The sequence below is a fragment of the Anopheles moucheti genome, chromosome 2 (genome assembly GCF_943734755.1).
Source record: "Anopheles moucheti chromosome 2, idAnoMoucSN_F20_07, whole genome shotgun sequence".
Lineage (NCBI taxonomy): Eukaryota > Metazoa > Arthropoda > Insecta > Diptera > Culicidae > Anopheles > Anopheles moucheti.
Genome location: NC_069140.1, coordinates 55,515,475 through 55,573,451, shown reverse-complemented (window position 1 = coordinate 55,573,451; position 57,977 = coordinate 55,515,475). Strand labels below are relative to the sequence as shown.

The following is a 57,977-nucleotide window of genomic DNA, read 5'->3' as shown; positions in this document are numbered from 1 at the left end:
CGGAAAAAGCATCCTCCTTCGTTGGATGCCCTCCTGGTATCAGAGTTTAACAAACTGGTCATTTTTGGCGAGTTGTCTGTTTCGATCAACACGGAAAAAGCATCCTCCTTCGTTGGATGCTCTCCTGGAATCAGAGTTTAACAAATTGGTCATTTTTTGCGAGTTTTCTATCTCGATTGACACGGAAAAAGCATCCTCCTTCGTTGGATGCTCTCCTGGTATCAGAGTTTGACAAACTGGTCATTTTTGGCGAGGTTTCTATCTCGATTGACACGGAAAAAGCATCCTCCTTCGTTGGATGCTCTCCTGGTATCAGAGTTTAACAAGCTGGTCATTTTTGGCGAGTTTTCTGTCTCAATTGACACGGAAAAAGCATCCTCCTTCGTTGGATGCCCTCCTGGTATCAGAGTTTAACAAACTGGTCATTTTTGGCGAGTTGTCTGTCTCGATCAACACGGAAAAAGCATCCTCCTTCGTTGGATGCTCTCCTGGAATCAGAGTTTGACAAATTGGTCATTTTTGGCGAGTTTTCTATCTCGATTGACACGGAAAAAGCATCCTCCTTCGTTGGATGCTCTCCTGGTATCAGAGTTTGACAAACTGGTCATTTTTGGCGAGTTTTCTATCTCGATTGACACGGAAAAAGCATCCTCCTTCGTTGGATGCTCTCCTGGTATCAGAGTTTAACAAGCTGGTCATTTTTGGCGAGTTTTCTGTCTCAATTGACACGGAAAAAGCATCCTCCTTCGTTGGATGCTCTCCTGGTATCAGAGTTTAACAAGCTGGTCATTTTTGGCGAGTTTTCTGTCTCAATTGACACGGAAAAAGCATCCTCCTTCGTTGGATGCTCTCCTGGTATCAGAGCTTGACAAACTGGTCATTTTTGGCGAGTTTTCTGTCTGGATTCACATGCAAAAAGCATCCTCCTTCGTTGGATGCTCTCCTGGTATCAGAGCTTGACAAACTGGTCATTTTTGGCGAGTTTTCTGTCTCGATCGACACGGAAAAAGCATCCTCCTTCGTTGGATGCTCTCCTGGTATCAGAGTTTAACAAGCTGGTCATTTTTGGCGAGTTTTCTATCTCAATTGACACGGAAAAAGCATCCTCCTTCGTTGGATGCTCTCCTGGTATCAGAGCTTGACAAACTGGTCATTTTTGGCGAGTTTTCTGTCTGGATTCACATGCAAAAAGCATCCTCCTTCGTTGGATGCTCTCCTGGTATCAGAGCTTGACAAACTGGTCATTTTTGGCGAGTTTTCTGTCTCGATCGACACGGAAAAAGCATCCTCCTTCGTTGGATGCTCTCCTGGTATCAGAGTTTAACAAGCTGGTCATTTTTGGCGAGTTTTCTATCTCAATTGACACGGAAAAAGCATCCTCCTTCGTTGGATGCTCTCCTGGTATCAGAGCTTGACAAACTGGTCATTTTTGGCGAGTTTTCTGTCTGGATTCACATGCAAAAAGCATCCTCCTTCGTTGGATGCTCTCCTGGTATCAGAGCTTGACAAACTGGTCATTTTTGGCGAGTTTTCTATCTCAATTGACACGGAAAAAGCATCCTCCTTCGTTGGATGCTCTCCTGGTATCAGAGCTTGACAAACTGGTCATTTTTGGCGAGTTTTCTGTCTGGATTCACATGCAAAAAGCATCCTCCTTCGTTGGATGCTCTCCTGGTATCAGAGCTTGACAAACTGGTCATTTTTGGCGAGTTTTCTGTCTCGATCGACACGGAAAAAGCATCCTCCTTCGTTGGATGCTCTCCTGGTATCAGAGTTTAACAAGCTGGTCATTTTTGGCGAGTTTTCTATCTCGATTGACACGGAAAAAGCATCCTCCTTCGTTGGATGCTCTCCTGGTATCAGAGTTTAACAAGCTGGTCATTTTTGGCGAGTTTTCTATCTCAATTGAAACGGAAAAAGCATCCTCCTTCGTTGGATGCTCTCCTGGTATCAGAGCTTGACAAACTGGTCATTTTTGGCGAGTTTTCTGTCTGGATTCACATGCAAAAAGCATCCTCCTTCGTTGGATGCTCTCCTGGTATCAGAGCTTGACAAACTGGTCATTTTTGGCGAGTTTTCTGTCTCGATCGACACGGAAAAAGCATCCTCCTTCGTTGGATGCTCTCCTGGTATCAGAGTTTAACAAGCTGGTCATTTTTGGCGAGTTTTCTATCTCAATTGACACGGAAAAAGCATCCTCCTGCGTTGGATGCTCTCCTGGTATCAGAGTTTAACAAACTGGTCATTTTTGGCGAGTTTTCTGTCTCGATCAACACGGAAAAAGCATCCTCCTTCGTTGGATGCTCTCCTGGTATCAGAGCTTGACAAACTGGTCATTTTTGGCGAGTTTTCTGTCTGGATTCACATGCAAAAAGCATTCTCCTTCGTTGGATGCTCTCCTGGTATCAGAGCTTGACAAACTGGTCATTTTTGGCGAGTTTTCTATCTCGATTGACACGGAAAAAGCATCCTCCTTCGTTGGATGCTCTCCTGGTATCAGAGTTTAACAAGCTGGTCATTTTTGGCGAGTTTTCTGTCTCGATCGACACGGAAAAAGCATCCTCCTGCGTTGGATGCTCTCCTGGTATCAGAGTTTAACAAACTGGTCATTTTTGGCGAGTTGTCTGTCTCGATCAACACGGAAAAAGCATCCTCCTTCGTTGGATGCTCTCCTGGTATCAGAGTTTAACAAGCTGGTCATTTTTGGCGAGTTTTCTATCTCGATTGACACGGAAAAAGCATCCTCCTTCGTTGGATGCTCTCCTGGTATCAGAGTTTAACAAGCTGGTCATTTTTGGCGAGTTTTCTATCTCAATTGACACGGAAAAAGCATCCTCCTTCGTTGGATGCTCTCCTGGTATCAGAGCTTGACAAACTGGTCATTTTTGGCGAGTTTTCTGTCTGGATTCACATGCAAAAAGCATCCTCCTTCGTTGGATGCTCTCCTGGTATCAGAGCTTGACAAACTGGTCATTTTTGGCGAGTTTCTGTCTCGATCGACACGGAAAAAGCATCCTCCTTCGTTGGATGCTCTCCTGGTATCAGAGTTTAACAAGCTGGTCATTTTTGGCGAGTTTTCTATCTCAATTGACACGGAAAAAGCATCCTCCTTCGTTGGATGCTCTCCTGGTATCAGAGCTTGACAAACTGGTCATTTTTGGCGAGTTTTCTGTCTGGATTCACATGCAAAAAGCATCCTCCTTCGTTGGATGCTCTCCTGGTATCAGAGTTTAACAAGCTGGTCATTTTTGGCGAGTTTTCTATCTCGATTGACACGGAAAAAGCATCCTCCTTCGTTGGATGCTCTCCTGGTATCAGAGTTTAACAAGCTGGTCATTTTTGGCGAGTTTTCTATCTCAATTGACACGGAAAAAGCATCCTCCTTCGTTGGATGCTCTCCTGGTATCAGAGCTTGACAAACTGGTCATTTTTGGCGAGTTTTCTGTCTGGATTCACATGCAAAAAGCATCCTCCTTCGTTGGATGCTCTCCTGGTATCAGAGCTTGACAAACTGGTCATTTTTGGCGAGTTTTCTGTCTCGATCGACACGGAAAAAGCATTCTCCTTCGTTGGATGCTCTCCTGGTATCAGAGTTTAACAAGCTGGTCATTTTTGGCGAGTTTTCTATCTCAATTGACACGGAAAAAGCATCCTCCTTCGTTGGATGCTCTCCTGGTATCAGAGCTTGACAAACTGGTCATTTTTGGCGAGTTTTCTGTCTGGATTCACATGCAAAAAGCATCCTCCTTCGTTGGATGCTCTCCTGGTATCAGAGCTTGACAAACTGGTCATTTTTGGCGAGTTTTCTGTCTCGATCGACACGGAAAAAGCATCCTCCTTCGTTGGATGCTCTCCTGGTATCAGAGTTTAACAAGCTGGTCATTTTTGGCGAGTTTTCTATCTCAATTGACACGGAAAAAGCATCCTCCTTCGTTGGATGCCCTCCTGGTATCAGAGCTTGACAAACTGGTCATTTTTGGCGAGTTTTCTGTCTCGATCGACACGGAAAAAGCATCCTCCTGCGTTGGATGCTCTCCTGGTATCAGAGTTTAACAAACTGGTCATTTTTGGCGAGTTTTCTGTCTCGATCAACACGGAAAAAGCATCCTCCTTCGTTGGATGCTCTCCTGGTATCAGAGTTTAACAAGCTGGTCATTTTTGGCGAGTTTTCTATCTCGATTGACACGGAAAAAGCATCCTCCTTCGTTGGATGCTCTCCTGGTATCAGAGTTTAACAAGCTGGTCATTTTTGGCGAGTTTTCTATCTCAATTGACACGGAAAAAGCATCCTCCTTCGTTGGATGCTCTCCTGGTATCAGAGCTTGACAAACTGGTCATTTTTGGCGAGTTTTCTGTCTGGATTCACATGCAAAAAGCATCCTCCTTCGTTGGATGCTCTCCTGGTATCAGAGCTTGACAAACTGGTCATTTTTGGCGAGTTTTCTGTCTCGATCGACACGGAAAAAGCATCCTCCTTCGTTGGATGCTCTCCTGGTATCAGAGTTTAACAAGCTGGTCATTTTTGGCGAGTTTTCTGTCTCAATTGACACGGAAAAAGCATCCTCCTTCGTTGGATGCTCTCCTGGTATCAGAGCTTGACAAACTGGTCATTTTTGGCGAGTTTTCTGTCTGGATTCACATGCAAAAAGCATCCTCCTTCGTTGGATGCTCTCCTGGTATCAGAGCTTGACAAACTGGTCATTTTTGGCGAGTTTTCTGTCTCGATCGACACGGAAAAAGCATCCTCCTTCGTTGGATGCTCTCTTGGTATCAGAGTTTAACAAGCTGGTCATTTTTGGCGAGATTTCTATCTCAATTGACACGGAAAAAGCATCCTCCTTCGTTGGATGCCCTCCTGGTATCAGAGCTTGACAAACTGGTCATTTTTGGCGAGTTTTCTGTCTCGATCGACACGGAAAAAGCATCCTCCTGCGTTGGATGCTCTCCTGGTATCAGAGTTTAACAAACTGGTCATTTTTGGCGAGTTGTCTGTCTCGATCAACACGGAAAAAGCATCCTCCTTCGTTGGATGCTCTCCTGGTATCAGAGTTTAACAAGCTGGTCATTTTTGGCGAGTTTTCTATCTCGATTGACACGGAAAAAGCATCCTCCTTCGTTGGATGCTCTCCTGGTATCAGAGTTTAACAAGCTGGTCATTTTTGGCGAGTTTTCTATCTCAATTGACACGGAAAAAGCATCCTCCTTCGTTGGATGCTCTCCTGGTATCAGAGCTTGACAAACTGGTCATTTTTGGCGAGTTTTCTGTCTGGATTCACATGCAAAAAGCATCCTCCTTCGTTGGATGCTCTCCTGGTATCAGAGCTTGACAAACTGGTCATTTTTGGCGAGTTTTCTGTCTCGATCGACACGGAAAAAGCATCCTCCTTCGTTGGATGCTCTCCTGGTATCAGAGTTTAACAAGCTGGTCATTTTTGGCGAGTTTTCTATCTCAATTGACACGGAAAAAGCATCCTCCTTCGTTGGATGCTCTCCTGGTATCAGAGCTTGACAAACTGGTCATTTTTGGCGAGTTTTCTGTCTGGATTCACATGCAAAAAGCATCCTCCTTCGTTGGATGCTCTCCTGGTATCAGAGCTTGACAAACTGGTCATTTTTGGCGAGTTTTCTGTCTCGGTCGACACGGAAAAAGCATCCTCCTGCGTTGGATGCTCTCCTGGTATCAGAGTTTAACAAACTGGTCATTTTTGGCGAGTTTTCTGTCTCGATCAACACGGAAAAAGCATCCTCCTTCGTTGGATGCTCTCCTGGTATCAGAGTTTAACAAGCTGGTCATTTTTGGCGAGTTTTCTATCTCGATTGACACGGAAAAAGCATCCTCCTTCGTTGGATGCTCTCCTGGTATCAGAGTTTAACAAGCTGGTCATTTTTGGCGAGTTTTCTATCTCAATTGACACGGAAAAAGCATCCTCCTTCGTTGGATGCTCTCCTGGTATCAGAGCTTGACAAACTGGTCATTTTTGGCGAGTTTTCTGTCTCGATCGACATGCAAAAAGCATCCTCCTTCGTTGGATGCTCTCCTGGTATCAGAGTTTAACAAGCTGGTCATTTTTGGCGAGTTTTCTATCTCGATTGACACGGAAAAAGCATCCTCCTTCGTTGGATGCTCTCCTGGTATCAGAGTTTAACAAGCTGGTCATTTTTGGCGAGTTTTCTATCTCAATTGACACGGAAAAAGCATCCTCCTTCGTTGGATGCTCTCCTGGTATCAGAGCTTGACAAACTGGTCATTTTTGGCGAGTTTTCTGTCTGGATTCACATGCAAAAAGCATCCTCCTTCGTTGGATGCTCTCCTGGTATCAGAGCTTGACAAACTGGTCATTTTTGGCGAGTTTTCTGTCTCGATCAACACGGGAAAAGCATCCTCCTTTGTTGGATGCTCTCCTGGTATCAGAGTTTAACAAGCTGGTCATTTTTGGCGAGTTTTCTATCTCAATTGACACGGAAAAAGCATCCTCCTTCGTTGGATGCCCTCCTGGTATCAGAGTTTAACAAGCTGGTCATTTTTGGCGAGTTTTCTATCTCAATTGACACGGAAAAAGCATCCTCCTTCGTTGGATGCTCTCCTGGTATCAGAGCTTGACAAACTGGTCATTTTTGGCGAGTTTTCTGTCTGGATTCACATGCAAAAAGCATCCTCCTTCGTTGGATGCTCTCCTGGTATCAGAGCTTGACAAACTGGTCATTTTTGGCGAGTTTTCTGTCTCGATCGACACGGAAAAAGCATCCTCCTTCGTTGGATGCTCTCCTGGTATCAGAGTTTAACAAGCTGGTCATTTTTGGCGAGTTTTCTATCTCAATTGACACGGAAAAAGCATCCTCCTTCGTTGGATGCCCTCCTGGTATCAGAGCTTGACAAACTGGTCATTTTTGGCGAGTTTTCTGTCTCGATCGACACGGAAAAAGCATCCTCCTGCGTTGGATGCTCTCCTGGTATCAGAGTTTAACAAACTGGTCATTTTTGGCGAGTTTTCTGTCTCGATCAACACGGAAAAAGCATCCTCCTTCGTTGGATGCTCTCCTGGTATCAGAGTTTAACAAGCTGGTCATTTTTGACGAGTTTTCTATCTCGATTGACACGGAAAAAGCATCCTCCTTCGTTGGATGCTCTCCTGGTATCAGAGTTTAACAAGCTGGTCATTTTTGGCGAGTTTTCTATCTCAATTGACACGGAAAAAGCATCCTCCTTCGTTGGATGCTCTCCTGGTATCAGAGCTTGACAAACTGGTCATTTTTGGCGAGTTTTCTGTCTGGATTCACATGCAAAAAGCATCCTCCTTCGTTGGATGCTCTCCTGGTATCAGAGCTTGACAAACTGGTCATTTTTGGCGAGTTTTCTGTCTCGATCGACACGGAAAAAGCATCCTCCTGCGTTGGATGCTCTCCTGGTATCAGAGTTTAACAAGCTGGTCATTTTTGGCGAGTTTTCTATCTCAATTGACACGGAAAAAGCATCCTCCTGCGTTGGATGCTCTCCTGGTATCAGAGTTTAACAAACTGGTCATTTTTGGCGAGTTTTCTGTCTGGATTCACATGCAAAAAGCATCCTCCTTCGTTGGATGCCCTCCTGGTATCAGAGCTTGACAAACTGGTCATTTTTGGCGAGTTTTCTGTCTCGATCGACACGGAAAAAGCATCCTCCTGCGTTGGATGCTCTCCTGGTATCAGAGTTTAACAAACTGGTCATTTTTGGCGAGTTTTCTGTCTCGATCAACACGGAAAAAGCATCCTCCTTCGTTGGATGCTCTCCTGGTATCAGAGTTTAACAAGCTGGTCATTTTTGGCGAGTTTTCTATCTCGATTGACACGGAAAAAGCATCCTCCTTCGTTGGATGCTCTCCTGGTATCAGAGTTTAACAAGCTGGTCATTTTTGGCGAGTTTTCTATCTCAATTGACACGGAAAAAGCATCCTCCTTCGTTGGATGCTCTCCTGGTATCAGAGCTTGACAAACTGGTCATTTTTGGCGAGTTTTCTGTCTGGATTCACATGCAAAAAGCATCCTCCTTCGTTGGATGCTCTCCTGGTATCAGAGCTTGACAAACTGGTCATTTTTGGCGAGTTTTCTGTCTCGATCGACACGGAAAAAGCATCCTCCTTCGTTGGATGCTCTCCTGGTATCAGAGTTTAACAAGCTGGTCTTTTTTGGCGAGTTTTCTATCTCAATTGACACGGAAAAAGCATCCTCCTTCGTTGGATGCTCTCCTGGTATCAGAGCTTGACAAACTGGTCATTTTTGGCGAGTTTTCTGTCTGGATTCACATGCAAAAAGCATCCTCCTTCGTTGGATGCTCTCCTGGTATCAGAGCTTGACAAACTGGTCATTTTTGGCGAGTTTTCTGTCTCGATCGACACGGAAAAAGCATCCTCCTGCGTTGGATGCTCTCCTGGTATCAGAGTTTAACAAACTGGTCATTTTTGGCGAGTTTTCTGTCTCGATCAACACGGAAAAAGCATCCTCCTTCGTTGGATGCTCTCCTGGTATCAGAGTTTAACAAGCTGGTCATTTTTGGCGAGTTTTCTATCTCGATCAACACGGAAAAAGCATCCTCCTTCGTTGGATGCTCTCCTGGTATCAGAGTTTAACAAGCTGGTCATTTTTGGCGAGTTTTCTATCTCAATTGACACGGAAAAAGCATCCTCCTTCGTTGGATGCTCTCCTGGTATCAGAGCTTGACAAACTGGTCATTTTTGGCGAGTTTTCTGTCTGGATTCACATGCAAAAAGCATCCTCCTTCGTTGGATGCTCTCCTGGTATCAGAGCTTGACAAACTGGTCATTTTTGGCGAGTTTTCTGTCTCGATCAACACGGGAAAAGCATCCTCCTTTGTTGGATGCTCTCCTGGAATCAGAGTTTAACAAGCTGGTCATTTTTGGCGAGTTTTCTGTCTCGATCAACACGGAAAAAGCATCCTCCTTCGTTGGATGCTCTCCTGGTATCAGAGTTTAACAAGCTGGTCATTTTTGGCGAGTTTTCTATCTCAATTGACACGGAAAAAGCATCCTCCTTCGTTGGATGCTCTCCTGGTATCAGAGCTTGACAAACTGGTCATTTTTGGCGAGTTTTCTGTCTGGATTCACATGCAAAAAGCATCCTCCTTCGTTGGATGCTCTCCTGGTATCAGAGCTTGACAAACTGGTCATTTTTGGCGAGTTTTCTGTCTCGATCGACACGGAAAAAGCATCCTCCTTCGTTGGATGCTCTCCTGGTATCAGAGTTTAACAAGCTGGTCATTTTTGGCGAGTTTTCTATCTCAATTGACACGGAAAAAGCATCCTCCTTCGTTTGATGCCCTCCTGGTATCAGAGCTTGACAAACTGGTCATTTTTGGCGAGTTTTCTGTCTCGATCGACACGGAAAAAGCATCCTCCTGCGTTGGATGCTCTCCTGGTATCAGAGTTTAACAAACTGGTCATTTTTGGCGAGTTTTCTGTCTCGATCAACACGGAAAAAGCATCCTCCTTCGTTGGATGCTCTCCTGGTATCAGAGTTTAACAAGCTGGTCATTTTTGACGAGTTTTCTATCTCGATTGACACGGAAAAAGCATCCTCCTTCGTTGGATGCTCTCCTGGTATCAGAGTTTAACAAGCTGGTCATTTTTGGCGAGTTTTCTATCTCAATTGACACGGAAAAAGCATCCTCCTTCGTTGGATGCTCTCCTGGTATCAGAGCTTGACAAACTGGTCATTTTTGGCGAGTTTTCTGTCTGGATTCACATGCAAAAAGCATCCTCCTTCGTTGGATGCTCTCCTGGTATCAGAGCTTGACAAACTGGTCATTTTTGGCGAGTTTTCTGTCTCGATCGACACGGAAAAAGCATCCTCCTGCGTTGGATGCTCTCCTGGTATCAGAGTTTAACAAGCTGGTCATTTTTGGCGAGTTTTCTATCTCAATTGACACGGAAAAAGCATCCTCCTGCGTTGGATGCTCTCCTGGTATCAGAGTTTAACAAACTGGTCATTTTTGGCGAGTTTTCTGTCTGGATTCACATGCAAAAAGCATCCTCCTTCGTTGGATGCCCTCCTGGTATCAGAGCTTGACAAACTGGTCATTTTTGGCGAGTTTTCTGTCTCGATCGACACGGAAAAAGCATCCTGCGTTGGATGCTCTCCTGGTATCAGAGTTTAACAAACTGGTCATTTTTGGCGAGTTTTCTGTCTCGATCAACACGGAAAAAGCATCCTCCTTCGTTGGATGCTCTCCTGGTATCAGAGTTTAACAAGCTGGTCATTTTTGGCGAGTTTTCTATCTCGATTGACACGGAAAAAGCATCCTCCTTCGTTGGATGCTCTCCTGGTATCAGAGTTTAACAAGCTGGTCATTTTTGGCGAGTTTTCTATCTCAATTGACACGGAAAAAGCATCCTCCTTCGTTGGATGCTCTCCTGGTATCAGAGCTTGACAAACTGGTCATTTTTGGCGAGTTTTCTGTCTGGATTCACATGCAAAAAGCATCCTCCTTCGTTGGATGCTCTCCTGGTATCAGAGCTTGACAAACTGGTCATTTTTGGCGAGTTTTCTGTCTCGATCGACACGGAAAAAGCATCCTCCTTCGTTGGATGCTCTCCTGGTATCAGAGTTTAACAAGCTGGTCTTTTTTGGCGAGTTTTCTATCTCAATTGACACGGAAAAAGCATCCTCCTTCGTTGGATGCTCTCCTGGTATCAGAGCTTGACAAACTGGTCATTTTTGGCGAGTTTTCTGTCTGGATTCACATGCAAAAAGCATCCTCCTTCGTTGGATGCTCTCCTGGTATCAGAGCTTGACAAACTGGTCATTTTTGGCGAGTTTTCTGTCTCGATCAACACGGGAAAAGCATCCTCCTTTGTTGGATGCTCTCCTGGAATCAGAGTTTAACAAGCTGGTCATTTTTGGCGAGTTTTCTGTCTCGATCAACACGGAAAAAGCATCCTCCTTCGTTGGATGCTCTCCTGGTATCAGAGTTTAACAAGCTGGTCTTTTTTGGCGAGTTTTTTATCTCAATTGACACGGAAAAAGCATCCTCCTTCGTTGGATGCTCTCCTGGTATCAGAGCTTGACAAACTGGTCATTTTTGGCGAGTTTTCTGTCTGGATTCACATGCAAAAAGCATCCTCCTTCGTTGGATGCTCTCCTGGTATCAGAGCTTGACAAACTGGTCATTTTTGGCGAGTTTTCTGTCTCGATCGACACGGAAAAAGCATCCTCCTTCGTTGGATGCTCTCCTGGTATCAGAGTTTAACAAACTGGTCATTTTTGGCGAGTTTTCTGTCTCAATTGACACGGAAAAAGCATCCTCCTTCGTTGGATGCCCCTCCTGGTATCAGAGCTTGACAAACTGGTCATTTTTGGCGAGTTTTCTGTCTCGATCGACACGGAAAAAGCATCCTCCTGCGTTGGATGCTCTCCTGGTATCAGAGTTTAACAAACTGGTCATTTTTGGCGAGTTTTCTGTCTCGATCAACACGGAAAAAGCATCCTCCTTCGTTGGATGCTCTCCTGGTATCAGAGTTTAACAAGCTGGTCATTTTTGACGAGTTTTCTATCTCGATTGACACGGAAAAAGCATCCTCCTTCGTTGGATGCTCTCCTGGTATCAGAGTTTAACAAGCTGGTCATTTTTGGCGAGTTTTCTATCTCAATTGACACGGAAAAAGCATCCTCCTTCGTTGGATGCTCTCCTGGTATCAGAGCTTGACAAACTGGTCATTTTTGGCGAGTTTTCTGTCTGGATTCACATGCAAAAAGCATCCTCCTTCGTTGGATGCTCTCCTGGTATCAGAGCTTGACAAACTGGTCATTTTTGGCGAGTTTTCTGTCTCGATCGACACGGAAAAAGCATCCTCCTGCTATGGATGCTCTCCTGGTATCAGAGTTTAACAAGCTGGTCATTTTTGGCGAGTTTTCTATCTCGATTGACACGGAAAAAGCATCCTCCTGCGTTGGATGCTCTCCTGGTATCAGAGTTTAACAAACTGGTCATTTTTGGCGAGTTTTCTGTCTGGATTCACATGCAAAAAGCATCCTCCTTCGTTGGATGCCCTCCTGGTATCAGAGCTTGACAAACTGGTCATTTTTGGCGAGTTTTCTGTCTCGATCGACACGGAAAAAGCATCCTCCTGCGTTGGATGCTCTCCTGGTATCAGAGTTTAACAAGCTGGTCATTTTTGGCGAGTTTTCTATCTCGATTGACACGGAAAAAGCATCCTCCTGCGTTGGATGCTCTCCTGGTATCAGAGCTTGACAAACTGGTCATTTTTGGCGAGTTTTCTGTCTGGATTCACATGCAAAAAGCATCCTCCTTCGTTGGATGCTCTCCTGGTATCAGAGCTTGACAAACTGGTCATTTTTGGCGAGTTTTCTGTCTCGATCGACACGGAAAAAGCATCCTCCTTCGTTGGATGCTCTCCTGGTATCAGAGTTTAACAAGCTGGTCATTTTTGGCGAGTTTTCTATCTCGATTGACACGGAAAAAGCATCCTCCTTCGTTGGATGCTCTCCTGGTATCAGAGTTTAACAAGCTGGTCATTTTTGGCGAGTTTTCTATCTCAATTGACACGGAAAAAGCATCCTCCTTCGTTGGATGCTCTCCTGGTATCAGAGCTTGACAAACTGGTCATTTTTGGCGAGTTTTCTGTCTGGATTCACATGCAAAAAGCATCCTCCTTCGTTGGATGCTCTCCTGGTATCAGAGCTTGACAAACTGGTCATTTTTGGCGAGTTTTCTGTCTCGATCGACACGGAAAAAGCATCCTCCTTCGTTGGATGCTCTCCTGGTATCAGAGTTTAACAAGCTGGTCATTTTTGGCGAGTTTTCTATCTCAATTGACACGGAAAAAGCATCCTCCTGCGTTGGATGCTCTCCTGGTATCAGAGTTTAACAAACTGGTCATTTTTGGCGAGTTTTCTGTCTCGATCAACACGGAAAAAGCATCCTCCTTCGTTGGATGCTCTCCTGGTATCAGAGCTTGACAAACTGGTCATTTTTGGCGAGTTTTCTGTCTGGATTCACATGCAAAAAGCATCCTCCTTCGTTGGATGCTCTCCTGGTATCAGAGCTTGACAAACTGGTCATTTTTGGCGAGTTTTCTATCTCGATTGACACGGAAAAAGCATCCTCCTTCGTTGGATGCTCTCCTGGTATCAGAGTTTAACAAGCTGGTCATTTTTGGCGAGTTTTCTGTCTCGATCGACACGGAAAAAGCATCCTCCTGCGTTGGATGCTCTCCTGGTATCAGAGTTTAACAAACTGGTCATTTTTGGCGAGTTTTCTGTCTCGATCAACACGGAAAAAGCATCCTCCTTCGTTGGATGCTCTCCTGGTATCAGAGTTTAACAAGCTGGTCATTTTTGGCGAGTTTTCTATCTCGATTGACACGGAAAAAGCATCCTCCTTCGTTGGATGCTCTCCTGGTATCAGAGCTTGACAAACTGGTCATTTTTGGCGAGTTTTCTGTCTCGATCGACATGGAAAAAGCATCCTCCTTCGTTGGATGCTCTCCTGGTATCAGAGCTTGACAAACTGGTCATTTTTGGCGAGTTTTCTGTCTCGATCGACACGGAAAAAGCATCCTCCTGCGTTGGATGCTCTCCTGGTATCAGAGTTTAACAAACTGGTCATTTTTGGCGAGGTTTCTGTCTGGATTCACATGCAAAAAGCATCCTCCTTCGTTGGATGCCCTCCTGGTATCAGAGCTTGACAAACTGGTCATTTTTGGCGAGTTTTCTGTCTCGATCGACACGGAAAAAGCATCCTCCTGCGTTGGATGCTCTCCTGGTATCAGAGTTTAACAAACTGGTCATTTTTGGCGAGTTTTCTGTCTCGATCAACACGGAAAAAGCATCCTCCTTCGTTGGATGCTCTCCTGGTATCAGAGTTTAACAAGCTGGTCATTTTTGGCGAGTTTTCTATCTCGATTGACACGGAAAAAGCATCCTCCTTCGTTGGATGCTCTCCTGGTATCAGAGCTTGACAAACTGGTCATTTTTGGCGAGTTTTCTGTCTCGATCGACATGGAAAAAGCATCCTCCTTCGTTGGATGCTCTCCTGGTATCAGAGCTTGACAAACTGGTCATTTTTGGCGAGTTTTCTGTCTCGATCAACACGGGAAAAGCATCCTCCTTTGTTGGATGCTCTCCTGGAATCAGAGTTTAACAAGCTGGTCATTTTTGGCGAGTTTTCTGTCTCGATCAACACGGAAAAAGCATCCTCCTTCGTTGGATGCTCTCCTGGTATCAGAGCTTGACAAATTGGTCATTTTTGGCGAGTTTTCTGTCTCGATCAAAACGGAAAAAGCATCCTCCTTCGTTGGATGCTCTCCTGGTATCAGAGCTTGACAAACTGGTCATTTTTGGCGAGTTTTCTGTCTCGATCGACACGGAAAAAGCATTCTCCTTCGTTGGATGCTCTCCTGGTATCAGAGTTTAACAAGCTGGTCATTTTTGGCGAGTTTTCTATCTCGATCAAAACGGAAAAAGCATCCTCCTTCGTTGGATGCTCTCCTGGTATCAGAGTTTGACAAATTGGTCATTTTTGGCGAGTTTTCTGTCTCGATTGACACGAAAAAAGCATCCTCCTTCGTTGGATGCTCTCCTGGTATCAGAGCTTGACAAACTGGTCATTTTTGGCGAGTTTTCTGTCTCGATCGACACGGAAAAAGCATCCTCCTTCGTTGGATGCTCTCCTGGTATCAGAGCTTGACAAACTGGTCATTTTTGGCGAGTTTTTTGTCTCGATCAACACGGGAAAAGCATCCTCCTTTGTTGGATGCTCTCCTGGAATCAGAGTTTAACAAGCTGGTCATTTTTGGCGAGTTTTCTGTCTTGATAAACACGGAAAGGCATTCTCCTGTGTTGGATGCTCTCCAGGAATCAGAGCTTGACAAACTTGTCATTTTTGGCGAGTTTTCTGTCTCGATCGACATGGAAAAAGCATCATCCTTCGTTGGATGCTCTCCTGGTACCAGAGCTTGACAATCTGGTCTTTTTGGTGAGTTTTCTATCTCGATTGACACGGAAAAAGCATCCTCCTTCGTTGGATGTTCTCCTGGTATCAGAGTTTAACAAGCTGGTCATTTTTGGCGAGTTTTCTGTCTCAATTGACACGGAAAAAGCATCCTCCTTCGTTGGATGCTCTCCTGGAATCAGAGTTTGACAAATTGGTCATTTTTGGCGAGTTTTCTATCTCGATTGACACGGAAAAAGCATCCTCCTTCGTTGGATGTTCTCCTGGTATCAGAGTTTAACAAGCTGGTCATTTTTGGCGAGTTTTCTGTCTCAATTGACACGGAAAAAGCATCCTCCTTCGTTGGATGCCCTCCTGGTATCAGAGCCTGACAAACTGGTCATTTTTGGCGAGTTTTCTGTCTGGATTCACATGCAAAAAGCATCCTCCTTCGTTGGATGCTCTCCTGGTATCAGAGCTTGACAAACTGGTCATTTTTGGCGAGTTTTCTGTCTCGATCGACACGGAAAAAGCATCCTCCTGCGTTGGATGCTCTCCTGGTATCAGAGTTTAACAAACTGATCATTTTTGGCGAGTTCTCTGTCTCGATCAACACGGAAAAAGCATCCTCCTTCGTTGGATGCTCTCCTGGTATCAGAGTTTAACAAGCTGGTCATTTCTGGCGAGTTTTCTATCTCGATTGACACGGAAAAAGCATCCTCCTTCGTTGGATGCTCTCCTGGTATCAGAGCTTGACAAACTGGTCATTTTTGGCGAGTTTTCTGTCTGGATTCACATGCAAAAAGCATCCTCCTTCGTTGGATGCTCTCCTGGTATCAGAGTTTGACAAACTGGTCATTTTTGGCGAGTTCTCTGTCTCGATCAACACGGAAAAAGCATCCTCCTTCGTTGGATGTTCTCCTGGTATCAGAGTTTAACAAGCTGGTCATTTTTGGCGAGTTTTCTGTCTCAATTGACACGGAAAAAGCATCCTCCTTCGTTGGATGCCCTCCTGGTATCAGAGTTTGACAAATTGGTCATTTTTGGCGAGTTTTCTATCTCGATTGACACGGAAAAAGCATCCTCCTTCGTTGGATGCTCTCCTGGTATCAGAGTTTGACAAATTGGTCATTTTTGGCGAGTTTTTTGTCTCGATCAACACGGAAAAAGCATCCTCCTTCGTTGGATGCTCTCCTGGAATCAGAGTTTGACAAATTGGTCATTTTTGGCGAGTTTTCTATCTCGATTGACACGGAAAAAGCATCCTCCTTCGTTGGATGTTCTCCTGGTATCAGAGTTTAACAAGCTGGTCATTTTTGGCGAGTTTTCTGTCTCAATTGACACGGAAAAAGCATCCTCCTTCGTTGGATGCTCTCCTGGTTTCAGAGTTTAACAAGCTGGTCATTTTTGGCGAGTTTTCTATCTCGATTGACACGGAAAAAGCATCCTCCTTCGTTGGATGCTCTCCTGGTATCAGAGCTTGACAAACTGGTCATTTTTGGCGAGTTTTCTGTCTGGATTCACATGCAAAAAGCATCCTCCTTCGTTGGATGCTCTCCTGGTATCAGAGCTTGACAAACTGGTCATTTTTGGCGAGTTTTCTGTCTGGATTCACATGCAAAAAGCATCCTCCTTCGTTGGATGCTCTCCTGGTATCAGAGTTTAACAAGCTGGTCATTTTTGGCGAGTTTTCTATCTCGATTGACACGGAAAAAGCATCCTCCTTCGTTGGATGTTCTCCTGGTATCAGAGTTTAACAAGCTGGTCATTTTTGGCGAGTTTTCTGTCTCAATTGACACGGAAAAAGCATCCTCCTTCGTTGGATGCTCTCCTGGTATCAGAGTTTGACAAATTGGTCATTTTTGGCGAGTTTTTTGTCTCGATCAACACGGAAAAAGCATCCTCCTTCGTTGGATGCTCTCCTGGAATCAGAGTTTGACAAATTGGTCATTTTTGGCGAGTTTTCTATCTCGATTGACACGGAAAAAGCATCCTCCTTCGTTGGATGTTCTCCTGGTATCAGAGTTTAACAAACTGGTCATTTTTGGCGAGTTTTCTGTCTCAATTGACACGGAAAAAGCATCCTCCTTCGTTGGATGCTCTCCTGGAATCAGAGTTTAACAAACTGGTCATTTTTGGCGAGTTTTCTGTCTCGATCAACACGGAAAAAGCATCCTCCTTCGTTGGATGCTCTCCTGGTATCAGAGTTTGACAAGCTGGTCATTTTTGGCGAGTTTTCTATCTCGATTGACACGGAAAAAGCATCCTCCTTCGTTGGATGCTCTCCTGGTATCAAAGCTTGACAAACTGGTCATTTTTGGCGAGTTTTCTGTCTGGATTCACATGCAAAAAGCATCCTCCTTCGTTGGATGCTCTCCTGGTATCAGAGCTTGACAAACTGGTCATTTTTGGCGAGTTTTCTGTCTCGATCGACACGGAAAAAGCATCCTCCTTCGTTGGATGCTCTCCTGGTATCAGAGTTTAACAAGCTAGTCATTTTTGGCGAGTTTTCTGTCTCGATCAACACGGAAAAAGCATCCTCCTTCGTTGGATGCCCTCCTGGTATCAGAGTTTGACAAATTGGTCATTTTTGGCGAGTTTTCTATCTCGATTGACACGGAAAAAGCATCCTCCTTCGTTGGATGCTCTCCTGGTATCAGAGCTTGACAAACTGGTCATTTTTGGCGAGTTTTCTGTCTGGATTCACATGCAAAAAGCATCCTCCTGCGTTGGATGCTCTCCTGGTATCAGAGCTTGACAAACTGGTCATTTTTGGCGAGTTCTCTGTCTCGATCGACACGGAAAAAGCATCCTCTTGTGTTGGATGCTCTCCTGGTATCAGAGTTTGACAAACTGATCAGTTTTGGCGAGTTTTCTGTCTCGATCGACACGGAAAAAGCATCCTCCTTCGTTGGATGCTCTCCTGGTATCAGAGCTTGACAAACTGGTCATTTTTGGCGAGTTTTCTATTTCGATTGACACGGAAAAAGCATCCTCCTGTGTTGGATGCTCTCCTGGTATCAGAGTTTGACAAACTGGTCATTTTTGGCGAGTTTTCTGTCTCGATCAACACGGAAAAAGCATCCTCCTGCGTTGGATGCTCTTCTGGTATCAGAGCTTGACAAACTGGTCATTTTTGGCGAGTTTTCTGTCTCGATCGACATGGAAAAAGCATCCTCCTTCGTTGGATGCTCTCCTGGTATCAGAGTTTGACAAATTGGTCATTTTTGGCGAGTTGTCTGTCTCGATCGACACGGAAAATGCATCCTCCTTCGTTGGATGTTCTCCTCTTATCAGAGTTTGACAAACTGGTCATTTTTGGCGAGTTTTCTGTCTCGATCGACACGGAAAAAGCATCCTCCTGTGTTGGATGCTCTCCTGGTATCAGAGTTTGACAAACTGGTCATTTTTGGCGAGTTTTCTGTCTCGATCGACACGGAAAAAGCATCCTCCTTCGTTGGATGCTCTCCTGGTATCAGAGTTTGACAAACTGTTCATTTTTGGCGAGTTTTCTGTCTCGATCGACACGGAAAAAGCATCCTCCTGTGTTGGATGCTCTCCTGGTATCAGAGTTTGACAAACTGGTCATTTTTGGCGAGTTTTCTGTCTCGATCAACACGGAAAAAGCATCCTCCTGCGTTGGATGCTCTTCTGGTATCAGAGCTTGACAAACCGGTCATTTTTGGCGAGTTTTCTGTCTCGATCGACATGGAAAAAGCATCCTCCTGCGTTGGATGCTCTCCTGGTATCAGAGCTTGACAAATTGGTCATTTTTGGCAAGTTTTCTGTCTCGATTGACACGGAAAAAGCATCCTCCTTCGTTGGATGCTCTCCTGGTATCAGAGTTTGACAAACTGGTCATTTTTGGCGAGTTTTCTGTCTCGATCGACACGGAAAATGCATCCTCCTTCGTTGGATGCTCTCCTGGTATCAGAGCTTGACAAACTGGTCATTTTTGGCTAGTTTTCTGTCTCGATCAACACGGAAAAAGCATCCTCCTGCGTTGGATGCTCTCCTGGTATCAGAGCTTGACAAACTGGTCATTTTTGGCGAGTTGTCTGTCTCGATCAACACGGAAAAAGCATCCTCCTTCGTTGGATGCTCTCCTGGTATCAGAGCTTGACAAATTGGTCATTTTTGGCAAGTTTTCTGTCTCGATTGACACGGAAAAAGCATCCTCCTTCGTTGGATGCTCTCCTGGTATCAGAGTTTGACAAACTGGTCATTTTTGGCGAGTTTTCTGTCTCGATCGACACGGAAAATGCATCCTCCTTCGTTGGATGCTCTCCTGGTATCAGAGTTTGACAAACTGGTCACTTTTGGCAAGTTTTCTGTCTCGATCGACACGGAAAAAGCATCGTCCTGTGTTGGATGCTCTCCTGGTATCAGAGCTTGACAAACTGGTCATTTTGGCGAGTTTTCTGTCTCGATCAACACGGAAAAAGCATCCTCCTGCTATGGATGCTCTCCTGGTATCAGAGCTTGACAAACTGGTCAGTTTTGGCGAGTTTTCTGTCTCGATCGACACGGAAAAAGCATCCTCCTTCGTTGGATGCTCTCCTGGTATCAGAGTTTGACAAACTGGTCATTTTTGGCGAGTTTTCTGTCTCGACCAAAACGGAAAAAGCATCCTCCTGCGTTGGATGCTCTCCTGGTATCAGAGCTTGACAAACTGGTCAGTTTTGGCGAGTTTTCTGTCTCGATCGACACGGAAAAAGCATCCTCCTTCGTTGGATGCTCTCCTGGTATCAGAGCTTGACAAATTGGTCATTTTTGGCAAGTTTTCTGTCTCGATCGACACGGAAAATGCATCCTCCTTCGTTGGATGTTCTCCTGGTATCAGAGTTTGACAAACTGGTCACTTTTGGCAAGTTTTCTGTCTCGATCGACACGGAAAAAGCATCGTCCTGTGTTGGATGCTCTCCTGGTATCAGAGCTTGACAAACTGGTCATTTTGGCGAGTTTTCTGTCTCGATCAACACGGAAAAAGCATCCTCCTGCTATGGATGCTCTCCTGGTATCAGAGCTTGACAAACTGGTCAGTTTTGGCGAGTTTTCTGTCTCGATCGACACGGAAAAAGCATCCTCCTTCGTTGGATGCTCTCCTGGTATCAGAGTTTGACAAACTGGTCATTTTTGGCGAGTTTTCTGTCTCGATCAACACGGAAAAAGCATCCTCCTGCTATGGATGCTCTCCTGGTATCAGAGCTTGACAAACTGGTCATTTTTGGCGAGTTTTCTGTCTCGATCGACACGGAAAAAGCATTCTCCTGCGTTGGATGCTCTCCTGGTATCAGAGCTTGACAAATTGGTCATTTTTGGCGAGTTGTCTGTCTCGATCAACACGGAAAAAGCATCCTCCTTCGTTGGATGCTCTCCTGGTATCAGAGCTTGACAAACTGGTCAGTTTTGGCGAGTTTTCTGTCTCGATCGACACGGAAAAAGCATCCTCCTTCGTTGGATGCTCTCCTGGTATCAGAGCTTGACAAATTGGTCATTTTTGGCAAGTTTTCTGTCTCGATCGACACGGAAAATGCATCCTCCTTCGTTGGATGTTCTCCTGGTATCAGAGTTTGACAAACTGGTCACTTTTGGCAAGTTTTCTGTCTCGATCGACACGGAAAAAGCATCGTCCTGTGTTGGATGCTCTCCTGGTATCAGAGCTTGACAAACTGGTCATTTTGGCGAGTTTTCTGTCTCGATCAACACGGAAAAAGCATCCTCCTTCTATGGATGCTCTCCTGGTATCAGAGCTTGACAAACTGGTCAGTTTTGGCGAGTTTTCTGTCTCGATCGACACGGAAAAAGCATCCTCCTTCGTTGGATGCTCTCCTAGTATCAGAGCTTGACAAACTGGTCATTTTTGGCGAGTTTTCTGTCTCGACCAAAACGGAAAAAGCATCCTCCTTCGTTGGATGCTCTCCTAGTATCAGAGCTTGACAAACTGGTCATTTTTGGCGAGTTTTCGATAAACACGGAAAAAGCATTCTCCTGCGTTGGATGCTCTCCTGGTATCAGAGCTTGACAAACTGGTCGTTTTTGGCGAGTTTTCGATAAACACGGAAAAAGCATCCTCCTGCTATGGATGCTCTCCTGGTATCAGAGCTTGACAAATTGGTCATTTTTGGCGAGTTGTCTGTCTCGATCAAAACGGAAAAAGCATCCTCCTGCGTTGGATGCTCTCCTGGTATCAGAGTTTGACAAACTGGTCATTTTTGGCGAGTTTTCTGTCTCGATCGACACGGAAAAAGCATCCTCCTGTGTTGGATGCTCTCCTGGTATCAGAGTTTGACAAACTGGTCATTTTTGGCGAGTTTTCTGTCTCGACCAAAACGGAAAAAGCATCCTCCTTCGTTGGATGCTCTCCTAGTATCAGAGCTTGACAAACTGGTCATTTTTGGCGAGTTTTCGATAAACACGGAAAAAGCATTCTCCTGCGTTGGATGCTCTCCTGGTATCAGAGCTTGACAAACTGGTCATTTTTGGCGAGTTTTCTGTCTCGACCAAAACGGAAAAAGCATCCTCCTTCGTTGGATGCTCTCCTGGTATCAGAGCTTGACAAATTGGTCATTTTTGGCGAGTTGTCTGTCTCGATCAACACGGAAAAAGCATCCTCCTTCGTTGGATGCTCTCCTGGTATCAGAGCTTGACAAACTGGTCAGTTTTGGCGAGTTTTCTGTCTCGATCGACACGGAAAATGCATCCTCCTTCGTTGGATGCTCTCCTGGTATCAGAGCTTGACAAATTGGTCATTTTTGGCAAGTTTTCTGTCTCGACCAAAACGGAAAAAGCATCCTCCTTCGTTGGATGCTCTCCTAGTATCAGAGCTTGACAAACTGGTCATTTTTGGCGAGTTTTCGATAAACACGGAAAAAGCATTCTCCTGCGTTGGATGCTCTCCTGGTATCAGAGCTTGACAAACTGGTCGTTTTTGGCGAGTTTTCGATAAACACGGAAAAAGCATCCTCCTGCTATGGATGCTCTCCTGGTATCAGAGCTTGACAAATTGGTCATTTTTGGCGAGTTGTCTGTCTCGATCAAAACGGAAAAAGCATCCTCCTGCGTTGGATGCTCTCCTGGTATCAGAGTTTGACAAACTGGTCATTTTTGGCGAGTTTTCTGTCTCGATCGACACGGAAAAAGCATCCTCCTGTGTTGGATGCTCTCCTGGTATCAGAGTTTGACAAACTGGTCATTTTTGGCGAGTTTTCTGTCTCGACCAAAACGGAAAAAGCATCCTCCTTCGTTGGATGCTCTCCTAGTATCAGAGCTTGACAAACTGGTCATTTTTGGCGAGTTTTCGATAAACACGGAAAAAGCATTCTCCTGCGTTGGATGCTCTCCTGGTATCAGAGCTTGACAAACTGGTCATTTTTGGCGAGTTTTCTGTCTCGACCAAAACGGAAAAAGCATCCTCCTTCGTTGGATGCTCTCCTGGTATCAGAGTTTGACAAATTGGTCATTTTTGGCGAGTTGTCTGTCTCGATCAAAACGGAAAAAGCATCCTCCTGCGTTGGATGCTCTCCTGGTATCAGAGTTTGACAAACTGGTCAGTTTTGGCGAGTTTTCTGTCTCGATCGACACGGAAAAAGCATCCTCCTGTGTTGGATGCTCTCCTGGTATCAGAGCTTGACAAACTGGTCATTTTTGGCGAGCGATGAATAGAAAAAACGGTTGATTTCTGTGGTGAGCTTTTACTTACTGAACTTTTTCTACATTTGACCATGTTTTATAGCATTCTTCGATCCATTAATGTACGTGAATTTCTATCGATCGTTTGATTTTCACGTATCAATTTTGATGCTCCAATTTTAGGTCGGTTGTCCGTGTGTCAAGAAATCCAGGAATTTCTGGACCAATTTCTTGGTCGAGTTTCTTGCAAATTATGAATCTTTTTTCATGATCTTTTTAATATAGATCAACGATTTCGCAGTGATGATCTCCAACCGTGTGGATTTTAGAACAATTTCAGTCTAGCAACGATGCAAATGTTACCGAGATCACAAAAATGTAGTTTGAACAGTATTCTACACGGGAATATCATAAACTATTTGGACAGTTTCTCATGAATTTGAACGTAATTCTCCCCAGTTTTCCGAAGATATTAGGTCCATACGCTGGACCTACAATACCAGCTTCGAATAAGTAAAAATCAAGAAAGACAGAAATGGTATTCCAAGATCCAGATCCTAACGGAAAAGAGAGTTCTAATGATTGCAATATGATTTCATTCATGACAATGCTAGCTATGTAATATTACACTGACAGATTGTGTCGGTTATAACATCATTACCGGCTTGCAAACTTGCAGAAATTATGACAATCGAAATACTAAACACAATACTCCACCACAATACTGTTTCGAAACACGCAGGCTGGATATTTTCACGGTTCAATCGGTGAGAGAAAACAATACCAAACCACGAGAATCGCAATGGTAATTGCTGGCGAATATTGCGGAAGTGAAAACCATTCTTGGTTTCTATTCTAGCATCTAACGGTAGGATCATTTACGAACAGATGAAAAAATCCCGAAAATAGAATACGTGAATAGGTTGAAGTAAAAGGGCATATACGTGTTCACGGGGCGGTCAGATAGTGTATTGGTAGCGCAGCCGGTCTGCACAAGACAGGACCACGGAAAGATCATTCATGTGGACCACCAAATCTCCGTACCCAGCATTGACTATCCCACGGGTAAATAAGGTAAAAAAAGTCAGAAATGGTAGGCTTCAACATCCTAAGGATGTCGTGCCGATAAAGAAGGAGTTTGAGTACATTGCATAGCTACTCTTGCGTAGCCGTGTAACCGGGCCGATATAGCTAGTCAAATAGAAACAAATGTAACGAAGAATATATAAAATCCAAGGATATTTTCGATCATATATTCGATTTTTCGCCTTTTAAATTAGATTTTGTGCTATAAATTAACTCTGCTGTGAAATTTCGAAAAACCGCACAATCGGGACAATTTTTTTGGGGCCCCCAACACGGCGAGGACCTAGGCGATCGCTTACTCTGCTTACCGTTTCGATCCGCCGCTGGCCAACCGGATCCAAAGGTCACTCTGATGAAGTTCCACTTTTCGAAATGGAGTTGTTCATACAGACACCAATAAAATTTCTCATAATCGTCCATCCCAGAGCACGTGGGTGTTTTTCTTTATCACTTACTGCAAGCAATACACAAAGCTGTAAAATACAGAAGAACAAAAGCTTGCTACACACACGACGGGACTCGAAGGTTAAAGGAAAAAGAGACGGAAAGGAAAAAGTGAAACTGGCAAATACAGAAATCGTGTTAGTGGTTGAAATTTGTCATTTACAGTTTTTCGTTATAACATTTATTGCAATTATCTGTTACGCTCATGCCATATTACCTTAATCCATTCCGGTCGTTTTGTATAGCGATATTTGTTCTGTTCGTGTACTTCGTTTCTCTCTTTCTCTATTTTTCTCCGATCACCGAAAACGTTCCTTTTTTTACTCGTTCGCTTCGGAATTCCACACGCAACGGTGGTACGCGTATGACGCACGTCCACCTGGGTGGTGAACGTAAGTGCGGAGAAGGTAGTGTAGATTGCTACTAGCACAGTCACTACACTACACCATCGTGATCTTGTGACCTGTCTCGCTTCCATATCGTTATACCAACGCACGCACCTTCGACTTTACTATAAGCTATAACAAACATACAAGTTTTTACAAAACTGATTCACGCTCTCGCTGTTTTTTTTTGCACCTGTCCCCGCGTACGCCCCGGTCCCATCATCTTCATCCTATTTTCACCTTCTTCTCCAGTTTGCTAGTTGATTATCCGCTTTTCCGTACATCGGTATTTTCGTATTTTACCTAAAGCGGCCGCTGTTTTACTCTTTTCTTCATTGATCGATATTAATGCCATCGCTGTATCTGCTGTTTACATGTCGCTTCCCACGCTCTGAATGCTTTTCGCATTATTCTGAAGAGAGCTTCCCTGTGTTTGTTAGTTTGTTTGTTTTTTTTAAGTCATCATCGGCTTTCCTCTACGGCACCTTCAAGTTTTCTTTTGCAGCAATGGAGATTTTGCTTCCCCTTCTTTCCGCCTCTTCCGCGACCAAATGCGTGTTGTACTAAGATACGCTCTAGTACTGGTCTATCATTCATTACTTAGTCATTTTACTAGCTTGAATCAAGTTACACGGTAGAGGTAAATGTATAAAAATAAACCGATTCAAGAAGAGTATGGAGGAGCGATTAGAAATGAGTTGGAAACGAACAACAAACCGTTCTGTTTTTGTATTGTTTCTTATTTTCGTGTCTGTCTGTGTGTGTTTTTTCTTCTTCTTCTGCTTCAAATAACGTTACAATTCTTACACAAAAGGGAGCCATTATGGGCACAGTAAACGGAAACTTAGTATATAAATATATATTTTAGAGACATGTCATATTTAACAGAATCCTCCTAATCTATACTTTTGTTTGGTTTTAATCTGTGTTTTTTTTCTTCTTTGCTATGATTTTGTTTTGTAGCTTGGTGCTTACTTGTTTGTTCAGTTAAAACAAAAACAAACGCCAATTGGTTCGACGGAACGAACGACTTTCATAGTGTGCCTAACGTACTACAGTTTAAATTTTCCACTCCACTTTACACGTGTGTTTAGCGCTTTATTTTCACTGTGCTGGTCCTTTTTTAGATTAGATGACACTTATTTCTTTGTTTGTGGGAGCTTTTTGTTTTTGTTCTTCTTTGTTGATTTATTTTTCTTTGTTTTTGCTTCATTTTTCAGCTAGAGAAATTCATTTAAATACTACTGCCCTAGAGAAGAGGGAACGAAACAGCCGTGGAAACCAAAAATCGTCCACATGAACACTCGGCCCACATGAACAAAGTGACTACACACGACGCACACGCCGCACTGTGGCTGCGCAATTACGATTTGTTCTACGGAGTGTGTTGGAAAATAACGAATGTTTGTTATTCGGCTTAGTGTTCGCAAAATTCCATTCGTTATCATTTTCTACCGGTAAAATTTGCAACAAACTTCGCACAGAGATGAATGCACAAGCACCCGTTTACGGAAAACCACTGCAGAAAGAACCAACCGGGAACCTATAGAAACACCAGCCGTCCGCCATCTTGCTTTTTTCCCACTCACACTACTATCCTACGCGGCACTATGGCTACTATTCTCCTCCGCCACGAGAAACGCACACTGTTTCTTTTTTTTTAACTATTGATTTTGAACTTCAAGTTCCTGTCACCTCGTTTATGTTTTGTCATTTTACTTTGTTTAATGCTGGGAAGAAGAGCGGCTAATATTTTGTCGGATGTGCACTTCATGCTCTTTTTTTTCTTTTAGCATAACACTTTAAGTACCTTGCTGTGGCATTGCACTGTTTGCTCTCTACTATCGAACGATCGAGAAAGTGAGACGAGATTTGCAGTGGTTGCTGGGATGCTGCACTGTCCTTCGTTATAACACACGTGCCTTACTGCATTTGGTTGCGTGTGTGCGTAAGTTCCCGCTTGCTGATTGTGTTTACCTTGTTTACTATTTTCGTTACGGTTTCTTTAGTCATATGTGTGCCATAATCAGCTCGTAAGCCCGCACATTCAATTGTAGTAACTAGAGAAACGTGTTTGTGTTTGTGTCACTTTCTTCTCTTTTTTTCTACTCTAAACATTTTTTCTGTATGTTTTGTGTGTGTGTGTGTGTGTGTGTGTGTGTGTGCGCGTCTGTTATTTGTTTGTTTTTTTTTGTTAAATAGAATTCCTTATGAAATTTCTAAATCAAACCAACAGCAAAACCGGGCACCAAAACTGTACCAACACAAACACGCCGGCTAACACACGTGGGGTCGCAGTTTTGGTGCTATACGGGTATTTTTTTTTTACAGCATAACTGTCTCGATTCGAATATCGTTATTTTGTGTTTTGGGTGTGTGAGTGTTTTGTTAGTAATATATCTTTCTGCTGTCCTCGTTTAGCTCATCAACATGTGCCACAGAGTAAACCAGCTGTGTTCGCACAACCATCAGCGGTTGAACACATTGCTATTGTTACTAAAACGGTGTAGACTCTTTACTGGTTTGCTTATTTACTTCATCTAGTATGTTTGCGTGTGTCTCGTGCTTCCAACTACCGCTACCTGACTACTGAGATCGGAAAGACACACCAGAGAAGAGTACGCCGTGGACTTGTTGCATATTTTTTTATTACAGGAAAATATAAAATCCTTTCTTTGCCGCTATCGATTATACATGCATTCCATCATCAGGATATGATTATGATAAGGGAGAGCGTGCGTACCATTAATATCATCAACGAACACGCAAAACATTTCGAAACAAATGTGTTCAATTTTAATGTTAAATAAAAAAGAAAGAATAAGGCACGCAACAAACAACATTACCAGATTGAAGGGAAATTACTTATATACATAAAAGGAAAAAGAAACCTTTTCTCAACATTTTCGGCTATAATTTAACTGCTACAAAACTAACAAACGTAATCACGAAAGAAAAGAAATTCGCTTCGTAGAAAACAATAGAAAATAAAACAAAAATGTAACAAAAAATGAAAAGACACTGTTGTGTTTGCCTGCGTGTATAACAGACACGTTTTCATTTTAAATTGATCGTGTAACCACCATTCGATCATACACACATCTCTCTATGAATTTTCTGTGTGTGTGTGTACGTTGATTGCATCTATAGAATCATCATTTATCATACGTTTGTGTATAGCATGTCGATTACTTACATCTGTGTGGCTTGTTTTGCTGTTTTTCCATAGTTTTTTTTTATTCGTCATTTTTTCAATTTATTTTTCAACTTTCTTCGTTTTTTTTCTAACAATGCACTTTTTTACTGCTTTCTCTCTCTCTCTCTCTCTCTCTCTCTCTCTCTCTCTTTTTTTTCTCTTTTTCACACACGTTTTTGTGTATGTTTTCGGTTCGGGGTTTCGCTTTGCCTGGACATAAAAATGGAAATTCTGGTATTAGTTGCAAATATTTAATGCTTAATCTGTTCGTCTGACATTTGGGTGCTATTCCTTGTGAGATTTTGTTTTGTTTGTTCGCGTATGCTGTCTAATAGAGAACGAACAAAGAACGTTGTGTTGTAATGTTTGTGTTTTTCAATGTTTTATCCCAAATTTGGTGTTCTTCTTTGCTTGCGTAAAGTAGTATTGAAATGAATTCATGTGTGTGTGTGTTTGTGTATGTGTTTTTTGGAATATTGGGAAACATCGTTACACGTTTTTGTTACGCAGTGTTAAGACTTTACATTTTATTATGTATTGCAATTGTAATTTTTGTTCCTTTAGTTCTTGCTATGCCGGTGCTCGTTTCCATGTGTCAGAAAATTATGCTACAATTTTTCATGCGTCTCTCTTTATAAGTCTTTTTGCTAGAGTTGAATAACTATTTACTTTTCTTGTGAGTATAAGTGAAATGCTGTTAGCTGATTTTTGTTTTACGAAATTACGATTCCGTAGTGTTTTGGTTTCATTTTTTCTGTCGTTTTTTATGTCATTTTCTCTAATCTTGTTTAGCTGATTCAAATCTCGGTTCTTTCTAATTTGTTGCATTATTTAAATAAGAGCGATAGAGTTGACTACCAGGGTCCATAAATTATAACGTTTGCGGCATGTTTACCGTGTATCTGTATGTCGTGAAGATTTATTATAATTTAAATTAATTTCATTTCCCTCGTTAAAGGGATACATAATCTTCTCGCAGCTCGTTAGAGTTTGCAAAACCCAACCGGATGTGCCGCCAACGAAACACGTAGAAGAATGCGGGACAATTCAACGAGCCGTGCGCTTCTTGTGCCCGGACAACACATTTTGAACCGTATTTTGACCCTTCCTCTTGGTTAACACTAACGAAAGAAAACGTATGCCTTATACACCGTGAGATTGTACCATCTGTTCTCTCCTCAACTGCACAACACGGACACGAAAGCCTTCCCACGTTTCGACCAGGGTCAGGGGCGGGGATTAATTTCATTTAAATAAACATGGCCTTGACCGTGATTGTTGTCCGTGATATAACAACCCCCCTGTCCTTTGGTACGAAAAACACGCGTCCCAAACACAAACCAGCACTTGAATCAAACATCATTTCAGCCGGTATATCTCTGGTGGCTTTTGCGTTACTACGCATGCATAAAGTGTAATTAATAATCCTCCAACCACCGTTCATCTGGCTTCCACTGCACTCCAGTGCTGGTTGATGCCTTTAAATTACTTATGCTGTAGTATGTATATTTTCCTTGCCATGTTTATTATTTATATTTATATATATATATATATATATATATATATACTACAAAGATTTTACTCATATACGTCTTACTGTGTTTATCTCTCTATTATGTGTTTTTTGCTTCACTACTCGTCGCCTTCAGCTCACGTATTATTTTTTTTTTTTTGTTAATTTTCTGCCATTTAAAATAATTTATCAGTTGATTAACCATATACTGTTCCACCTCTTCTCTATTCTGCCGTATGTAGACGTCGCATCAACGTGTGTATTTCTTTATAGATTTATGTATATGTTCTGTTCAATTACCTGTCGATTTTCTCCACCTAGCGTCTCTCGGTAATGACAATTCAATACGTTTCTGTTTGTTTGTCAGTGCCGTTCGGGTACACCACAGGAAGTTGCTGGTGAACTTCATGCTTAAAGAGAAACACCCCGAAACGGCAAAACGCTACCCTTACTTCCCTTAAGTTCCTCATTCACCGGAAAAGCCCTTATACAATTACACGAAACGATAAAAGAAAACAGCCAATTAACACATTCTTCTCCTGCGCACATGCCGCACGGTAAACAAATTGTATCATTTTTCATTCATAACAGGTTCGCTGTATCCGCTGCATGCGGAGCTGCATTGCGTTCGCGTTTGTGTTACATGCTAAGCTGCAGAACGTGAGATCGACTGGATCGTCTGCAGCATAAATTATGGGCTGGGGCTAACTATGCAACTACGGTGTGTGTACTAGGCTTTCGAGTAAAGTCGCTCTTTTATACAATGGTTTTGCGCTTCTGTGGCAGAACAATATCTACAACAACACGCTGTTTGACCCCCGTTTGAAAATCCCATTACCACACACGTTGTACGTGATCATCCAATCCAGATTCCGATCGAGCCGAGTGATGATTTATTTCGCGTTGACTATGCGCCGTTTTCGGGTCAATGAAATGTAGTGCCTTCAGTTCTAAACCAAACCTTCAGAAACACATTAAGCCTGCGTGTCTTGCCGGCAGAAGATATCCTTGCGAGATCATTCTTTTTTGTTGTGCCTTACAAGAGCAGACCATGCAGTACGGAGTAAGCTATTGTAATATACAAGGGCGGCACCAATTCAAAAGTCATACCCTTTGTCGGCCATGCTTCATAGTGCCATGCATGCAGAGAAGATTATAATGCCTTCCCATTTTTGCGGACCATTTCCTTCTCATCCCGAGCGTATTACGTAACTAATTTGTGACCACTGCTCGCTATTCATCGTCCCGGAACCCTCCGAAAGGAAAACACAAACAAAAAAAAACGGCACAGTCAAATATGCCACGCTGATACGATTATATTCTCCCCTCTGTTGGTTGTTTCTTTTTAGGATTTTCGCTATATTTGTCTATTTTTCTAACTGGCGCTCCCCGCACATTGGCTTACCAATGCCCTGGGTTTAGATTATTGGCTTATTATATGTTTAGAGGTTGTGTCTCGCACTTATCGTATTCTTGTGTTGCTTTTTATTACGTTTTACACTCTGCTTCACTGGACTTGCTTGGTCCAATCACAACATTAACTTTCTGCTTTCATACAATTTCATTCCGTTGCGGCTGTTACTTGGAGATAATCGTCTAGAAATTAAATATATCGTCAACACGCAAATGGAGAAAAAAGAACAGAAAAGAAAACAAAACCTTTAACCCCGTGCAAGATACCACCCGGCGTTGCCTGGTGATAAACATTTTTATCGTTAACTTCTGATTAAAATATTTTGTCTCCCATTCGTGTTTTTCTTCTGTTATGTGCGATTGGGCAATTTCCGGGGACTTTATTGGTTTACTGAAACCGCTCCAATAGATAAAGATTGGGCGAATCCATCCAATACCGTGTCAAGCATTCGGTTCAACTCTCCACAAGCCAAGAGGAATTGATCTCTGCTTGTGGCAAGCCACACTAGGCAGAACTTAGTTGAGTGGTGCCGCAAATGAGGATTACACCAGCACGAACAGGAGGATGGTTCTAAACATCTGCATTCTTTTTGCAAGCTAGTCAAACCTTTTCTCTTGTTCGTGTTATTTTTGATTTGGGTTATAGTGTACATGTGTGCTCAACAAATTTTATTCACTTTGTTGCAGATGGTTTCTTCTTTCGTAGAGTAGTCTTCGTGATTGTGAATTTAAAATTTGTGTTCCACGTAAACGGATATGGATGTGTGTGTGTGTGTGCCTTACATTTCATAGAACAGAGGTAATTCTGTTACTTACAGTAACCACACACAAACGAGACGATGCTCAAGATGTTGCATTCGTACAAGGGCCTTTCTACTGCTTCTACTGGCTAAAACAAAAAAAAACAAAACGCACGCTTTTCGTCCAAAACATGACTGATGTAAAGTAAAAAAAAAACAATTTGAAACGAACAAACGATCTTAACAGATTGACTACCTCTTCCAGCTGTTGTTTGGACCACTCCGAGCATTACATACTGCGCTGCGCTAAGTTGTTTGTTTTTCTTTTCTTCAACTTTACACACGATACATTACTGTATACCATATCCTGGGCGATCCATTAAATAATAATTAAAATTAATTTTAATTAATTAATTTTAATTTAATTTTTTAATAATTAAAATTAATCTTCGCCCATGTGTTCTCCGTGTTCAGCGGTATCCTTTTTCTTCTGCCTCACCTGCCATCGGTTATTTCAGCACTAGTGCTATGTGTTCGACATGTTATACAGCAGACACCTAATTCTTGATGCCTGTGCCATTCATACCATTCCTAGCAACTGCTAATACACGCTCACGAATTTATTTGCTATTATTAAATTTTCGTTTACTTTTCATTGATTTTGCGTGCCCTATTGCCTATTGCCTTGCGTGCAGACACTGTACACATATAGCTCGCTTCTTCTGTACCGTGGGCGGCGACGGTGTGCGTTTGCACCGGTCCTTCGCCGCAAGAACTCTAATATGCTTTGATTTCAATTTTGTTGTCCCATTTCGCGTGGAAGGCGATTGCCGTTTTCATAACATATTCTGCTTGCTTGCTTGTATGCTGGCTGTTGCCGGAACTAGAACAATTAAAGCTAACCCATCGAGGAGGTGGCAGCCGATGGCTGGCAAGTGCCCGCATCGCCTCCACTAGCGGTAGTCATGTCGTCCGATCCGACACCGCTACCACTGGCACCGCCAGCTGCACCACTGCAAGATTGCTGTGCCAGGTTGGTCGGATCGCTAGTGCTGCTGGCACCGGCACCACCGCCACTGCCACTGACACCACCACTGCCGGATGAGCTGCCAACACCGGCACCACCATTGCCACTACTACCGCTGCCACCTTCCATGGAGCCACTGGACGACTGTCCAGCCTTTGATGCTGCCTCGTTTTGGTTTCTGGGCCTCAGAATTAGGTTCAGGCTCGGCTGAATGGCAAGCTCTGCGGAAGAACATTGATAACATTACTCAATCAAACAGATATTGAATAACGAACAAACTTACCTTGCTCGGTGAAGTTGAATAATGGTGGAAACTCGCGACCATTCGGTAGGTACTTGCTGCCTTCCCGCAGCTCGTTGAAGAACGGATGAGCGCAAGCTTGCATCGGTGTGATTCTCGTGCCCGGCGTGTACTCAAGCAGGCGGGACACCAGTGCGATCGCTTCCGGTGGAGTGCGTGTCCGGAATACCTTAACGGAGGAATACAGTGAGAAAACAACAGGGAATCGTGTTAGTCGGGGTAAGTTTTAGACGCGATCGGCCAAAACGCATTGCATTGCGCGCGCCGCGCAGTCCCATCAGCGTGCCTAGCAAGAAAAAAACACATTAAGACACGTTAGACCAAACCAAGTGAGAACTCGTGGATGCGTGGAACAAATTAGCGAAGGGAGAAAATTAAACGTGAACGAAACAGAACAGAACAACACGACACTTGTCCGGTACATCCGGGGGGGCAATTAATGGTGAAGAAACCACAAAAAAAAACATAACACGTGTAAAACGTTAGAAAAGTTGTGAAATCGCTGGCGAACGTTTTCATACAAGAATACGCGCACTAGCAATATTTGAATATTCCGTTAAAGCAAAAACCATTGAAGCTGGTGCAGGTGCAACAAAAAAAAAAACGGCAGCTAACTCATCGTATGTGACCGTAAAGTGCAAAAGAGACAAGCACAGATAGTTTTTGTAAATGTGTGATAAATGGGATCAACAGTGTGCAAAATAGAAGCGTTGAACAGATCAATTCAACATAACTCGGTTCGACTCATGGAGTTCAGTTGAAGCATTGAATGCGATAAAGGAAAAAAAGGCGAATCACCACTTCCTATACCGCTCAGCTGTAATCGTCTATTATATTTCGAAGCACCAGTTTTGGTTAGATCTAATAAAAAAAAAGATTTCAAACGGCTGCGCTTTGTGAAGTGCATGAGAATTGTGTCGCATAGCAGCGATATAATGATTCTCGGGAATGCATATGATAGAAAAGAAGAGACAAAAGAAGGTGACAAACATGGATACGGTAAACGAATGACTAGGCAATTAGTTTTCGAATGATTGCTGATTGCGCTTGGCTGCTTTCCGTCACGGTGAAAAGTCGAATCGACACAAACATGATGTGCATTTACTTTTGCAGGTGGTGCTAAATGTTAAACTTATCACACCCGCCAAAAGAAAGCGAACAAAAAATGCTGATGCTGAACCCGCAAAAGCACTAGCTTAGATAGATAAAATAGAGAAATAAAACTGTAGGTAACGAACACATTGGCAGACTTTCAAACATTACCAGTTCAAACCGAACACTGCATTTAGTAGAATGTTTTGCGTGTGTGTGTGCGCGCGCGTGTATGCGTGTATGTACGTTTATTTGTGCGTGTGTAAGACAATTCCACCAACTGCAAAAATTTCACCACCGTCAGAAGAATCCTATTTAAATACTGCTCATTTATATTCCAAATGGATGAATATAAGGCACAACACGAATCCTACACATGTGTCAAAAGATACGAAGATAAAGGGAAAAAAGGATACAATAGAACAACATCACGACAGAGAGTAGTATTACGCAAAATCAATCAACACTTGTTAAAACGTAGATACATTATGATTCCGCTTTTACAGCCACGCGTGTAGCGTATGTGTGTGTATATTTTGCTACTAGTTCTCCATGATTTGTAAGTTGCAATTTGTATGTGCGCTCAATCGAAGTTATAAATTAACCGTATCTGCATCGTGCCTGTTATACAAACGGGTACTTTAAGAATGATTTACAAACAAACAAAAATTTAATATTCGTATAAAGCATATTCCATTGCTTTACTGTAAATGACTGTAAGTACTTCTTAACAATTGTTCACTAATTATCATTGGTGGATTGGTGGGGTTGTATATTTTTGAGTATTGGGTGTTTCTGGGGCTGTTGGTAGTGGCCGGACTGAGCGTGAGTATAGTAAGAAAAAACGGTAGGCTAGCGGTAAGTTCGTTCCTATCTTATTTTCGACAACAATTTTCCATGTTCTTACTCTAATACGTTGGTGGTCGGTCTTGGTCGTGGTAGGGAAAGACATTCGCTCTAGCATTAACTGAAATGAGTCGAAGCGAATCGTACGGAAAATGATTTCTGTTTCCGGTAACTGTTGGGGTTGGCAAATTTAGAACGGCATCTAACTAGAAAGCTGTTGGTTCATCACTGATTTGAAAACAAACACACACATGGCGCCTTGGACATAATCGCAGAAAAGTGCGAAATGATACTAGTCTTGGTAATATGGTGGTAATTGAGAAATTAAAATGTTGGAAGAAAGCTATTAAAAGGATGCGAAGAAAATTAATATCCCGCATGTTGGAAAATTTGCCGTGCAAGGTTTGTTGTTGTAGTAATTAGAAAAAAATGATGGGAAAATGGCAAAATAAAACACAAAATGACAAAATGGCACACTTCATCAAGATCGATAAATCGCCCAATAGAATTGTGGGCACTCGTGTACGACTGAGGAACGATCTTGCGATCTACGGTGGAGGATTCACATGGGTGTTGTGGATAACGACAGAAGTGCTTCTATACGCTTGGGGTTTGACGGGCAGCGTGTCCTTGGTGGGTTTTCTTTTTTGTTACTATCAAATCACCCATATCCATCGTACCTTTTGCCATGGATGACTTTTGATCTGCGGGAATTTGAATTCCGTGTAGTTGGGATTCATTTCTTTGATCTGTTCTCGTGTCGGCGTGCCAAGAACCTTGATGATTTCTACCAGCTGATCGACACCTGAATCACCCGGGAAGATGGGTTGCCCGAGCAGCAGCTCTGCTAGCACGCATCCTGCACTCCAAACGTCTAATGATGAGTGTCGTTGTCCATGAAATGGAAAAGGATATGTTAAAATCGTGCCACCACAACAAATACATTGAATAGATCAATTCTTACCAATCTTGGTGGTGTAGTTGATGGCCCCGAATATCAATTCCGGAGCTCGGTAATATCTGGAACAAATGTACGACACGTTGGGCTCGCCGTCCAGCAGCTGCTTGGCGCTACCAAAGTCGCACAACTTCAGGACCGCCGTCTCTGGATTCAGCAGCAGGTTCTGTGGTTTGATGTCACGATGGCAGATACCGAGCGAATGGATGTAAGCAAGACTTCTGAATAATTGATACATGTAAATCTGCCCGCCAGAAATGTACCGTCGGACGACGATGAAATGGGTCAATGTGCAAACCGGAAGCAAGCATCATACGCAGACCGCAGCGTGGGGAAAAGAAGAAAAACAAACAAACGTACAGGTCAGTAACCGGACACATTCTGATACGTAGTGATCTGTGTGCCACACTACTTACTCGGATATAGTTGATGGGTATCGTTAATTTGTTCTTAGCATAGTGACGGGCGACTTTATAAACCGTTTCTGGTATATATTCGAGCACTAAGTTCAGATAAACCTCGTCTTTCTGTTGGGTTGGAAAAGCAAAACAAAAATAAAAAAACAGTTAGTAGGTGATATGAACAGGATATGAACAGTGAACGCTGACAAAGTAGATTACTCGTCAATCATTAGTAACGCACAATTGCAAACGACCACTCCACACTGCGACATTATTATTATCGAATTAGCAAGCTTGAATGCGGAAACAACTTTAGCCTTAAATAGTGAAAACTACTGGATCACCAATTAAGCGTTTGTAAAACAATTTACTTGAACGGTTTGCTGCACGAAGGAAGATTACAAACCTCTTCCAGATTAGAAAAAAAAAATATTCCCCATACATCTATAACAGGTGGTAATGCGCAATAACATACCGTGTTGTTGCTTTACTTCTAAGACGAACAAATCCACACCGATCCTGTTAGAACCGGTTGAAAACACATTTGGATAGTGAATCCATTTTAACGTAACACGCCATCGATTCGTGAGCTGTACAATGAAAGTTACACATTGACGTTCGTGACAAACGAATGAAACTGGATAACAGTTATCCATTTGTGCAAATATCTACGAAATTGTGGTGTCTGGGAAAACAAAAGAAATCGTGCGGCTTTCGGTTGCGAATGAATTTCAATAACTTCTCCAGAACTCTTGTGAAGGGGTGCTATTAACTATTCAATTCATCCCTTAAAATCAAGCCACCTAATTCATATATATATGGGTGGTTCATATATACAAAGCATTGATTTAACTTTCCATAATATTATCCACACCACTCAAAAAACGGACACAAACACTCTTCGCACGTTATTATAATGGAACAAAGCAGTGTTTCGATAGTGATAATCAACCAACCCAAACGGAATGGTAACAAAATATGAAAAAATTACCCACGTTTCCGTAGATTAACAAACAAAATACAAAAGTAAGGACAAAAACAATTAAACCACGCAAAAGAAATGAATTTAGTGATTAAAAATGGCAGCGAAAAACCAACCAATATGGTAATGAATACACACACGTCTATGGACCATAACAAACTCGTGTGTTTCTACAAATCAAATGAAACACATAACCAATAAGGAATTTTGCGCACAAAAATCACAAACACACAAGGAAACTCATTAGCACACGTCGGAGGAACGGATCGGATCGGAAGGTTTAGCTTAGTGGGGAATGTGTCGGTGTTTGATTTTACAGTAGCATCACTACATTCCACATGAGGAGCTAATGAGTCAAAAGCGATTAACGATGTGTGTGTGGGAGTGTACGTGTGCGTGTGTGCCTGGAAGACATTTTCCAACTAGCGTTCCTTATGCTTTCCGCTGCCGGGAGCATGTACCGCCCGCGATCAATCAATGGGAAAGTGGATGGGAAGGTAAGTAATGCTTATTAAAAATCCAATAATTGCCACACAAAGGAGAGCACGGAGAGCATGTACAGTGGAGGATAAGAGGGGACACCACACTAGCACTCCGCAGCAGCAGCAGCAGCCGCAGCTGCATTTCATTGCAGTTCGCATATCTGCGGCAAGGGAAGAGCCTAGCTGTGTGTGCACATTCGGTTTTGTTGTTTTTTTGATTTCACATTCGTTCATACGATTTTCGCATTTGTCTCTCTACCTGCGACTGCAAGGCACCGGCGAATAGTCCCATGTCCAAGGGAAAATCATCACGCTGTAGAATGTGTGTGTTTTGAAACGATGGTGTAATGAACGGAAGTGGTATTTGGTGAGGGTTCATTCGGAGGTGATGATTAAATTATTTTATAATGTATTTTTATTTGTTTTCGAATCATACGGTTGCGATTTGAAATGGGCGATTAGATGTTGGTTTGTGTTAGAACAAGTTGAAATAAAGAAAGAAAAGAGAGTTGATTAATATGTAATTGATCATGTTTGGAGCCAGAAATGCCATCATGTCTTCACTAAAACGTTGAAACACTATTTTTTCTAGCGTGAAGAATTAACTACAGAACACTGCTAAATTCAATCAAGAAATTCAGCATTCTAAAGAGATAGTACACAAATTGTACTGTGTGTGATATAATGTTTTCGTGTATGCTCTACAATTGTGTAATTAGCTAAATCGGCACTGGTTCACTCATTTTATTGCAACAACATTTTTAAATTTACATCTACTCATGGGCAGATACAATCAGAAGCTCGGAAAATTTTTAAGAAAAACTGTCTCATATATTGAATGAATAGTCCATGTGTCCATTTGACACTAACCTTATCCCAGAGTAATTAAAAAATATAAAAAAGAAATAAAAGAAACTTGGTATTTTTATCGGATTATGCTCTTTCCTTCCATCCACCGGGGCTGCTTTACTGGAATATCTTGTGCAAATTTCAAATTTCAATCAACAAAAAGATTGATACTGATTAGCAAAATGTTGTTTCTACAACTATTGTTCTATATGGTAGGTATATTAAATTGAAACTTTTATCAGATGTTCCTGAAACCATACACTTCAAGGATATAACAATAACAATCAGCGATTGATAGTGTAAAACTTTTGAATTAAAAAAATTCAAGCATAAACTTATTCAATGCCGTTGTTCAAGTGATCGTGTTAACTTTAAGAATATTACAAGATTGTATTATTTCGAACAAGCAGTTCGAAAAAAATGAAGAGAACAGACACAATATCCATCGGTCCTTGTGCTGTTCTTAAGGATAGTTCCATTTAATGACTTCACTTTAATTATTGTCAACAAACAGAATCTTGCGAGAAAATTCATAACATTCTTTACTATAGACTATTACTATAAGACTAATATATTTTGCTATAATTTAACAAACTTGCTTTTTAGGTTATGCTACACAAATACGGTGATAACTAATCGGAAAGATGTATGACCACGTCTGCAAATGGCGAAACCAACTACAAACCGAAAAGCACCAGCCCACCTTTTCCACAGAACCCAGCAGAGCACGATAAAGTTTGCCGGCACGGAAGTGAGACATTTACCGGATGCGTAAAACATAGTCAATATTCTAGAAGCGATTGAGCTACAGCATACAGCCACCTTCCGACACACCGGGTGACGGATATCAGTGTGGCTGGAGCCACTGTGCTTTGTGTTCTTGCACGTGACGCGCACTGTATATACATACCTTTTCGCCACTGGAGTAGAAGAAGTACTTTAGCTTAACGATGTTACAGTGTTCTAGTCGTCGCATGATCTGTAGTTCACGGTTCTGGAAAAAAATAATAAGAAAATACAAATGAACACATCAGTATCTGTAGTAAGGTTCAAAAAGGATGCCAAAGGTAGTCAAGGACACCGTTGGCAGGGCCGTTTTGTTACACCAAACAAAAAATAAATAAACAAATAGAAGAAAAAACAAAAACCAACTAACACGCTAAGATGTGAATAATTAATACTGGCCTACACCGCGACAGATGGACGATTAGCAAGGGCGAAAGCATAAAAAGCGTTGCTTGCGTGTGCTTTCATTCTGAGAAAGTTAATCGATAATCCGTATTTTCTTTCCACGCATGGTAAAGTTGGAATAGAAATATGACGAATCTATTTCTTTCCATGAACTTTGCCACATTTTATTATTGAATTTTACCGGGCCATGCTTCATTTGAGTAATATAAATTTATATATGAAACAAAGGGATTAATCAATATCATGAAAAAAAAAACATTAACTTCACCTTTGGAGTGGAGAATTAACCTTGACACAGGCAGTTCCTTTCTGATAGCACTGGTCAACACACCGCACTCTGCTCCCAATCGATAAATGGGGCGGAGAATTAGGCAAGGACAAAAATGAGATATTCCCGATGACGTCTCGCATGGATCACTTCACTACCGCAATTAAGGGTAAAGCGATTTAAACTACCTCTGGTAAGTTTTTATCAAGAGTGACTAACTAAATAAAGGTTAAATCAGGAATAAAGTATTAATATATTTAAATTCCATGCCATGTACACAACGCAGGAACAGCGTTTTAATTGACTGAAACGGCAGTACACAAACGAAAGGCGGTACTGATGCGCTCATTTTAGATTAAGTGACCTACAATTTGTCCCAATCATCCAAAACTTCCAACAATAATGTGATAATCATTCGCGGTTATTGTTCGAGGAGTTTATTATCGTCGTTATTTATATTCCGTGTTTTCTGTCTCTGTCTCTGTTGGTGATTGTTCTGAAGCCTCCACATGCTCTATTCGGTCTTAACTGCTTGTGGCCGGTTTTACCCGATTTTTTTTTTCTGTCACAAAATATTGTGTGTTTTGCGCATGGAGGAGTGGAACTGTGAATCAGCTTCATTAGCATATTGACTCATCACTAAACATGATGTTGATACTGTCAACATCACCCGTCATATGTACAGCGGCACACAAGGTGATGATGACGATCTACAAAATTCTATGAACGTTTATTACTTTCAATTAGTTGTATCTTGAAAGCATGGTAAGCTTGAAATTCTATTCATTTAAAAGAGCAACAGAAAAAAAATCACCTCACACTCAAGGATCCCTACCGTGTGTGCAATCGTTAATTTACATGCAAGCGTTAAACTGCAACACAACACATACAGTCTTGGGGCGAATGAATGATGCAACGAGGGCATCCTGTCGAGTCGTCTAATTAACATCCCATATAACAAAAACTCAGTGCCAGAAGAGCGTGCGATGTTGAGTCGGAAATGAAGAAGTGTACCGACCGAAGGGCGCGCTGTTTATGGCTCGCTCTAATACGACGCACCATTAAACAATACAACATACACACACTTAGAAACACGTATGTTTGTGATGGTTTGCGTATGCCTACACTGGGCACTAAACTCTGGAGAAGGTAGTAGCATAATTGAATTTCTCCCGCAATGCCCTACTGTCGCAATCGTTGCTAATAACATCCTAATGATAGTCATATTAGCAACGCCCATCTTCCTTACTTATCGTCAGAAGCACCGCACACAGTTCGCTAGTGAAGCATGTGCGGTCACCACCCCAACCTGGTGGTGGTTGCATGCCATATGCAACTTTCCTTCCTTCCAATGCACTCACCTTAAATCGTTTGTCCTGTAACACCTTCTTGATGGCGACTAGCTCGCCCGTATCACAGAGTTTCGCCTGGAAGACGACACCGAAGCTTCCATTGCCAATTATCTTCGTATCTGTGTATGATACTTCCTGTGGTCTATCTGGGCCTTGTCCGGGTGTAGCTACAACCGTCGTCACTTTGGAACCGTCCTTACCTGCGGAGAGATGGAGAGAGAAAAGGAGATGATATAAATTCGATTAGAAATATGATTCGGGTGTCAAGGTAAACCACCAACAGCCACCAAGGGTGAACTTCGTTAAGAGTCCGCCCCTAATGATATTCAGACTCGAACCCAGCTGGAGAAAGGGTTTTCGCGCAAACAGTGCAATTCTGGCGGTAGTTTTGCAAAGAGTTTTTGCTTTCCCTTTTCGCTTCCTCTGGTGCAAGCACTAAGGGCAAGCTCACAAGGCGCATATTTTTTACTCACAACGCTCCCAGGACGCTAAACTGCAAGAATTTGTGATGGCCATGTTAACGGGCGATCTGATGATTTAGACTACTTCGATCACCTTTTGCGTTTGAAGCGACTATTACAATTACGGTAACAGCACGTTACCGCAGTTACCGCGAAAACCTTTACATGTGTATATTTATAGAATCTCATAGGCTACTGCCACCGAACGATAAATATTCGCGGTCAGGTTTAACAAAATTACCTGTATCGGGTTATTTGCTCAGCGCAAAAACAGCGACCACAGCTAACTACCAAATTGCAAAAGTTAATCAATCGGACATTCACTTTACTATTAATTGATACAGCAGTTTGACTTTCCTTTTTTCTTCTCTTTAGGTTATTACCACTTCAAAAACAAAAAATCGATTGATTCTTATTTGTTACCGGATAAGCAGTGACGCAAAAGCGTTTATGAGGATACGATGCCGATAATGTTGGCGCTAACGGGTCACCCATTTCGCGGTGGTGGTGGTTGGTGGAGGTGAAACTTTTGCATAATTTATACGAAATGGGTATGCCGTTACAGGGGGCCTGGAACTAGGTGCCGTGTTCGTTACACCAATTTGGAGCCATCGGTAAGGCAGCAATCGATTAGAGCAATTATGGCAATTGACGGGCACGGGAAACGAAATTGTCCAATCAAGGTTTTTTTCGTTACAGAAAAGTCTGGGTCCGTACTGTTCTATAAATGTTTATAAACGTGCGGGAATACCAAAACTTCATTGTTTCATTCAATTTCGGTTGGAACTGTCTACAATAAATATAAATAAACAATTAAAACACCCTGAAAACCATCTAGATGCTACCATCTGCACAGTGTTCTGTCGAATCCAAATTAGGCCAATTGAATTAAGATTGATCCAACTGAAGCTGGAGACGGTTTGGAAATTTTGTATTGAAGTTTTACGAAAGATTAGCCTATTTCCATAATTGTTGTCTTGTGATCGGTCAGGGACTGCATGACAAATGACAATATCGCTGCATACTACTACTGTACCTTGATATGTTGCCACTGTGGCAAACAGTCAATTTTGGTGCTTTGCCATAAAGACTGGAGATCGCCGTTGCACTACTATTTTTTTTTTAATTTTTCTAAGAACGGCCGGTTTATGGCTAATTGTAACAGATTCTCATCATCGGTTTATTCCAAACAAAACGTTTATAATTCTGGAGGCCTTTTTATCTTACGATTCTTCAATTTCGACCCCAATAATCGCCCCTGCAGATTCTAATATGAGCAACAAACAAGCAGTAAGGCAACGTGTGGTCTTCAACAGAATAAAATTAATTGCAAAGCATTTTCGTTTGCATGATCACAATCGCTGGGAACATTGTGCTACTGTCAAACGCGCGATGGGGTAGCACTATCAAGCACGGAGATAACACCATTTTACCGGTTCGAGTCGGTCTTTTAATTGCCAGGGGAAGATATTGATGTCGTCGCAAGCTGCCCAATTATAGATTACAATTTTGTCGTTGACGCTGATTAGATTGTCTGTATCTCCATGGCATTGCAACCATTTATGCACAATCGTTATTTCATTATACAATTGAACACTCCTCCTACACAATGTAACCATGCCACTGCTTGACTCATCACACAGTTGGTGGACAGATTGGTGGTACTGGGTGGTAAACATGTCATGATTTTGGTTTCAAAAATGATTAAATTTTTAGGATATCGAATAGCATAGATTCGTTTTGAAATCTTTTATAAATATAGGGCAGCAATGTAGACCCCAATAAACGCAAGCAAATAAAGGATATAAACCCGATGAACTACCGCATAGAACTAACCTTCATGATGTTTTGACGAGAGTAGAACCTGTTTTGGTCAACGGGTAACTTGTTTACATCGATTCTGATCATGTTATTAACGTTTGTTCTAAATACACCGCTATCATGCAAAGCGTTCCAATTAGAGCACTGCACGCCTCACGGTGCAAAAACAAGATGAGCCGTTCGAAGGTTATCATCTCGCGTGGCAGCAGAGGTTATCGCGGATCCGAATAGTTAGTCCATCATATAAAAATATATTTATTGTCAGTTGGAAGAAATATGAAGTTTGCCAGCAGAGGACAGCGGATGTATTTTGTTTTAAATTGTATTCATCAAATCGCACTAAGCGGACATGACGAAAATGTGAGAGAGAAATTATGAAATAAGCATGATATTTAATATTTTGCTTCAATTAACTTGGGGAAATAATATACGAAGATCATAAATAAAATCATAACGGAAAATCCTTTTCTAATCTTACCATGTAGGTAATTGGAAGCAAATTTAGCTTTCCAGCAATATAACAGTGAGATAACAGACACACACCCACAATCAAAAGCTTTACGGAAATTCATAGTTAAAGGTTTTTTTTAGCAAATTTAGGGTTCCACTTTTACAACGAAACATCGATTTATGTTACCAACCCCTTCACTGTGGCATGATTGGGTAAGCGATCGAAGATAAGAATTAATTACAGTAACCAATGTCTGCTGTATCATGCAAAAAAGGGGCGATGATGATGATAGTTGTGCGAGCTAATGCTGTTGCGTTATCACGATAATGACGAGCCTCCGCAAAATAAAGCTCGCACAAGTTGATGATAAAACCCAGCCACGCCACGGGGTGGCTCTTACGGTAGCGGTTTGTAATATTTGTGAATCGTTATTTATTGTTTTATATTTCGGAGCTGATAGTGATAAGAGCCGCTCTCAACAAAGAGACAGCACATGCAGAATTGGAATCGGTTAATTGTTGCTAACCACAGCACCGCCGATTGACTTTCGCGATAAGGACTGCACGCTACGATGTTTTGTTTCCATTTGTTTGCAAGGGGGTCTTCGTCATTGAATGAAAGTCTGGTATTTATAGAAATAATGTGAGATTATAGTTTCGTTAATAGGAGATGAGTTGTCTTATTCATAATAGTATTCTAAGCATCTTTGAGGGGGGCTTACGGGAATCACATCAGGTGATTATTTCCTAGAACGCACAGCTCCGTCTCTCCTTGACACCGAAGCTTCAGTCGAGGGGGTTCACTCAACTAACTGATTATTTGAATGTGTTTTGTAGCCCAGCACTTCCACCCAGAACATACATTATCTTCACTTCGCGCAGCCCTGTTGTGTGCTTTTGCCATGAACCGTGTGTATTTATGAAATGGTAGAGCGTCGTACGACGCAGTATCAACGAAGGATGACGGCACTATCTCTCTATCCAGGATGTCGCTGTTTGTTTGCCATCCCCACCTTGAGACAGAATTCGTCTCAACGCACAAACAAGTGAGAATGAGAATTTGTGTGATCCTCTTCGCTGAGCAAATCCTACACGGGAGCAAACTCCGATACGCAAAAGGCTATTAACATGATGACGTACACAGCAAACATCACACTACCGCCGTTCTGGAGCATGCCGCGAGTATGTGCCATGAGAAATATAATAACAGAGAGTTCGAATTATTATTCCAAAAAATACCCGACCAGCTATCAATCTTTTAATAAAGTTACATTCCATCCGTAAGCAATCTTTCCCGCCCTGTCTGGACGGAAGTGTTCCGCTTTTCGATCATGACCCAAACGTCTGCACACTCGACGCAAAGAAAGACAGGAAGCGAAGCAATACATTTGCGCTTGCGGAAGTTGAAATTAGACGACGCGGTTATAAGACGTAACAAGATCGTGAATGATCTTGTACTATATAGCGGCTGGTGTCGGTGGTTTCCCTTCAAAACGGATACCAGACACTAAGGAGATCCACGAATATGTTGTTCGTGCGTGCATTAGGTGGTGGGTAGGAGAGTTCAATGGCAAAAAAGGCTGCAGCCGTCGAGTTCCGTGTGGTATTGGAACGGGTTTTACAGCGGTACATGGTCTCACTTTCAAGGTTCACCGTGTCTTGCGTGTTACCTAAGTAATGCTCACGCAATGCAGACCCATTACTCAGTGGTGCAGTTATGCAGCGAACAGTTTTACTAATAATTCTAAAAAAACTAAAGATTAGGCCCAATGTTATCGATGCTGACAACTTTTTGTATTGAAGAATTAAACAAAAAAAATTGTGCTGTTACTACCAGTATTATCACACGTGATAAGTGCTCGATAATTAGTACCATCCGCAATGACGCTTCATGACATGACGGGGTGATCGCGTAATCGCGTAAAGCTTTCTTGTGTGCTGCGATGGGGTGATGATGGCTTGCCCTGATGGGTTATTTATCCCGTTTGGTAGGAATTTTAATTAACCTGTACTTGCAAATTGATGACTCAAGGTTTGCTAGCCGATACTAAAAACCAATCGCACACTTGAACGACCATGTATTCCACATGCACGTAAATGATCGCGCACTAGATGTGCGAGTGGATGAAATGGTTGCTAGTAAAATAAATAATTAAACCTTCAATTCCTCAATTTAATCATCCACAATTTTACAGCAACTACAAATGTACGGAATGAGAACGGAATGTCTACATCATTTGCTTCAAAAATCAACGATCGACAAACGGTGGCGGAATGACCGATCATACTGTGATCTTCACTTCCTACATGCTTATTTGGAATTTACTCGGGCTTACGTATTACCTGACGTCAATAGCGGTTTATTGAGAGGGTTGACTTTCAAAAAACCTTTGCTAGAATAAACATCACCGTACACTTTACTCGCCTTTCTGTGCGGTAAAGAGGATCTCAATAGGTGCAATCTGCTCATTGGCTTTTTTTTATGTAAACACTTCAATTGCACATTATTACCAGTCATTTAGCAACAAAAATTGGAGAACAATATTTAGAGGCGCGGCAACAAACAGCACGCTTCCCGTAAGTATTTTGTCGCATATAAACACAACCACCTCCGCGTTTTAATCCTCGTGCTTTTGCCTCCCCACAGAACGGCATGCGCGATAAGGAATCAGGGCTGTGAGAGCTTTGCTTCCTGAAGACGAAAATAAACAAAGCGATCAAATAAACTTAACCTCGTGGCAACACAACACCTGACACCGTCGTTCTTATCGCAGAGATTTAGGACGTGACCGGACGAGCCGCCGGTGGCCGCTCTGGTGGTTAGTGTTCGCGAGCAAATCACCATGCAGGTGCACGATCGCAGCAGATGAACAAAAAAACGGGCTAACTTACACATCTCCTTGAGCTTGCGGGAAAGTCGACTGAAGCTAAAGCAGGAACACTGCACCGGCGGTTCCCCGTCGAGCGAACTTCCGTACTTGGCTGCCCGCTCGAGCTTTTTCTGCTGCTTTCGTTGCCGCTTCTCTTCGGCCAACTGTCGCTGGAGTGCGTACTTCTCGCGGATCTTGGGACTGCCGTTTTCATCGATGTAGTAAAGCGTTTGCTCCAAACCGTCGTATTTGTTGATCAGCTTGGGATCGATGGCGAACACTTGCAGTACGTTCGGGTCGGATATTGGCGGCCCCGGCACAACAGGCACTGCTGGCTTCGCCAGTGGATTGCTCGGTGCCGGGACGGCAGTTGCGGCAGTGACACTTTCTTCCTCGCCACTTCCACTGCTGCCGGTCGGTTGCTCCACTATTGCGGCCATTGTGGATGTGCCACCCGTATCACTAGGTCGCACCCGAGCGGAGGGTTGATCGTCGTTGTCGTTGTCGTCGTCGTCGGGCTCACCGAACCCATCCGTATCCGTACTATCACAGGCGGTCACTACCTTCGGCAGCGCTTTCGGGCGCGGACTGTTGACGTCCGGCAAACTCTGACAGGTACGATCCTTCATCAGTCTCAGTTCGGGTTTCTTCTTTCCCAGCCGCAGCGTTATGCCCACTTCCTCATCGTCGTTATCTACACCGTTATCATTCCCATCCCTGGTGCGGTCGTCTTCCTCTTCCCGGACGACCTTTCGCTGCAATACGCCCGCGTTGCTTGCGACGTTGCTTTCCACTGTCGTGCTGCGATCGCGATCTAGCCGCGGTGTAGGCTCCTTGGTGCGAGCTCCGGAGCTGCCACCACCGTTGGAGAGCAACCGTGACGTACCAATAACACTACCGGCACCACTACCCGGCAGATCTCGATCGATGTCCTGCATCGAGAGGAACACACCGGAGTCGGATGCGGCCATCTTGGCGTCGGCAAAGGAGGGCAATGTCTGGTTGTGGCGCTGCTCATCATTTTCGCACTCACTGTTGTGCTTGAGGTTCTCGATGCGTCTTCGAAACACGCCCGATAGGGTGATTATCGGCGCTGCCGATGATGATGCTGATGATGACCTGGCCGTTCCAGACCGTTCACTTACACTATCAGTCATCTCCCGTACCGCCGTAGTCGCTAGTGCTGCCATCTTGTTTCGGGCAGAAAATTATGGCACCGATTTGGAACGCTGTACGCGCGCGCGTACTCTTCCGTTTGAGCTTTTCGTTGCGCAAAAGGAAGCTATCACTTGTGCTTTGTATTGTGTATATTGTCTGTAGATTAGAGTAGCCAAACACACGCTCTGTTGGATGAAGAATAACAAACTTATCTGTGAGACAGTCGAACAATTCACAAACTCATATCTAAGGGTCCTCGAACGAAACACTCCCAGAAAAGGCTAGACGACTGTGTGACGATTCAGTACCATTTCTTAAGCGACTGGTGGGTGATGCTATCTTAATGGCCGATGTTACTGTCCTGTTACTGTTACTGTCGTCCCTCCAAATCCGACAACGCTGACGCGATCACCATCTTCCTCTGCCGCTACTCTGCTTTCTAAAAGTGCCTCTGCGTCCGCTAGCAAACTTAGGGAAAACCCCACAACTTCCCAAACGCAGCCCAGTACAAAATGATGTTACGCGAAAAAAAAAACTGCAAACGTCGGCACGTTTGACCGTTCCATTTGCACTTCTTGCACTGACTGTTTTGCACCAAAAACAAGGTCTCACTGTGCCGCATACCAAGGTGCTTGACAGTACACGCACACACACACACACACACTATACGCTCCCCGAAGCTGTCTCGCCTGGAACTTCCCACTCTCTCTATCGAGCGACCGCAACCACCCCGCATACACCGAAACGCGCTGTACGCTAGTCGTGAAAGTGGTGTCCCAGCTTCAAAACGGACGGGATAAAGAAGAACCAAGAAATTGCGTCTTAAATCAATCTGCGCACCATCAAATCGGCTCTATAACCCCCCCTCTGCAGGTGAGAGAGCGCGTACATTGATGCTGGTTGTTTTGGTCCTATTTGGGCAAGGGCGATCTTGCCCCGATCGCTGTCCCGAGAGGTTGCTAAAATGGCACATAATCCTAAGCAAAAGAAGAAAAAAAAAGCATTTCGCCCCTTGCTTTGTTTACGAAAGCCAAAAGCACAACAAATTGACGAGAGAGAGCAAATAAGCAACAGATCATCCCCTCGTTTGCTGGAACGTGTTGTTCGTGGAGCTTAAAACAAATCGTGGAATCGTGTGGTCCATGATATAATGGAAAACAGCACAGAATCTCGAGGGTAATTTAATAAACTACACAACAATTTCAAACAGATCGTTGCCCAATTTGCAATACAACCCAAGGTGAGAAATTCCCGCTGATCGCGAGTGTTCCTCGCCGAAACCAAAGAGCAATGGCAACATGCGTCAAAAACCTTGCATTCCGATGCGATGAGGCATATTTTTCTTATGTATAACACACGACACCCTGCGGCCACTGTTATGCCCGCAAACGCACGCACGTCCCATTCTGGCAGGGCTTTCAATTCGCCATTAGGGAGACGAGTTGGTTAATTATTCGCCGGAGTTCGAGGCTTTATCATCAACCGGTTCTAAGTTCACCCCCCCGCCCGCACGGGGCAGGTTTATGCTACCTTGTATGTGTGTGTTAGTGTGCATCGGTAAATCGCGTCCTTCACGATGATCTCGTCTCGCTGTGCTTACGATCAAGCTTTTATAGCAGGTTCCACAGTGGCCACATTTCCTGCTCACATAACGGATCACGTATTGGATGGAAGAGGCACGAAATCGGGCACGTTTTTTGCTGTCAAATCCAGAGTGTTTGGATGCGGAAAACTATGACAGGGTGTAAACAAGAGGTACATTTCCCAAATCCGTTTAGACACAGGGATAAGCGGAACACAACCTCTATCTAATGCGGCTTGTGTGCGGAAAGATAAGGCGAAGCTCCACACTTTCAATTTTGAAAATGTGTCGAAAGTACGACAAAAGTGTATGGGTTTTACTTTTATTGTGTTGATAAACCCCATGTAAAGTGGCACACCGGTGATACCGATAAACTGATGAAATGTCGCTGCACGATTGCATCAGCCGAAATTGTCCTAGCTTGACGGATTGTCCAAATGAACCAAAAAAAATGCCTCAACAAACGGCGTAATGAATGTATCCATCAAACTGTCGATTGTTGACCAGTGAGCCATAGCGAGGAAGCAATTCATCGTGCTTCAGTAGAACGAAAGGAGCGATCGCCAGTCAAGGTTAACATATTCGCGCATTTGGTTCTTTTGTGTTTCGGTGTCATTCTTAATCGTACAAAAACGTAGAAATAAAAAAAATAATAAAAATGGAAAAAAACACACACACACAAATATAATAAAGTGTTATATTTGGAGTGTAACTGAGCTGGAATTGCTTGAAAGGTTGAAACATTATTAACGAAATGTTTTATAAATGGGCCTTTCTCTTTGCACTGGGAACTAGATAAAGTCACAATCGAATTACTAATTCAAAGACAATACCCATAGGGGGGGAGCCGGTGGGTGTGTACCGAATGTTCCAGACCAATGATCTTTTTTTCTTTTGGTTGCTCGTTTGTGCTTCTTTTCTCGTCGACACCGCCAAGAGACTCTTAAAGGCTTTAACTTTGAACTAAAAATTTGCTACCAGCCGTCTTTCGGCGTGCAGCGTATTTGTGGCGCTTCCACCGCTGATGATGCACTTTAATTTAGCCGCTATTTCCTCGTTCGAACCACGCCGGAACGGGCAGGAGCAAATAAGGCGAACAATAAAATAAATAATGCGACCAAGCGGGGTTTGGAAAAGGCGCATGAACACACTTACTTACTCGATCGATCGAAGAAAAAAAAAGGTTCGGGTGTTTTCGACGAAAAGGCGGTGGAGGATGATGAAAACGTTAACTTATTAAAGATAGTGTACCCGAATGCAGGGCGCACAACAAGCGAGCGAAACATCGAGGGACGTTTAATAAATATTTATCATGGTACGATTGGACAAAGGAAAACATGCTCTTTCTTCCTGTCACCGTTACATGCCACCCCGAAAATGGTTGACTTGGCTGGGTTGATTGAACATTGTTGGGTTTTTGTTGCTGTAAAGCCATTCTTCAGGCAACCTCCTTTTGTCATGCAACAGCTCCATAGTGATAATACATATTTAAAATATTGCATTAAAAAAGTGAACTTTCCTTGCATTAAAAGCTACACTTTATGTTCCTTCGCGGTAATACTTTTGTTGCGAGAACGGATTGCATAAGAAGCTTTTTGGCTGTTGTTTTTGAGATTTGTTCATGTGTGCCCATTTCTCGAAAATGACATTTTTATAACAGTACCGCCGTGTGATGGCCAAACAAACATACACAAATGTGCGTTTAATGCACCGTCGCGAAGCATTTCGGGCATGGTGTGTTGTTGTGGCCGCATCACATAACTCGCGGTAGCGGTCAACGAACGATCATTCCTTGAACCGAGCGGATGAGAGAGAGTCAATGCGATCAGCGCTGTGGCTCTCGGGTGAATCAGTCAGCTAACCCTGATGCCGAGTGTGGTGTCGTAAATAAGGCTGTAGCAAATATTATGCTACAGAACTCTTTTATGCTGCCATTCCATCGAGTCGTGAAATTTGCTACCGAGAGCAATAAACCGCCGTGTATGACGTACAACATGAATTGTTGCTTGCTCGATCGTTTCATGATCAAGCGATACACAACAAATGGCAAAACTTTGAGTGCGGAGTCTGTCGATGCCCATCAACAGAGCGCCAGTAGTAAGCAACACAGACAGCGTTCATGAAAGTTTCTCATCTTGTCTCTCTTCGTACACCTCACCAACATAAACTCTATCGCTCGTGATGATCATTCATCGTGTAGAAGCGCCCAAAGCATAAAAAACATGCACCAACATTACATATTTTCGCAGTTCGGGTAGCTATTTTTAGCACCACTGCCAGCCAGCAGAAGGCGAATGATTTATTTTAAACTCTCACCAACTGCAACCAATCCGGCAGGCAGCATACGCACGCAGGCCCACGGAGAACGGTGTAGGAACTGACCCCATCTCACGGAGAAATCACAGGCCGGGCGGGGGCGGAGGGAGAGGAGGCCTACAACGTCTGTTTTGCCTTTTTCCATTTGCGTTCTTCGAATGACCAGAGTTGAAAAGAAAGTGTGTTATCGGTGGATAGTGAACGCAATCGCTTTGCTTTTTGCTTCACTTCTTTCCACATTTCAGCCCATTTTGGCGAAGTTGTGCAGAATCGGGTGGGTGGATCGGTTGTGCGTGAAATGTGTGTGAGAAACAATCGAGCTTCTCCTTCAACAAACGTTGTGCACAAATTGCTGAATCAAGATGATTGTTTTGACCTGAAGCAACCATATTGGAAGGTTAATAATTCAAATGAAGCTATCAATAAAGTGTTTATTATTGATTTGAAACAAAGCCAACTTTAAACATGGAGGAATTTATTATTAAACAATATTATTAAATATTAAATAAACATTTAATAATTATTCCACATTATTAACTGATCTTTGATAAAGCATTTTACATATTGAATGTAGAAAAAAAACCCCAAAAGAGAAATTTCACACCAAACATGCGTAATAATTCTCGCAGCTGCCAAAATGAGTCAACCACATTTTCAAAAAGGTTACGAAAAAAAAATAATAATTTACGAGACGCGATCGTCTGTCTGCGGCTTTGAAAAGCAAGATACTTTCTGCCGAAACAGTCATACCACGCGCCGTGGCGTTCAGTGCGAACAAACTCAATCGAAAACCGGTGTGTGTGTTGGTGGCGAACCACGGAATTCCACGAAACGTCATCCGATCGTTTCGTGCGGCGCCACGGTTCCGACGGGTTGAAAACGCGATGAAAACGCAATGACCTCAGTGAGTGGAACGGAGCGCGCGTAGGAAGATCCGCTACACATAAGTTGGCCAGCAACAAACGCCATACGTCGTTGTTGCAAGGTATTGTACCATAACAGGGCCAGTTTTACAACTGTGTACAGAAAAAAACAACAACATGTAACATAAAATAGTAAGATTTACCCAATATTACAGAGAACAACATTGAACGTGTTAACAAAATTAACAGGAAATAAAGCTTGAATTCCTTCTAAAGTGATGATATGCGTTTCGTTTTTTTTTTTCTATCACACTAATACATAAAAAAACGTTCTTCAAAAGTTTTTTTTTCATTTCATGGAATCCAACCCAGTTAGTAAACATTTTGAGGACTTCGCGCTGCTTTTTGTTTCCCAACATGACTCGGGTATGGCCGGTATCACCGTAACGTGGAAAAGCTTCCCGCCCTGTTTGCTAACTAACTGTGTCACGTTTGCCGATAATGTTACGGCTTTATCGAGAGGCAATTAACAAGGGTTTCCCTCCCATCGGTGGTTTTCTTTCCCAAAAGTACACACGCGCGTGCTGATGCACTCTCTCTCTCTCTTTGGCGGAAAATGGAAAAATTGTTTTCTTAACAACTTGCAAAACCTGGAACTTGGCAGTTGAATGTTGTTCACTTTTCAGAAGTGAACCGGTTTTGTAAGAAAGGAAAACTTATACGATCGTATTACTTGCGAGTAGGGAAACTAGTTTACCAAACATCTTTATAAGTTCAGAAGCGAAAGAGACCCAGGAGGTCCAAAACCTCTCTAATATTTGACAACAACATCATTATAAGTGGTGTGCTTCATGCATCCATTGATACGAGTTATTAGTGAGGAGTCATTTGAATTAGGAATCAGCATTGAAATAGAGGTTCAGACTGATAGATCTGAATCAGATTAATTGCTACGCTTATCTTCATTTAAAGTTTATACACATGTTTAGAGTTGGATAAATCTGAGTCAGATTCATAAATCTGAAAGAATCGTTGAAGGAAATTAATGAATCTGAATTTCTATTTAAAAAAAATATAAATCAACTAAATTTAATGAATCATCTTAGATTTGTGGCCTGCAACTTCGATCTCCCCCGCTACACCGCTTATGAGTCTTCAAAAACGGGATAACATAATTACGATTGAGGCCTCCACAAGGGGCATGATCTGTCACTGCTCTGCGGATTCATGAGTCTTGTCCGAGTTGATTTCTGTTCGAATGACTCCTCACTAAACATTGATATGGATCGAACTTTATCGGATCTTTAAAAATCGAACTCAATAAATGAGCTAAATCCATCCGTTTTTATGTACCCATCACACAATCAGCTTCAATCAAGTGCAGCGGCTTGACTTGAGATAATGGCTGGCAAATGAGATTATGATACACGGCATGGGAGGTGGTGGTGGCGGGTATACTACACCCGCTCGTACACAATTTGACAACGAAACCACAACTATAGCAGCGGTGCGGCTCGAATTCAAGGTTGCCGTTGAAGAGATGAGTTCGATACTCGTGCCAATAACATCCACATCGAACCTCCTCCCCCACAACTCCCACAACGGAACGAAACCTTGGGCGGGAGGGACAGAAATTGGTGCAAAATTATTCCATCAATTGATTGATTGGGGTCTTCCTGTGAGTTAGTACAGCTGACAGCAAAGCGCCCGGAATAGGAAAACCCTACCGCGGCGGCACGGCCAACGAGGGGGTGATTCGCGCTGATTGATTTTCTGTTCCGTTCGGAAAATGGTGGAAATCGAATTTATCCTTCGCCTGCTTCTTTTCTTGTTCAAAGCCACACACACACACACACACACACACACACACACAAAACTGTGGGGATTCCTAGGGGAATTCTTGCAATCATAAACGATGCTTAAACGGGTATGACGAGTTCTCGATTACACACACGAAACGTCATTCGTGTGGCGTACGTGAGTTGAACCATGATCATCCCCCTAACGACAAGCTGCGTTCCCGATCGTTTGGGATGGGATCGCAGGCGAACGAGATCAAGTGTGATCTGTTCAGCTCATAGTTGATCGAATGTTCAGTCGGCAGCTGCGTTTAGCGTCAAACTAGCCAAAGAAAGATAAAAAGCAAAGTCGGTTCGTCGTGTGGGCGTTCACATCTGTACAAAGATGAAAGGCAGGAAGAACCACTATCTAGAGGCAGTTTTGTTGATGCAATGCGCTTGCGGAAGAGTGTGTAAAAGTATTGTCTTTTACTTTTTTGGTGGGGACTAGCATCGTCGTCGTTTTAGTCGCCACCATCGCACAAAATGAATAACCATGGCTTTCTATCGTGGGAATTGGAAGATAAACCGATAAATATTGTACTTGGAGCGAGTGTTTCGTTCGAGACCGATAATCGTTACATTGAGTAGCAGATGAATGGGGTTGGTGTTTTTTTTTCCTTCGCTTGTAGTAATCCGAAGTCTTTCAACACGTTTATATTTTCTTAGTTCTGCCTACGCTTCCCAACCGGGACGTAACACTGCACAGCGGAATATTACACAACGAACAGTGAAAGTGAAATGTGATGCACAACCACGAAAAGTGCACTTCCCGATGCATTTTGCTAGTTTTGCCCATATCTTTTCCACCGCACTTTTCATTCTTCAAGAAGTAGGCGCACTCGATGCGCCCAAAAACTCGATGCATACGTAGCCCCCACACTGATATACGCTCTGGCTGGTGAGTAGCGACATTGCAGAAGCAGCACATGCACATACAACCATACCAAGTCGTGCAGTATTAACCACGAATTTACGCAAACACACACACACAACCGCACGCGCGCGGCTGAAACTTTCCGCTGCGCACACACTTTTCATTTTTTTCGTTCCGTTTCGTTTCGGTGCTGGTTAGATTACACTATTTTTTAATTATTCCAAAGGGAAGAAATCCCCCCCCCCCTCCCCCCACCAACTCCACCTTGTCCATCGATCTGGACGGAAGTAAAAGGTACGCACGAAATCGATCCCGATTAAATAATCTACCGAACAACAATTAGCTGTAATCATCACTATGACGACAGTGAGGACACGCACACCGGCACATGTTTTCTCTCGCTTTAATCGAACGCACAAAACACACTCACACACACACACACGGCACAGGGGTGCCGCCGCTGGTTGCTGTTTGCGTTTTCCTAGTCGTGTGACACTTGCACTAAACATGAACGCGTAGCCGGATCGATTAAAAGCGCATAAGAGGGAACGAGATAGAATGCAGAAGTAAACTAGCACAACGAACCGCGGAGGTACACGCGTGAGTTGATGGCCAAACGTCGTTATTTATTTTTATTTTTTGGCTTACTTTTCACCAAATTTTCACACTCCGCGTGCGTAACGGCGGGGGAGGGGGTGCGAGCGGAACGAATATGCCAGTTGCTTTCTTTCCCTCGACTGCGAGTAGAGGTATTTAAGTCGCACGATAAGACCAACTCACTGGTTTGCATGTATGCGGGCTCGCTGAACAAGGGGCACGCAACTTTGCACGGTGGTTTCGTGTTGGGATCTTTCTAGAAGAGCAACAGTAATTTTTGGCAATGGCATTATACCAAATAACAGGAATGTGGATTTGTTTTGCTTACGATCATACTAGTCACATTCTATCAATCAATTTTCCCTTCCACTCCCTCCCCTTCACTGTTATTTCCTTCTCTTTCGCCCGTTAATCGAATCGGGGGAACAAATGGCCAGTTTGACGCATCGCCGAAATCCCAACGGCGACCCACACACCCCACCGGCATTATCGTACAAAAATTTTCTATCGCCGATTTTTACAACACAGACCACGCACACGTACACAAAACGTTCAACGCACGCGGTGAATCGTCCGCGCACGAGACTTAAGCCACCGCGCCTACGGATAATGCACGCACACATACACACACATTGCGAGTGGAACACAGATAGGAAACTGCGACGACAACCGCGGGGTGTGTGACGTTGACGTTTTTCCATCCTCCTACCCTCCTCCTGCTGCTCCACCCTCACAGCCCACCAACCACATTTATTCTTGATCACACGCATTCGCTCGCGCGCGCTCTCTTTCGCACCATCTTCGCTGCTGTGGCCACCACTTAAATGCTTATCCCCCCATCGGTTGGAGCAGAGCCGCGCCAGGAAGAAGAATAAGGCGACTGGACGACATCAAACGAAAAAAAAACGAAGAGCAGCAAAATGCAACCCATGAAAAGTAGGCGACGATTTTTGCAAACTTAGCACGCGGTGTTCGACAGTCTGTAGGCGACGAAAAAAAAAACAAGACGACGGGAGCGATGTGTAGATCTTCGCGTATGGGAAAAATATATTCGAACTCGTAGATCAACTCTGGGGCAGTGGAGAACGTGTCCCGCACTTTCAACATTCCACACCAAATAATTTAAGCGCCACATACTGTGAAGGAAGATAGGAAACGAAACACATGCAAAACCCGGACACTTGCTACGGGGGATCTGCTGGTCAAAGCTGTTTCACTGTTTCCTCCGTGCGGCTCCGTTTTTGCGTAAAGGGTAGAGACCGCGCGCGCGAAACACTTCCAATCGTACGCGTGTCTTCGATGAAACTGCGAGAAAACCGCGAACCGTCTGTCAAGAGACATTCAGACCCGTACGGTGGTGGTTTCGGCTAGGCTGTGTGGGCTGGTTTCGGCATTGCCGCTCTGGACGAATTCGCTCCTTCACTCTCACGAAAGAGAGACCAGAGCGGAGCAGCGAGGCTTGAACTTGGCTACGAAAACGCACCATCATCTCGTCCGTCGCGACCGGATGGACAACCTCCGCCGCAACAGCGGATAGTGTGCTCCACAAAGAGCGAACGAACACGGGGAGAGAAAAAGAGAGACTCAAGAGCTGCTGTACAGTGGAGCAGCATGTGGATTATTTCGATTCGTAAAGAGGGATCCTAAACGATGTGGAGCGGTGTGAGAGAACACCGCCAACATCATGGAGCTTAAGGAGACTCATTCGTGATCGATACAGTGGTTCGCACTCGAATCGTTTCATATTAAAGTTCTAGATAAAAAGAGAACGGAAACGGTCTCGAAAACCGAAGTATCTAAAGTGTCGATAAACTTTAGTATAGCCTTTGAGGTAACCAAAAGCCACAAAAAAAAACAGAGTCCGGGAAGAACTAGCATCATGCACAAGAGTAAACTGTACATAGGCATGGGATCGAAACCTCGCGAGAGGGCTGGCGTCCTACACAACTGATAAAAGGTTGAACAATCTGAGAAATGCATTTTCCGGAACAATCACATCCTGACGTGAAACAGGAAAGCATACCGGAAAAGCTTCAAGGCACAA

General features: G+C 43.3%; 1 protein-coding gene across 1 annotated transcript; it reads right to left on the bottom strand.

Annotated features, from left to right (window-relative positions):
* Positions 1-30,489: 30,489 nt before the first annotated feature.
* LOC128297457 (protein kinase shaggy) lies at positions 30,490-57,198 on the bottom strand. The gene is made up of 9 exons (XM_053033095.1): positions 57,071-57,198; positions 46,725-48,045; positions 41,110-41,300; positions 39,200-39,283; positions 35,992-36,102; positions 35,582-35,819; positions 35,298-35,491; positions 32,662-32,848; positions 30,490-32,599 (listed from the first exon to the last, which is right to left on the bottom strand). The coding sequence occupies exons 2-9, from the start codon at positions 47,890-47,892 to the stop codon at positions 32,250-32,252; spliced, it is 2,523 nt and encodes an 840-aa protein (XP_052889055.1). The 5' UTR covers positions 47,893-48,045; positions 57,071-57,198; the 3' UTR covers positions 30,490-32,249.
* Positions 57,199-57,977: the final 779 nt, after the last annotated feature.

Excerpts from the sequence above, each read along its gene's own strand:
- LOC128297457 (XM_053033095.1), bottom strand. The coding sequence starts at position 47,892 with ATGGCAGCACTAGCGACTACGGCGGTACGGGAGATGACTGATAGTGTA. Across the intron at positions 35,820-35,991 it reads TACCCATCAACTATATCCGA|ATTTACATGTATCAATTATT; the intron begins GTAAGTAGTGTG and ends TCTGGCGGGCAG. Across the intron at positions 35,492-35,581 it reads CAACTACACCACCAAGATTG|ACGTTTGGAGTGCAGGATGC; the intron begins GTAAGAATTGAT and ends ACTCATCATTAG.